General features: G+C 33.0%; 1 protein-coding gene across 1 annotated transcript; it reads left to right on the top strand.

The window, feature by feature from the left end:
• Nucleotides 1-12,744: 12,744 nt before the first annotated feature.
• On the top strand, nt 12,745-14,738 carry LOC148274324 (netrin-A-like; the record flags this gene model as incomplete). Its single annotated transcript, XM_088237284.1, has 2 exons — nt 12,745-12,862; nt 13,150-14,738. A coding segment is annotated over exon 2 (1,084 nt), but the record flags the coding sequence as incomplete, so codon positions are not given.
• Nucleotides 14,739-72,089: the final 57,351 nt, after the last annotated feature.

The following is a 72,089-nucleotide window of genomic DNA, read 5'->3' on the forward strand; positions in this document are numbered from 1 at the left end:
TATCATCCAGTGCCCAAAATTGAAGAACATCGTATTAAAGGTAGGTCCATATCTGTGTTACTTTCCTTTCTTCAAATATTTTCAACCTTTTACAAAACAGAATGAAATTCGTCTTTTCGCTACAGTCCGCTTTTTGTTAACATATGGTATATCAATCTATCCATTTTGCCTTTAATTGATATTACTAATCAATATTGCTCACTTGTTCGCCCTCTGTTAGAATATGCCTTTGTGATCTGGTCTCCCTTCTATGCAGGCATTTCATATTTTACGAATTGAATTATTTCACCTACATATGTACTAGGCAACGCCTGAAAAATTTATTTTGTCAATTTCTATCCTTCTTCGTGGATCAGGTGGATTTATCAACAATATTTTGAGTTTGTCAAAATTTTTGTAAACAAGGACTGGATTCAACTCCCTGTTGATGTTTGAATGATTTTAATGAATTTTACCCGCATAAATAAAGATTTCGGCTCTTTAACTTCACAAACATCAACGGATGTAAGAATTGAAGGAATATAGATGTTAAAATAAGGGCAGAATGGTGAATGTTACTCAGTGTATAAAGTGGCCACTTAATTTAGTTAATTTGTTCAAATATAACATACATTACAAACATATTATTAAACCAGCCAATGACAGGTCATAAGACCTAGACTTCTATATTACCTTCTCTAAAATGTTCTTCATCTCTGTTGTAATATGTTAGAGATAAAGCTGTTGACAATTTGTATGTTTGGGTATTTAAATAAATTACGATATTATATAAGTTACTTACTGTTCCCTCCACTCGATTTCATATTTAAAGATTTTAAATTGAGAGTAGCCATCGAGACAAAAACACTTGTGCTGGGTTCTGGTTTTATTTCACACACAGAACTGTATTCTAAATCCACCCGGACGCAGAATGCGTCACTTAAATGCCTACCCTCAAACATTGTTTCTTGCTAGACAAGAAAGGAATGAAGGAATGTACAGCTGTTAGGAAAAGTACCCAAGACTTGTGACAGTCAGGACTGGATAAGATTTATGAGTCTAATAAACATAGAAGTTTGTAAATAAGGCGGTATAAATTACGCCCCTCGATTCCTGCGAAAGTTAATGCAGTAAAAACCCTAAGTGTTGTACATAAATACTGCAACATGGCGTCACACACACAAACAAACCATCACGCCGTTTCCCCGTAGAGGTAGGCAGAGACAATAGCACGCCATATCACCCTGTCTTTGCATACACACGTTTTTTCCGACTTTTGATAGTATTTCTTTTGTTGGACTTGATCATGCCATGTCCTTCTCGGTCTTCCTAGTTTTCTACTATCAACATTTGCATCGTAAATCATTGTCCATTCGCTCTACTTGTGCAATCCAACGCCGAGCTCCTTTCTTGATTTTGTCGATACTGCTTATCTCAGCATTATATAATGCACGGATCTCGACATTATTTGAGCACCTCATGCATGTTTTTATCACACATTTTTTGTTTTAAATCTTTAAGTATTAAGAATAAGTACTTATTGCTAAAAGCGATATCTTCCAGCCAACCAAAAAACAGACAGGTCAAAGGAAGATTTAGTCAAAAATATGTACTAAAAAACAAAATACATGAAGAAAAAACATAATTACTTCAAAATAAGAGATGTTTCTTAAGGCTAGCATAAATAAAGTTACATAGTTCGTCTGAAAGATCGCATTTCGACGACATTCAGCCTACTTTCATAGTTTTTTTATACAATCCGTACTTTGTTTCCATTCTTACTCGTAAGAGTCAGGATCAGGATTTTATTATGTAGGGCTAATTATTTATTTGTCAAGGTTGATTTTAGTGCCCGTTCACCTTGTTCCTGGCACTCACCCTCATTTCAATATCTTTCTCAGTACTTCGACCCTTCGGAAATATACTTTCCAGATGTACAAATGTATCCACCTGTTTCAGCCAAACACACCCATTGCAAAAAGGAAGGAAGTAAATTTTTGTTCATTTTTAATTAGTTGTAAATTACTGTCCTGTTTAAAACCGGTCAAATTGTAGCTAAGCGAGCCTTTTTTAATTCCCCGCACTAGCTAAATTACAGTTTACAAGAGGGCAATACAATGGATAGGATAATGGTGCCTTAGTCCAGCTCCGACCGCGAAAGATAGGATGCTGGGACAATACAAAAATTCGGTCGTAGTTCACATATGAGCGCGGCTAAAATGAATACGGGACGACGATCGTTACGAGTGAATTCGCGAAAATGTTATTTCTTTGATACCAAGACATGTTGGAATGGTTAAAAGACAAACTAAATACAAAAAAGGTGTTTTTTCTGCCGACATTTTCTCGGGAAAAAAGCGCGGGAACGACACACCCGTCAAGCAAGTTGCTATTGTCCTACATACGGTCTTGTCGATGAGATTTCAGTAGGGCGCAGTGGTGGGTCTAATCATGGTCCCGCGGAGAAAGCCTGTCCGTATATCTCTGTGACAATGTCCCAGAACATTGAGAGATCCTAAAGCCCGCCATCTACCCGCAGCTGTTGAGGAGTCCAGAGGGACTCTCTGTCAGTTGCGCATAGAGGAAAGTTAGAAAAAATATTGCCAAGGAATACAAACTCTATGCAGATTATCAAAGAGGAAGGAAGATGTATAAACAGAGTCCAACACGTCGTCCTCACCCCTCAGGATCTGCTCAGTGCCTCAGTTTTTTTTATTCTAAAATAAAGTATGCTAAAAATTTACAAACAACTTACACAATTAAAAGTTTACACAAATAATGACTTGCGGGGTTCATAGACCTTGATCTAGGACACACACGTGCTAAATAATTTCACCTGAAATTATAGGGTGACGACCGATGAAGCAAGTGAGTGTTTTCTATTGAATTCAATTCATTACATTCTGCGAAACACGAGGTTAACGTTCTGCATTACATTAACAACGTCCCTACCATGAAGATATGAAGAGCAAAGGAACGTGGCCTATAAAGAGACCACAAGGCGCAGTCAACGCCCAGTCGGGTAAAGTTTAGTCAGTCAGTCACTCAGTTCTAGCATGTAATTTAGGCGCAGTATCTTCAAACCATCATCGCCGCTACGCTTGCTCTACACAACCAAGTGCTGTATCTTATTCGTCACGCAATAAATCTGCATTTAAACTACAACGTCTATTAACAACTGGGACGGGGCCACCTAACTAAAATCCTAAAGACTAAAGACTTTACTGCCATCATGAGGAAGAAGTCAGCTTGTTCACAAAATAAGTTAAATATGACGTAAAAAAAGAGCAGCAAAAAAATTCAACACAAAAAACGAAATAATGTTTTAGTTGAGGTTTTTAAAGCAATAATACAATATCTAGAGATTTATAAGAAAAAACTCAATGTAGATATGACACACACAAATGTTATGTTTTAGAAACAATTGACATACTGTGTTTTTACTTATAATAAATTACAGATTTTTTTTAAAGTTGCATAAATTCAACACATGACTTTGGTCCTATAGTGTTGGGATTTGTGTCTCAATACATGTTAAATTAAAATGTAGTAAATAAAACAAAATACATTTTTAAAAATGAAAAATGTTGGGGATATACCAAAATGTATGATATCTCAAAATATAACTTTTGCAAATAACAGCCGTTTCACTTATGACGGCAGTATAGTAAAACAACATCTTGGAACAATGTCCTGTCCTACAAATTGCTGTTTACACTTGGACATTGGATCCTGGGACTGAAAAAATATTGTATTATCCTTGTGTAAACGCTAATTGAACTTTTGACTAAAAGTTAACTGAGAATGCCGTGAAAAACAGCATAATGGCTCGACCGTCTTCCAAAACACCGCTTGATTTTGTTTGTTGATATGGTAATACGAAGCAGGCGATTATTCAAGACATTTTACGAATTGATAAAACATTATTTTACCTCGTATCTTCCTTCTCTGTTATTTCTCCCTCCTACCTTATCACTCCAGACTTAGTCCTAGAAGCAGTAAATCTTGCTGGCGCCCCCGACTCGACTTGTCTAAGAATTTGTCTTGTTCAAAATACTAAAAACGTTTTGTCTAAATACACTTATTTAGTAGGAAGCTTGGCACGTTTAAGTTATGCCCGAACTGTCTTATTGAAGTGTAGATAAATTATGTTGTATAATTGAAGTATTTAGTATTCGCTCACTTTTCGATAGATAAAACTTAATAACAAGGCAATGTAATATCTCATGAGGACATACATGGGTCCATATTGGTCAGAGGGAGTCAGAGAAATTGTTGTCCGATGTAGAAGGACGTAAGCTGATTTCTTGTTTCACTAGTAATGACTTAGGACTTAGGATATAGAGATTTTGGTATTATTTATGTTTTCTCTGGATATTTATTGTTTACTTTTAAGACTGAAAAAGCACACATAATGATAAAACTGTAATTACTTTTTAATATTATTATAAAATACATACTTTACTGCCTTAGAACGGGGAAGCTATCCCTAGTTAGGCAGTTTAGATGAACCAACAGCAAAAATAAAAAATATATCCGTTTACTGTTACTACTTAATTAATTTGTTGTATAAATAATTACTTGTACATAAATTGCTGTAATAAATATGTAAAAAATAAATAAATGAAAAAAAAATAAAAATATTGTATTATCAAAAATCGAATTGTACAAGACGATTTATGAAAAAAAATCTATGAAAATGATTATATGAATTATAAATCTTACTTGGAAAGACTCTTAGGACTCTGATTACGATCGAAAATTAACGAAGTTATCTTTAATTATTGTCAATAAAGTAAAATATGATTTTCAAAAAAATAACTAAACCAAATGAAAAATAAGAGAAGTTATTTTTTGTTCTGTACACCATTTTGTGAAAAGAACCTAAATTATATCGTTATGGTATTTGTTTTAATCAATACAGTGTAAAAATTCCGCAAACCAAGTCTTGTAAAATTTCCATTGAAAATAAACGTAAAATTGGCATTTTTCAATTAAAAAATATAAAAGCGCCACGAATAATTTGTTTTATATTTTCGTTTAGAATCACCTTAATATGAACTGCAAACATAATCAATTAGCCCAGGGGTGATATTCCAAAAGGTCTCGCGGCCGTAAAAACCACTTTTATCTCGCGTATTTTGTATATAAATACACGAGATGAAAGAGCGTTTGGAAAAGCATCGCACGACATCAACATGGTAGGCAAATGCGCTAACCAGTACATTAAAATACATTTAAATAAAAATAAAGCACCTATTCTCTAATACAAACTGCTCAAATGATATATGAAAATAATAAAAGGGTTACCTCGGTATGAATGGTTTAGTGAATTATTAAATGAAAATGTTCTGGATTCGAAGTTCATTTAGCTTAACTCTGTAAATAAACGGAGTATGATTGATGTGGGTATTGGGTCCGGTATAGAATTAAATGGTAGATGGCGTTCGCTACCGACGTCGACAAGGTGAAAAATAAAAATATAAAGAAATAATTTGATACGTGTTAAGAAAATTATAGCGATTACTTCGGCGGCCGGAGAAATTGCCTCGTCGGGAACAGAGCTGTACTGGCAACTGGGTTATTAGAAGAAGAAAAAAGTAGGTTTTGTTTTATTTAATTTTTTTTATAATTATAACAACAACGTTTTCCAGAAATCGCATTTAAACTTTCAAAATTATTTTGAACTTGTCATGACCTAAATTGTAGATTGTAGCCATATTAACAATTAACAATGATTTGAGTGTGTCCAAATGTTTGTAGACAGGCCTTCCATATCCCTTCTCAAAAATGTTTTCCCTCAGTAGCAACAAATTTATATTCACAATTACTTATGCACATTTATTTATTTTTCAAAAATATTTACAAAATAGTCTTAAATTAAAGTCCTGCTGAGTTGCATACATACAACTCGTCAGTAAGTTCTTGTAAATTACATTGATTATTTACACTTAACCTACATCAACAATAATTTTACTTGAAAAACGTTACATATTACATTATGAAAAATTAAAAACTATCACTAATGCAAAAAACTTTTTTCTAATGACCATAATTTGAACAAACGTCTCACTCCTGTATTTAACTCAGTATTTTTAATATTGTTTGGTAACATGTTAAATATTTTAGTGTAGCAGTGTCTTTTTGCCATATTTATTGCAATATCATGTGATCGTTTATGTTTTTAGCTATGTATACATGATGCTTTTTTGTTTTTTTAAATTTTAAACTGTCCATTTTAAAGCCTTAACAATGCGTTGAACCTCTCAATATGTCATTGTTCGGCTAGAATCTTGTAAGTATATCAATTAAGTCAATAAATTACTATTGGGAACTGAAGTGGGCTATTTTTTGTACATAATTTTAATTAGAATCATAAAAAATAAAAAAGTTTGTTACAAAAACGGTGATAAAATGAAGGTGCTATGTTAGTTGTCATTAGTTGCTGCTTTTTTAATCCAGTAATCTGTACGTTTGATGTGAAAGTGAGTTTATCGTCAAATCCAAAATATTTATTCTATTAGAATTACGTCGAGTACAAGTTTTGCTTTTGTATTTACTTAATTTTCGAATTTTGCGATAGTGAAAAAACAATTACGTCAATGCGCTTCAAGTTTAGGAGTCAAATATAATTCTTTATATTTACCGTTCGCGTCGATGTAGTTCTACCGATGTCGACACTCCGCAGATGGAAGCCAGCAACTGATCAATCCTCCTGGAGGCTTATTCTGTCACAATTTCGTTTCGTAAGTTCGTTCGTTCGTCATATATCCATCTTACTCTGACGAAATCAAAATCGTATTTCGCTCTCGTTGCTTCTCATACGGTACGAATGAATTTACGAAACGAATTAGTTACAGAAAAAGGCCACTGACGTTGTCGCTTCAATACCCGCGAATTTTTCACCAATCAACAAAGAAACTAGCAAATCCGTCCTAAACAACTTTTATGATTTTTCGCGATGCTTACCTCTGTTAACGAAAAACTTACATTCGCGTCATTGTTCTCTATAATTGAAAACTATAATTGACATTTTGTTTGTTGTAAATATTGTTTTTTTTTTTAATAGTTGGTAATTTTATTTTTAACAATTTCATTGACATAATTGAATTCCCGCCAAACTGTAAAATATTTTTTTTTTGTGATTTTTTATTTTAACGCTTAAGCAACACAAATAATGTTAACATCAAATAAAAGTTTGAAAAACTGAGATTTTTTTGACTATCAACTTAAGATTTTTGGAAGTAATTTTTTACTAACTAAACGGATAGCTTTGTGAAATAATAATAAAAATGTCATACTACTGAAATGGTTAACCTGATAATTAAGTGTTTGGTAATTAATAATTAAGTGTTTGGTATTTTGGTTTACCTATGCAGTGCTTTTTGCACCACTGGGTTTGGAAAGGAAAATGATAATGACGGTTATTATTGAAATGTCGCGTACAGTTGGATGAAGAATACAGTTTGGCTTGCGAAATACAATTAGAACCCCAGACGAGTGTTTTTCAGTCGATCACATTCGCTCCCCATGCTTTCGTCTTAGGTTCGAATCCTGGGAGGATCAACGTGAAAAATCAGTTTTTTACGAGGTTCAACACTAAAATATTTCACTGTCCCTGGACCGGTACCTGAAGAGTAAGACATGCGCTGCATTTTGTGTTCTAATGAAGTGGCCCATGCACCACTGGGTACTGATTGGGGAATATCGATAATTACATTGAACTATTTTCTTGTTATTTCTTCGATACTTAATTGTTTTTATAACTTAAAAAAAAGATTTTTTGAAATTTATCAACAAAAAAACATGAGCTCGAAATATATACATATTTATTGTTATGTTATCAAAAAGGCCCAAGTCTTTAAGACGAATTAAAAAATCTACAAGACACGATACAATCACATAGGGTGGATTGATTTTTATTATTTGATAATATATTTTTATTTATTTAATGTGAGACAAACGCCATCAGTAAGTACATCTGTACATCATGAGCTCGACTAATCTCCATTCGATTTTATTTTGACCGATTTTTACCTGATAGTAGCCACTAGTTTTTAATAAGACAATTATCCATTTTAAAACGTTCTTAAATGCACTGTTTGAAACTAATTATTATTGTCGTAATAAAACTTTCTTTTTCATACAATTTTTTCTCTGTTTTTGATGTGTATTATTATTTATTATTATCTTTTTCTGAAATTAATGTATCAAATATTTTTGGGTACCAGATATTATGTTATTACTAACTTTAAACTAATTTTTATTATTTGTTTTTAACAATAATTTGTTACTACCATTTTTTTTATACGTATAAGTATATATAAATTTATTCATATTTTTGTTTAAATTCTTTACTAGTTATTTACAATTTGCTTTTTAATTTAATTACTTTTCTTATATCCATATTTTTTCTTTTCTTTTTTACTATGTAAAGTTTCACTTTTTATTTTGCATGGCAGTATTCTTTTTATTGTTTCTACATGTTTACAAAAAAGCGTTGTTTATCTTTTAAATTATTACTTACTACGTTTGTACTTACCTGTATATTTTTTTGTAAATGCCCCTTGGGCGTATTGTAAAATTAAATAAATAAAAAATAAATAAAATAAATGAATATAAAATATGTACCCGTATAAAAATTGATCTACTCTAATTTTACCGTGTCGAGTAGATTTTTACGACCGGACCGGAGTAAAATCGGCGAAATGTCTTAAATTTTCGTTTCCTCGATGCGGTCCTGTTTCTGATATTGATGTAAATAATTGCGTCGATATAATCAAAGGTAACTAGGGATGCCATCAATCAGGACTTCGATCGATCCATATATCGACCCCTTTATTAAGATCGGAATATCGATATCGGTGTTTGCTTTGGAGTTCTACACTATATCTACCCTGTTCGTACACATTTTGTTACACATTCCTGATTGGGTGAACGGACCAATTATCTATTAGGTACCTACTAGCTTTGTTTGTGTTTTTGCGGTCACTAAAGAAGATGGTGACTTGTAAATTGTTTAAACTTATTGAAATTGATTGAAACAGAGAGGGAAAACATCTTTAAGAAAGGAAGGTGAAAGTCTCGGCTTATTACAGTGCTTCCGAGTGGCTGATTAAGTGGTCATTTTACAACCGTAAAACATTCTGCTTACATTTAAAAGTTTAATTATCAACATTTCCTTAACCGTTTCATTTCTAGACTTTTGTGTATTTTCCCCTGTTTCAATAAATTGCAATCTTAATCCTAGGGGACGAAATCAAGTATTTGGACATATCGAATCAAAACATAGTTTTTATTTATACTACAGTCCTTAAAATATGGCTTGATTAAAATGACAGCTGCCAAACTAATGTGACTAGTGGTGGGAAAGTACTGATCACTGATCATGTACCGATCAAATCGATTTTATCAGGTTTTTCATGCAAACATGAAAATCTGTTTCTGAAAAATGATATAAAAACGCAAAAACAAGCCTATTACAGTGTGTTTAAGACAACTATTCACCAAAAATAAGACATTTTATACTTTTTTTCATGAACGACATCAAATTAATTATTCTTTTATTCGATCGATTAATATTGATAAATTTGTCCCATATTTTACATTTTTGCAAAATGATGTAACCTTGTAAGAACGTCATTAATAATTAGGTTTATTTGAGTTTTTTTTAAGTTTTAAAGCTGATTTTGTATAATTATGTTGATTTGTATGTCAAGCATTGTATATAAAAAAAAATAACACGCCAGATACAAATGATTTTTCGTGTTCCAATATAAACTACTCCTTAGACGTAACTGCAAAGTTATGTCAGCACTTTTGCTGACAACTGTCATTCTAATCAAGCTATATTTTAAGACTATAACTATACAACGAGGAAATTCGGAGGGTTTAAAAAAAAAACTGTTTGATAATAGACTATAAAATTAACCGTAAAAATGGTGAATATTTTTATGACGTATTATCAGCGCTACGGTTTTTTTTAAGTTTTGCAATTTTGGAATTACTCCGCACGTGACGTCACAAGTTCTCGTCAGAGAGTTCTGCTGATTGGTGAGTTAGTTTTCCGGAAACCGGAAATCTATCACGACGTATATATATATTTAGATCATTTATATAGCGCCTTTTTTGTGAAAATCACCTCAAGGGTGCTGTACAATAAATAAATATCCCACGACGTCTCGCAGCTACAGTTAGATTCATTAGTTTATCCGATTGAACTTGTGACATAGTTCAATTTTATTAAAATTATTTTTAATATTTTTCATTCATTTACGAGAAGCTTTGTCGTACAATGAACAGCTCTAATTTTTACCGCGAGTAAGAAAACACGTTTTATATCCCGTTTCCCGTTTCCCGTAGCACTGACCTTCCACGTTTCACGTCAGTAATTTACTGCCGTGTCCGGGTGGAATGAAGAATACAGTTTTGTGTGTGAAATATAACTTTTGGAGTGTTTTCGACTCCTGAAATTGATGGCTACATTAAAAAAATAATTAAATCTTGCATTACAATAATTTGGCGTAATGTTTTGTTATTATTTTAACAAGCAATATTTGAATATATTTACCGCCAAATGGCATAACCGGATCGCTAAGGCGGTGGTTGCACACGCGAAGCTGGGTTTTCGTCGATGAAATGAAGTTTATTTAAGAGTTGGTTGTTTTTTTAAATATTAATGAATTCGCTTTAATTACCTAAAAAACTCACGGTCTTGTTTATTATGTAAAGTATAAAAAGGAAGTTCAGTGCTACGGGAAATTAGAATTCCTAAATGTTTTATTGTACGACAAAATTTCTCGAATATGCATAAAAAAATAATAAAATTGAACTACTTTGAACAACGTCACTAGTTCTTCAGAATCATCAAAAAAGCGCCGAGAGGGCTGAAACGATACAAAAAATATTTAAGAAAATAATTTTAACATAGTTTGATAGTCTATTAACTAAGAATTTTTTTTTTTAAATCTGAACTTCTTCACCATTTCAGATAATTTATTTTGAAAAAAGTCTGTATGTCATTGTTATAATTATAAAATGGTGAATGTTTCTCAGTGTGTAAAGTGGCCACTTAAACCAGCCAATGACAGGTCATAAATCCTGTAAATGCCTAGACTTCCATATTACCTTCTTTAAGGTATTCTCCATCCCTGTTGTAATTTGTTAATTTTCATAATCAATAAAAATGAACGCATGAATGAGATTAGTTTTTAATTATTGTTAAATAAAAACTGGGAATTAAGTACACGCATCAATAATGACCCTGCTAAATTATCCAAAATAACAATGACAAAGTTCAGTGTTACGGGAAATTAGACGAAAAATGTTATCTTACGCTCGGTAAAAAAATGAGTATTAAATTATACTGTATTGTTTATTGAAAATATATGAGAAAAGTAAGAAAGACGATTTTATTGAAAATATACTGCTTTGCACCATTACTTCTGAATCAACCAACGATAAGAGAGTTGTGATAGATTTCCGGTTTAGGGTAAGTCAACTGACGAATCAGCAGAACTCATCGAAAAGAGGGGAAGATGACTTGATACGTCACACGCGAAGTAATAAAAAAAGCAAAACGTAAAAAAAATACTATAAAAAAATTGACTTAGCTTTTTAGTATATTGAAAAATAAAATTACGAAAAAAAAACCACCTAACTTCCTCATTATACGGCGAAGTTTCTCTAAAATGCACCAAAAATTAACTACATTAAATGACGTCACAAGTTCTTCTACATCAACCAATTATAGCGTGTTCTGATAGATTTTCCGCTATCGGAAAGCCAACCCACCAATCCGGACAACTTACCGAAGACAACTGAAACGGGTTGTGGTCCCGTGGCTATTGTCTCGGACTCACGGCTCAAAGGTCTGTGGTTCGAATTCCACTCTACCCCAACTAGATTTCCATTTTCTAAATTTGGGTAAATTATAAGAACGCTAATATTCCTCGTCGGCCTCGTGGTGTAATAGTCAGCGCGTTTGCCTACCATGCAAAAGGTCTCGGGTTCGATTCCCGGCATGGTTGATATGAAATATTGATTAAAAAGGGTGTTTTTACACTAGAAATATTTCATAGTCCCTGGACTGGTATTTGAAGCGTGAGACTGATCATCTTACCTTCATGTTATAAAAATGATCAAGATACGCTGCGATTGGTGTGCCAATGCAGTTCCCTATGCACCATTAGGTGTGGAAATAGAATGATGAAGATGAATATTAATTTTTAAAAATTCTTTTTTTTTATTCCCATTTTCTAAAAATTAGTTATTAACAACTCGTTGAAAATGTTCCTTAAAATTAAATATTTGGGTAAATCGTAAAAACGCAAATATTTCTTTAAAAAAACTAGTGACGTACGGAATAATTTAAAAAATACCAAACTTGTAACAATAATGCGATATAAATGTATTTTTTTGCTTGGTTTGATAGTATTTTATCGAGTAAAAAGATATAAAAAACTTCTTTATAATTATTAGAATCGCTTTTTACAAACTAAGTTTAATTTCGATTGCTAATATAAGTTTACACATTACGGCGCTGTATCCGGAGGAATTTTTAGCACAGCAACAAAAAGAGCAATAATAATAATATTGTTATGTTATTGCTATTGGGGTCTATGTTCTATTCCATCCCGGCGCAGCATCCCGCAGGAACGGGGGGTGCGGGGCGGGGGGAGCGCGCGGACCAACCTACCAAACCAACCAACCTCACTCGCCAGAACCAGACAGTCGTTCGTTGTTCAGTCGCTTCGTTACCGTCGCGTCAGTAGCGCGTGCCGCCCGCGTACCGTGCGCAGCCCCCGTGAGACAAACATCGCGACCAGACACCGCGTCTGCCGAATATCCCAGAGTGACAACAGTATCTGTGACTGGTGGCGAGGTTTTGTGTTATTATTATTTCGCTATCATTATTGTGCTTGAAGTTCGTTTGATTTGCAATTTCTTCAGCTTTGGCTCCCTGTTGCGACTTTGCCCGATTGTTTGAAGAATTGTTTAACTTCGGAAAGTTAGTGCAGTAGCGCGGTTGCACTTGATATTTTTATTCCAACTCTTTTAAGTTCCCCGGGAATCGATGGCATGATTTATTCAGTATTTTATGTTCTGTGTTTGTGTTTGCGGCGTTCCGCTAAAAGTTTTTATTATTTATCGTAATTTGTTTTCCCCTAGCAATTATTTCGCCTGCGAGATCTTCCGGATGTCTCGAGTGCTCTTCTTAATTAATTAATTAGTTTCGCGAGCTTGTTACAAATAATATATATGGTACGCTGACAGAATTATAAGTACATGTTTTTATTTTTTGTGTTTCGCAGTTTTCTTTCGTTTCGCTCACCAGTCACTCTGTAAATAAATTCGCGATACTTTTTATACCCGAAAGGGTTTAATTTGTCAGTCGCCGACTTCCGCAGATCGAATTACTCCTCGAATAAACAATTCAGTAGTAAAATAAAACTTAAGAATCGACCAGTTGCGCGGTACGAACTAATCGGTAAATTTGTCACCCGTCGACAAAAAGGCGGCTTCGGTTATCGACGCCGGCTGAAGGATTACGTGAAATCCGACACTCACGCTCCGAGGGAAAGTCCCGAGTGATCACCCCAGCCCACCCCGCGGGACTTCCCGGGAGTATGCCCGCGGCCCGGAGGGACTGAACCGCCGGTCAGCCTTCCTCAGCATGCGGCTCCTCCCGCTCGTCGCCTCGCTGTGGGCGGTAGCTTCCTGCGAGAGCTACGTCCACACCTTCGCCGCCCACCCCGCGGACCCGTGCTACGAGGACGAGCAAGCCCTCCGCTGCATCCCCGACTTCGTGAACGCCGCCTTCAACGCGCCGGTGATAGCCTCCAGCACCTGCGGACACCACGCCCCCGCCCGCTACTGCGACCCTTCTCAGAATAACCGCTTCCCGAACTGCCACATTTGCGACGACGCGCAGCCCAAGAAGCGCTTTCCGGTCGATCACCTGACCGACCTGAACAACCCCAACAACGTGACGTGCTGGCGCTCCGACCCCCTGCCGCCCCCCGCGTCCGTCGACTCCCCTCCGGACAACGTCACCCTCACGCTGTCCCTCGGGAAGAAGTACGAACTCACGTACGTGAGCATGCAGTTCTGTCCCCGCTCGGCGAAGCCGGACTCCATCGCCATATTCAAGAGTATCGACTACGGAAAAACGTGGCAGCCGTTCCAGTTCTACTCCAGCCAATGCAAGCGGGTGTACGGAAGGCAGAACCGGGCCACCATCACGAAGGCCAACGAGCAGGAGGCCCGCTGCACGGACTCCCACCGGTACGGGGCCGAGGGCGGGGGCACCGGCGGGCGCATCGCCTTCAGCACGCTGGAGGGGAGGCCGAGCGCCTCCGAGTTCGACAACTCCCCCGTCCTCCAGGACTGGGTGACGGCCACCGACGTGAAGATCGTGTTCAACCGCCTGCACATGCCGGAGGAGCCCGACCTGTCGGACGAGGCGACGTCCCCCGGGCTGGACGCGAGGGACGGGGCGAGCTACTCGCTCAACACGCTGGAGACCATGTCCACGGCGTCCACGGCCACCATGTCGCACCACTACGCCGTGTCGGACTTCGCGGTGGGCGGCCGCTGCAAGTGCAACGGGCACGCCGGCAAGTGCGTCCACGGGAAGGACGGCCTGGCCTGCGAGTGTCGCCACAACACGGTGGGGAAGGACTGCGAGCGGTGTAAGCCTTTCCACTTCGACCGACCCTGGGGGAGAGCGACCTCCAGAGACGCTCACGAATGCAAAGGTACGTGACAATCTCGCCTAATATTTACATTTTAATACCGTTCACGGCAAACCACTCGCGCTCAGTTTATATGAGTTTATCTAGTAAGCCGAAAACGAGAAGTAAATATGATAACGCTTTTGTTTACCTAGGTGGAGATGTAGGTGGTAAACACGCATTCTGTTAGATCCATTTCCCTTTGATAACAGCGGTATTCCTCTGTTTACGTTTTATGAGAAAACATTTGACGATTAATCACTCATTCAACCTATTACCGATTACAAAGGAAATTAGATATGTGACTACTCCTTTCCGAATTAGTAATCGGATTATGAAAATGAGTGTGTGGTCTGTTCGGTATCCACTGGAATTAATTGTATGGGCAAACACATTACTTTATTAACAAGTTGGAGTTTTCATATGGGTTTGTTATTTCGAAGCATTTTGTGGCGTGTCAGAGGAAATGAATAAAATTAAGTTACGAAAATCAAAACTTCGGTTCTGTAATTTTCAGGTATACTCGTATCCATAATATTTATTTAACGTCAACGACTATTCTTTTCTCACTTAAATTTTACATAATTTATGAAAATTTAACTGGTATTTTTATGTTAGAAAATCATTGTTTTCAATACTTATTATGTATGACTGAATGTTTTCTGAATAAAATGAAATAAAATATTAGTTAGTATCTATATCACCGATTGTGACATGATTATTATATTTAAAACCTTATCGTCATCTAAATCCACTTATTTGTACATCACCCGCGTCTTTTCATGTTTTTTTTTAATAAGCAAAAAATTAGGATGATAATGGTATTAATATTTTTTTGTGCGACGTCAGATAAATTTTCTAGAAAGCTTTAAAATATGCATATTTCGAATTACCCGTAAACCAGACGTTTCGCACCCTGTAGAACAAACGGCACGTATGACGTTTTGGCACCAAACTAGTACGCAATGTCTATTAGAAGCGCGTTTTAAGTGCTCATTTTTAACTAGCAAATTATAAATTAAAACTTTTTTTGAATACTTTAACAGTTATTTATTTATTTATTCATCAACGGTTCAAAGAACATTTTACAAAAAAAATAAAAATTACAGCAATAATCACAGCAGTGCACAATAATCATGTACATAGTACATAGTATGAAATAATAGAATAATTAAAACTAAACAATTTAGTAAACATATAATACAAAAAGTTAAAAAGAAACATAACATTTCTAATTAAAGATAGTAATAACCATGAGAAAATCTTACGTACTAAATATAAATATAACACAGTAAAGTTGAGAATAACTAGATAATAATAATAAAAAAAATAATTCAACATTAGTACTTCAAAAATAAAAGTTTTTTGAGCAATAAATAGTGAAATCATCAGTTGGTTGGAAGAAGTTGCCATTTGGCAATAAATCCACCAATGTACAATTTAATCATATTAGAATAGTAGAAATCCGCTCTAAATGTGTGTTTTATTTCAAACGTTATTCCCGACTAGTAAAAATACCCTATTCCTTGGCACCTCCTCCGTCAATATGAAAAGCGCAAAAAAAATCGAGCCTGGATTAGTCCGTCTGGGTGCTATTCAGAACCGCTCTAGCGGCACCAGAAAACAGTTTTTTTTTGTATTTGGTATGTAAATACACGAGATAATACGGCCGCGAGAGCGTTTGGAATACTACCCCCGGTAGTATACTGGTTAGAGCGTTTGTCTTTCATGCATGAGGTCTCGGGTTTGATTTCCGGCAAGGTCGACATGATGATTGTATTCAAAAGCATGATTTTTACTGTAATATTGGCTTGGTTCTAAGATTTTTAATACTTTTCCAAAAAGTATACGGGATTTTACAAATTACAACAAAACTCAAAACGTTTATTTCCTGGAGTAATAAATCTCTAAAGAAACCCTTTAGCCATATTACATAGAAAAAAAGCGTTCCAATTTTTTGGTTATGTTTTTAGTTTAACAACAAATGTGTAACGGACGGTTTCGGTTTTCGCTTGCAATTCTCGACCCGAGTGCCTGCGGCCTGTAATCCGTAGCCAACTTCGTAGTTAATGATCATATAATGGCTTTCCTCCGCATGGGCGACTCTAGACAGTGGCGTGTTATTACTCTAAGGTTTATCCGAACTCCAGTCATTCGAATTGCCAAATATCCGGATCGTTATCAGGAAATAAAAAACAAAGAATTGGTTATAATAACAAATGAAAATGGGCGCTGGCGGCCGGCGTGCTCGTCATGCGTCGAAGCAGTTACTTTTCTAGAAATGTTTAAGTAATTATTTAGATGTGATTCCAATTCGCTGTATTATTTCAAAGGCAACAAAAAATATACCTTACAGTAAATTTTGCGTTTTTTTAAAAACATTGTTAATTTTCACTTCAGTTTAGTGCCGAAAATCGGCGTTTACTACAAGCAAAGCATTTTGTTGTACCGCAATTTAATATGTATAATTTTTATTTAGAATCTTCGCTGGTCTGTCTTTAAACCGTATCTTTTTAATGTTATTATATCATTGTCGAAAGTTTGTTTCTGTAAAATAAATATATAAATACAAAATAAATAAATTGCTATTAAGAAATGGATAGTGGAGGTGGGCTGCACACGGATCGATGAGTGGATTAAGCCAAATAGGTAAAATGTGTGTACTGTTTATGAATTTTGGTCTATTGGTCTATATAAATTAGTTATGTTTTTATGATTATTTTAGTTTATATTGTTTATTATGTTAATGATAATTAGGTTATTTAGATTAATTACGTTTTTTAAAATTATTATTATTATGTTAACTTTGTTAAATAAGTAATTTTAGGCATGTTTCACTTTTTGTAAAATGTTTTTCTCGGCACTGGACACAGTGAGGGAACATTATTCTGTATAAAAAAGAATACAAACAATGTAAAAGTATGAATAAATAAATAAATAAATAATAGTATTATTATATTCTGTTTGCAAAACAGTGAAAATATATATATATATATATTTATATATAGTTCGATAATTTATATAGCGCAATTTTTGTGAAAATCACCTCAAGGGCGCTGTACAATTAATAAGTATCCCAGCACGTCTTGCAGCTACAGAGCGCATGGACGGTTGAAATTCTAGTTCCTCGTTTCCAATTAAGATCAATTTCAATTATAACAGATAGGAGCTTGATCACAGCACGCCTTGTAGCTACAGATCGCATGGACGGTAAGATCTCTAGCCCTCATTTTCCCATTTTTTAAATTCACAAAGAAATTTAGTGTATAAATGAAATTTTAAAAAGTAAATAATAATAATGATGTAATAACTTATATTTACATATAAGTTATCAATTTAAAAAATACTTGGTACACTTCCACTTATTTATTTTGACCAATTAGCGCTTTCACCCTCTAATGGGCATCTTCAGACTGGCGAATATTATACAGTGTATTACAATGGAATTCCATCAAGAATTGTCAATAAATAATTTAAATGAAATAAATAATAATAATAAAACGCAGTAAGATTACAGCTCGTCTTGCGGCTACTAGCGCATGGACGAGTGGAATTCTAGCAACTTAAAATGATATGAAAAAAAATAAAAAAAATAAAAAAAATAAACTTAAACATACACCATAGTAGTAAATTTGTCGAGTATTCATGCCAAGAAGTAAGCAATAAAAAAACTAAATAAGTACCAACATGTACTTTATCATATGAGACCATATTTGAGTACAATACTTACTCCGCTTGACTACGAGCAAATGCAGTGTAAAGAGTTTTAAGAGTTTGTATACTATCGAAGTCTTCGAACATTCTCAGTACGAAACCTAGTATTTTCACTCCTTAATCTCTGACATTTGAAATATTTTTATGGAAATTCAGTTTATCGTCAAAAAGTAACTCCCAAATAACAAATTATTTTTACTGATTCTTTTACTGATGATATATGTCAATGTTTAAAATATATATTTTAGAACCAAAATTTATTTATTAGTAATTCAAATAGATCAAGTCAAAGAAGGAATCGTGTGTTAGAAATACCACATTGTAAAACGAGGCTAGCAGAGACATGAATATTTTATAGGCCAATTTAAATATATATATATTTTTTCTAATAATATTTCTTTTGATTTTTTTGATTGATCCTAAACTTTCAAAATCTTCCTTCTTTTAAAAAACACGCACTATTCTGGATTCGAACTAAAAATTTTAACTCTTTTTTTCTGTTTAAAAAAAAAAAAAAAAGAAATACTTGCGTTCTTATGATTTACCCAAATATTTAATTTTGAGGGCCATTTTCAACGAGTTGTAAATAACTCAATATTAGAAAATGGAATCAAGTCGGAGTAAAGTGGGATTTGAACGACGGAACTTTGGTCCGTGAGTCCGAGACACTAGCCACAGGACCACAACCCGATCTATGATATATTTTGTTGCCCTTTAATAATAAGGATTATTTTTATGTTTTTTTATTTCCTCTTTTAATTACTATGAAAAATAGTGCCCTGTAATCTTTTACAGAATATTTTCTTTTCTCTTTCTTATATTACACAAAAATATAATATCTGTCTATCAGAGGAGCAAAAATTCATAAACATTTCTTGTATACCCACGAACAAGCCATGCCTGTGTGGGATATTTTGTTTACTATTTTTACTGTTAATATGTATTTAATTACATATAATTATCCTTTATTTTTTTAATATTCTGTTTTACCTCTTATGTATATTGTAAAAAAAACAAAAAAAAAAGTGAAATTGCATTTGGTGTGCCAATGCATTGGCTGAAGATGATGATGGTAATGATGATTCCTGTGCCGGTCGAGGGTCTGCAGTGTGCAGTGTGTGAACTGAACAGGTAGAGGGAGAGGACGAGCAGACCCATGTCGGCACGGTGATACTGACGGAGTTATGATCTCCGAGAAAGCTATTCGTGTTCATGTTTCACCTCTCCGAACTTAATGGCCGTTTTAACTTGGTTTGTTTAAACTCGCCATTAAACACCTTCAATCCTGTTGTTGGGCATTTACTCGGAACGGAAATAGCGGCCAGTAACGCAAAGGAAAATAAAATACTGGAAATCTGTAAACCTACCTAGACAAGACGAACACAAAAAAACTACCTTTTTTCTTTTTTTAAAGTAATAAAAATCTATGATGTAAAAAAAATTTTTTTGCTCATAAAAATATTTTTAAATTTGTAATTTTGAATTCCCGCAAAAACGGTCATTCCATTGACCACGCCCCTAATACGTCACGATTAAATATAGAACTTTGTTTGTGACCGTTTAAATTTAAATTGAACATCGTCACGAGACATCACAATTGTCAAGGCCAAACATGTCGCGTTTTTGTAGATTTATATTTTTTAACAATTTTTTTCTAAGTTATGTAAGAAAACTTTAAATAACACTTCTGTACGCAGTAACTTAGAGTTTGCATCCGTTGTGTGGAGCCCACAATACATAACAAACAGAAAGGATTGAAAATTTTGAACGAACATTTTTAAAATACCTAGATTATAAAAACAATAAAACGCTTTGCACTTACAGCCAATCTGCTAAACAAAATGGATTTTTTACTCTTGAAAAAAGACGCACTATATCTGAATTATGCTATTTATATAAATCAAAATAATAAAGTAGACTCTTTTAACCTACTCTCCAAAATTAATCTTAATGTCCCCTTTCGCGTGACAAGAAATAAGTATTTATTCCATCTGCCAGTCTGTAGCACTAACTATGCACAACACTCTTTCCTCTATCGTTCTTGCTCAAACTATAATGCTTTTTTTATCATTTATTAATATATATAACACGCCCCTTAATTTATTTCAAAATAAATTAAGACTGATTCTTTCTGGCTGCGATACGATCCCACTTGCTATTTAATTATGCTCACACTTACTCCCACATACACACAAACACACCTATACACTTACTCTCATACAAATACACATAAACACACCCTTTTGTTGTACCACAATTAAATATGTATGATTTTTATTTAGAAAATTCGCTGGTCTGTCCTTAAACCGTATCTTTTTTATGTTATTATATCATTGTCGACTGTTTGTTTCTGTAAAATAAATAAATAAATAAAACATTTTTCCACAATATTCATATATCGGGGTCTACTTGGATAGATGTTTAAATTTTAAAATACATACTCAATATGTAACAAAAAAAATTCAAAAAAAAAATTCATTTCAGATTACGAAATGTAATAGATTAAAAAAGTAGTATTCTTATGTATAAAACAATAATATGTCCACACATAAATTACTGTTCTTCCATTCTTTTTTTATGTAATGAAGGAGAAATTCAAAATATACAAATTCTTCAAAATAAGGCAATGAGGATTATACTCAAAAGTAATATATATTCTAATGTAGAAAGAATGCACAAAGAAAATGGCTTGCTCACAGTGAAGCAACAAATTAAATATAATGTGGCAATTTTTATACATAAAATAATTAAGGGAATGAATAAAATAAAAACAATAATAAAATTTAAACAACAATGTCATACATACATATGAAACAAGGGCTAAAAAAAAAATAAGATTACCAATGAGGAAAAAAACAAAATCTCAAAACTCATTGTACAAGGGATTAAGCTGTACAATGAGTTACCTGAAGAAATAAAGGAAATATAAAAAAAATTGAAATATTTAAAATTAATTTTAAAAATATATGTTATTGAGAAATTTTGATACAAAAATTATAATATTTTCAAAAATATTGATTTTGTAAATACAATTAATTTTTCTAAATCCATTTTACATATTTTTTTGAAAAATAACGAAGGAAAATATATTTTTGACTAATTCGTTTTTTTTTGTTGTGCCCTCTTCTTTATTATAACATTTTATTTTGTGTCTTGGTTATATTTTACACACACCAAGCCGACGATGGCGATGTTAGTAATTATAAGGTATGTGCGGAATTTGAGCATTATCATTGCTAAGAATGCATTCGCACTAAGAGTTAGTACGTTATCTGTATGAGAACGTTATTTAATTATTTATTACTTACTAACGGACCATTGTCCATTTTTATTAAGAAAAACAAAATACATTTTAAATAAAGTTGACACTACAAAGTTATCCATAGGAATAATAAAATACAAAACAAAAATCAAAATTAAACGACATTAAGACAAGATCTGGGTCTCGATTATGGTGGGAAGATAAAGACGCCATACGTTCACCTTGACGGTATAGTTGAAGATAAATTCCCTCTAGCGATTATAAAGATATACTACCGACCCCACCTTCAAGTTTTGGGTAGGTACATCGATATGAATCAAGGGGAAGCGTACGTCACGGTACACATATCTACGCTCTAAAATGACATAGCTTCAGTATTACGTCATAGTTGAAGATAAAAGTCTCCCGACCGACTACAAAGGTGTACCGATACCCCCACCATCAAGTTTTGATGTAAGTACATCATTTTATACCGACGGGTCTAGAACCCCTCGATACGTTTATCTACGCATTAAAAGTGTCTTGAAATTTATTAAAATTTCTAATCGTTTTGAGCTTTGCACTTTTTTTATTAAAAGCCTATTAAAAATATGAGAGAGAAATAACTAAGTTTTGAAGTCGAATTAAATTCCGACATAAATGTTACTTTAATAAAACGAACACCTAGATGTGAAATAATGTCGCTAGGTTCTGTCCTATTAACTAATAAGAGTATCTAGGCGTCAGACACAGATTATATGCGTCAGAAATGTACCACTCTAAAAAAATATTTAGTTATTATATTTTTTCCATCTGTTTTACTATCTTTTCAAGTGTATGTATCGAGACGTCAAAGGAGCCGGCTTTGTAGTCGATCGGTAGATACATACAGACGATCGTTAAGCGTACCGTCTAGGTGATTTCCAAAAGTCATGCAAAATTAATGTTCAAGCGAGCATTTTTTGCTTGAATTGGAATTTATTGGAGTTTAAAAGCCTATTTAAAAGATAAATGAGAACTATTTTAAATGTTAATGACGTAAGGAACGCGTACTAATTGTTTGCGGTCATTCCATTGACTTGTTTCGATCATATGATGTCGATATGACAAGTAGGCAGAACATACCGAGGTAAGATACAGATAGTACAGAAGTTAAGTATAGCGTCTCGATATATACAGATGAAGATAGCGCTCATAATCGAAGCACTGGACTATTTATTTAGTGCTTACCTTAATCGTGGTAGACTCAGGGGGTCAACTCCTTGTCAATCCTGATTAATTCGTCTGGCAACGCATCCGCAAAAAGCCCTGACTGTAAAAATCTATGCATTTGATCAAAAATCAAAAAATCGCTCATCTTTAAAATCTACGTTCCCACGCACACCTAACAACTTCGTCACTCCTCAGTTATTACTCTTAATTTTGATAGTTTTTATGAGTTTTAGATATATTGCACGCTGCTCTATTTCTTGTATGTTCAATAGACTATGCGAATATGTTCATTATCTTATTACGCGTCCATGCAGCTAAAGAATTATTCTTTTTTCAGTTTAGCATTTTTTGAGTGCCAATCTCCCACTCACTGATTTGACTTATTTGAATTAAAAAAAAAAAAAGTCTTTTGTTCAATTTGCAAAATAGTCTATTGAACATACAAGGACTAGGGCAGCGTGCAGTATTTTATGTTAATTAAAATTTGAATCAATAATTAAGGTTACTTTTCATGGCGTTTAGCGTTTAGGTCAATGTTTCTAAGTATTTCTTTCGTAGTTCGCTTTAATTTGTATAGTTATTATTTTTCTGTCATAGTATTTTCTCTTTAGCTATTCTAATTTCTTAATATTAAATAAAATAAATACATATAATATTTTTTGATAACTTCGGTTAATTTTAGTTAAATATGTCAGTACGCATATGAAAGGAACAAATTTTACTAGGAATTAATGTTATAAGTTGATTACTGGCCGTTGTTAACTGTCTAAACTCGAGATACAATCTCTAAAGCTCTAATCAAGTTTTTTATTAATACGATAGGATATTCAACATAAAATCTTGGATACCCACCTAATTATTTTGATAATTTTTATTAATACGATAGGATATTCAACATAAAATCTTGGATACCCACCTAATTATTTTGATAATTAACGGTTTTTAACGCTAAAAAAAATTGAGCAGAGCTGTCATAACGATAACGCGAACGACCCCATATTTAAATGTGATTTAAACATAGGAAATACAATAAATGAGATTTATATATTTTTTGCGATTATCAGAGATTGTGAAATCAATTTTTAAACTTTAATGCGATTTAGCAAGACATGTAAGCTAATCAGATTTACAAGGAGATAGTAAAATACCCCTTAGACTGAAAAAGACTACATCTTGTCTTGAGTTTACAATACGACAAAAACGGGACGTTTGTACAACATAATTTGTTATACGCTGATTGAAAAACAGCAAGTTATGTTGCTGTTGAGGAGTTTATTTATTTATTTGACACTTTATATACATATACAATAAAATAAGGGCGGGCACATTGCCTTAAGGCAATTTCTTCCTACCTACCCAAACCGTTCAGTTTGAGAAAATTATAAATACATGGACATATTGAATCTTACAATTTTATACAAAAATTAAAAGCAAAAGTTAACAAAAATAAATATATATATATATATATATAAAAAACACTATACTATGAAGAGAGAAGAGGGGATGGGAAGGAAAGAAGAAGGATAAAGGAACAATTTAAATATTTAGATAGTGACATTTCAATCTTGACTTAAATGTAAATAAAGAAGGGGCGTCTCTAACATTAGTGGGTAGGAGTTGACGAGGTGTGAAGAATACCTTGTCTTAGGAGGGGGAAAATTTAGATAGTGAACTGTATTGTTGGGGTAGGAAGGATGCGCAACTCCACTCACCTGCTGATGTTGAGGCGTGACGTGGTGATGGAACGCTGGTGTAGCCGGCGTAACACGCTGGCACAGCTTGTATGGAGCTGGCGGCCTAGATGGACGCTGGCACTCTCACGTAGAATTATTGTTACGTGGAGTGCGCTACGAAATGGGAAGTGGGACGCATATGGGGAAATGTATGGATTGGTTTCAATATTGTTGTGAGTTGGTCTGAACATATACAATATGTAATTTACCTCTAGCTGAAAGAGCTAATGTCTGAACACTGAAAGTTTCTATAGTCTCCTCTATGCCAAGTAAAGTAACTTATCCATGTATACAATTTATAGGGTTTATATATTACAATATAATAGTTAAAAATATTCAAAAAAAGAAAAAACCATCGACAGATATAAGGGACATCAAGACAAGATCTGGACTATTTATTTGGTGCTTGTTTAAATCGTTGTAAACTTAAACCAAAAAAGTCCAGATCTTGTCTTGAGGTAACAATACGACAAAGACGGGTCATTAGAGTTAAGGTCATAGTTTGTTCTATGCTGATCGATGAAAATTACTTCAATGTTTCTCAACGTACGAGAAAATAAAATCAAAAGAGTTGTTTATTTGTCTGGATAAAAGTATAGGTATATGTTTATACCGAAAATTTATTGAAATTAGCTAAAGGAAATCGTGCGTAAGTCTCGATCTGAGAGCTTAATAACTTCTCCTGACAGAAAACAGTATTGAAACATGAATTTTTTTATTATTTTTTATTTATTAAATCATACAAAATTTTTTTTTTTTGTACTCTCAGGAGTTACAATAAACTCATTTTGGGACAGAAAAATATTTACACATAGGTATGTTAACAACAATAATATAGCAACAAATAGTAATAAAGTAACAAGTAATAATATGTACATAAAAACTGAAATAAGATAGCAAGCAAATATATGATACAAATCATACATCCGCTTGCCATCCTTTAAACAATCCATAATAAAAATTAAAAATAAAATTGTTATATTTACATATTGCAAGAAAGAAATATTTAAGGGAAAAAATAACTGAGTGTTATGAGTGTTATGTGTATGTCAAATGAGTATTATGTGTATATATTTTTTTATTCTTTAAATATAGTGACTATCAAACCACGGAAAATAAACTAGGACAATGATTCATATAATATGTAATACAAACCTAATACTATTTATATAAAGGCACGTTTTTAACAAAAGTTATATTTGAAGCAGTAACTTGTGGTTATTATTTAGATATTCAACATTTTATTTTAAAAACGTTTGGTTTTTAACCAACCTTAAATATTTTGTGTCTATCCAATTTTTTGTAGACAAGAACTGGATTTAACCCCCGTGGGAGTTATTAACATTAATATGCATTAATATAACAGGCGTTGCCCAGTAAGTCGGTAAAATAATTCAGCTCAAGCTCAGCAAATAAGGTTTCAGCTCTTTTACTTCACAAACATCAACAGATGGAAGAATTGAAGGAATATAGATGTTCAAACAAAGGCAGAATAGTGAGTGTTACTCATTGTGTAAAGTGGCCACATAAACTAGCCAATGACATGTCATAAGCCCTGTAATAATTTAGACTTATATATGCCCTTCTATTAAATGTTCTTCATCTCTGTTGTAATACATTAAACTCTAAAGCTACACAAGGTTCCTAATCAAAATATAATTAAGTAACACATTCAGTTAATCTGTAAATTTACCAGCTTATTAAATAAAATAGACTAAATAAGAACCTCTTGATATTCAGGCTTTGTCATTCTTTTTTTCAGTTTTTTGTTTTCGTTTTACCTTTTCGCATCTAATGGCGCATAGGGCACTGCATAAGTAACCAATCGCAGCATACTTGATAATTTTTGTTACATGAAGGTAAGATGATCAGTCTTACGGTCCAAGTGCCAGTCCAGGGACTATGAAAAATTCTAGCTTAAAAACACTTTGTCAAATCAATTATGTCAACCATGTCGGGAATCGAACCCGAGACTTCTTGCATGGCAGGCAAACGCACTGACCACTACACCACGAGGCCGATAAATTTATTAAAATTTAATAAATTCACCTATAAACAACTCGTGAACTCATAGAATAAAAACACGAAGTATCATAATAATATACTCATAATAAATTGTGTTTTTAAATCGGTTTTTTTTCTGTTTACACTTCGTCAATATACATATAATAAAATAATTAAAAAATGTTGTTTGCATTATTGACGTCACGATCGCGTGGAGAGGCCAGGTGGTAAATGCCGCTCCCCCCTTGTCGATTAATTAATTATTTCTCATTTTGATACGCCCTTAATTTATTATGCAAGCAGACATGACAGCCCCGGCGTCTATACCTACTCACAGCTGTATCCACAGTACAATGGGTTGGTCATGCTAGTAAAAAAAGGAAATGCCAAACTATTTAGCGAATTCTGTCATGACGTACTGTGTAATTGTTAGGGGTAGTTGTACCAGGACAGAGTTGGACCCAGCGGAAAAAGCACGAAAGTAATTGATAAGAATCACCCTAAAAAAACCTTACAGATTCAGATTCTTAATTCAAGCAATTTGGGGTGCTCTATATCAGACATTATTATTTATTTACTAAAAGCAGTGGTGGTCACTTATGGTAACCCGGCGCAAATGCATGGACATCATCAATTTTCATCATTATGAGACTCGGAATTCCAAAAGCGATCTGATTTCTTAAAGAACTTTTTGAGCATGGAGACAATACTTCTGCAAAGAACATAAAATATATACGAGTAGTAACGTCAGAACCGTAGAAATGCTTTAAGAGCCTCACGCTTTAGAGGTCACCGACAGCTTTCCTTGGTCAAATTGGTCGCGGAGAGTCGGAGGGGTTGATCATATCTGATAGATGACCAACACATGATCTTGTATACATTGTTATCATGACTGTGTTAATTAATTTTTAATGATCTTTATTATTTTTACTATGCAACTACTTTTAAATTTTTTATTTTATTTATTTAATCATCTTTTCACATTATAAACATGATTTGATGATAAATGATCAAAATAATGTGTCCTCACTGGGGACCTGTGCCGAGGACACTTAACAATATATTTTTTTGCACGTAAGAATATACAAAGAAGACTTTATATACAGATATTGTTTTAAAAATTACGTATTTATGTTTATATTTAATTTCTGTATACCAATATTATTTATATTTTAACACGCAAAATAAAATAACAAAAACAATACGTTTGTGGAGCAGGTGATTCAATATTGGTTTTGGCGAATGAGATAATCCATTTTACTTCTACCCACCTCCACTATTAATTTTTTATAGCCTTTTTGAATATTTTCTCGTTACCAATTGTTTTAATGGACAGTGGACACCCACTACTTAGGTTATTATAGATTTTAATTGCATAATACTCATTTTATTTTGTCTAAAAGTGGTATTACTTTGTATTTGTTTAAGTTGTCTTTGTGATCTAGTGATTATATTATTTGTATGTATTGTAATGTTGGGGTTATGTCTTTCGTTTACTTGATTGTTTTTTTGTTTTTTCATGTAGTTTTGCATTGCACATATCATATACACGGTTTTTAAGGGTCAGACCGTAAAACTTCAGAGGAACATTCCTTATGGTAAGCTTTGAAGAAATCCTAATTAAAAAATTCACTCATTTAAAAAAAAATGTAATCTCAAAATGTAGGAAATCCTAAATTTCTCGGACAAGCAGTCCCTCCACAAACCCCTACCCCTCTCCTACCCAGCCGCTTCCCTTGTCCGCGTCTGGTGCGTATCGGTTCGTTGGTCAAATACGTTTTTATCGCAATTTTTTTTTGTGGAGGGGTAGGGGTTTGCGGAAGGGATGCTAGTCCGAGATTTTAAAGATTTAATCCATTTTGAGAACATATATATTTAAAAAAAAGTCTTTGAAAAAAATATAGCAGGATTTTTTTAAAGCGTATCTTGAGGAATGTTTATCTGAAGTTTCGCGGTCTGGCCCTGAAAAGCTGTGTCTTTGTATATTATTACATATTATTGTGTTTTATTTGGGTTGCTTACCCTGGTTAGACAGTCAAAGCAACTTTATAGTAATATGTATATAATATTGTAAATAAATAGTAAAAAATACTTGTTTCCACGAATAAATAGTATTTGACTGATTTCTACAAACATGTTTTTCTGGGTACCTACACCATAACATTAAGGCGTGTGATTTGGTAATAAGTTTCACCCAATGCCTAATGATCAAACTATTATTGACAATTCAATTCCATAAATTAAAAAAATACTTACTTGTTTATTTTTATTACCTTATACTTGTTTTTTATTTTTTACTATTATATCAAATTGCATTGTAGTATTGGCAAACACGCATTTCATAGATACATATTTTTATTTCTTATTTTTTCGTGATAATATATGTTTGCTTGTTTATTAATTTAACTTCAAAATGTCTTTCTTGTTTACCGTAACACTTTATTTATTGTTTGCTTTACAGAATTTATTTCATAAGCTTATCTCTTTGCATTTTTTGTTTATATGCGTACTGTTTTTTCTTGCATACCTTTGTTATCATTGTTTTTTTTACTTTGTAAAACTTTTTATTATATCCTTTTTAACTAATTTCACACATTTTTTATGTATATTCTGTGTTTATTATTTAGTATGTTAGCATGTATTTCATTTTTATTTTTTGTAAATGCCTTTTGGGCGTTCATGAACAAAATAAATAAATAAATAATGTTTACTTAGTAAGATGATCATGAACGTGAAATTGTACAAAGCGTCACCAGACATCACTGTAACGTAAGAAACAATATAGTATCTAATCTAATTAGGAAATTCGTATGGAGCCGTTAATTGTCACTTCATCAACCCCGATAAGATTATCCCTCCTTTGATATGACAAATGATTGCCTGTGGTCTAATTCGACTGCCTATTGTACATTGTGTTCAGTTTTAGCTTTGGGGCACTCGGAGTAACGAGAACACTTGGATAAAAGCCAATCGATTCTGATTCCCAGAACTTAAACTATATCCGTGACATAACCCAAAGGTTCAATAAACAAGTGCAGAGTAAAAAAAAAACCTCGAAAAAGAGTTCGCAGTATTTCCTTAAAATGTTTTGTTTGTTCTGTTTCATTTCCTTGAAACGGTGTTTTTTGTTCTTACTCAATCGACAGTGTAACTGCCGAGTATCGAGTCATTGTATTGATTTATTTTGTGAATTGAACGGTGCGATAGAACTCCGTTTATCCGATCTCTAATCATCCGGATTGCCAAATATCCGGATCGTTATCAGGAAATAAAAAAATAAGAAATTGTTACAATGACAAATAAAAATGGGCGCTGGCGGCCGGCGTTCTTCTCGTCGCAGCAGTTAACTTTGTTGGACATGTTTGATTAAGTTATCAATGTGATTCCAATTCACTGTATTATTTCCAATGCAATAAAAAAGTCATTTTAGAGTAGGCAATGTCTAAATTTTACGTTTTCTTTCAAAACATTTTTTTAAATTTAATGGTTAATCCAACTATACGGATTTCTGAATATCCGAATAACGTCTGGCAATTATATAACCGTATAATTGGAGTTAAACTGTTTTTTTTTAATTACATTGGAACCTCGTTTTACATGGTTTCGAAATAAAATGGTTCAAAATTAAATTTAAAAAAATATTAAAAAATGTAACTGTTCTGAAAAAATTATCAATAAAAACTCCTAAGTTTTTTAAAACTAATTTGACCATCGTGCGCTTTCGCCTAAGTAGGTATCTTCGGGACTGGTGATATCTACTTAGACGAAAGCGCTCGTTGGTCATATAAATTAAAGAAAAACTCAACCATCGAACTTTGATTGATATTTAATCAAAATCATTATCCATGGAGTTTTATCAAGAAATATCTAAAATAAAATCAATATCACTAATTTAACAATGCATAATAGTAATATAAATTTAACTATTCTTTATTGGAATACCCTACGCCACTCTTAACTTACTTGGCGTATAATATTGAAGTGAATCTGTTTTAGTAAAATAATAATTATATAGACTCTCGACCTACCGAAGTTTTGTTACAAAGTTGCGTGTATTAAATAAAATATTTTACCTACATTCAAAATTCATATTCTACTGTATCTGATAAAATTTTAAACATTTTTTGTAAAGGTTGTCTCAGTCTTTTGTTTAGTTTTGTCTGGTAGCTGATTGTAAAATTTCAGTCTCTGGTTTATTAGTCTCGACTGTCCTCGTCTCGTTTTAGAAGGTTGTATATTATATTTTTCTGATATTCTCGTATTTTGTCCATGTTTACTGCAATTTTTTCAAGTTTCAGTTTTTCGTCTACAATGAGGAACTTCAGCCCTACGGGAAATTGGATACAAAAAATGTTTTCTTACGTGGGGTAAAAATTAGAGCATTCAATTGTACGGTAAAGTTTCTTGAAAATGTACAGAAAAAATAACAAAAAATATTTTGATAAAAACGCACTACTTTAAATGACGTCACTGGTTCATGTGAATCGACCTATGATCTGAGAGCTATGGAAAATTTCCGGAATGCTTGTCGCTTCTGGACCAATGGGAAGAACTGAATGAGAATAAGCGGAAATGAACCTCAGACGTTACACGCGGAGTTATTTCAGAAATACAAAACTTTGAAAAATCGTAGCGCCGATAATACGATATATATATATTTTTTTTTAAAAATGACTTAGTTTAACAGTCTATTAACAAATATTTTTTTTTTTAAAAACCACTGAACTTCCTCATTACATCAGTGGCTAATTTATTGATAAATTTTAAGGACTCTGGTTTAAAGAGTTCAGTTACATTTAATTGCTTAGTTTGTTTATAGAGTTCTTTAGTAGCTGCTAGATAGAGGAGGTCGTTTATTAATGTGCAGTTTTATTTTTACCTTAATTGACTATGACTAAATAAAATATAATGAAATAAATACCGAACAAAACTGGCCGAACCTAACCGTAATCAATGAAATTAATTTATTTTAAAAGTTGAAAGTAATTTATGTTGTTCCGAAGATAACCTGATTCAATGTTAGGCGGAGAGGATATGTTTCCCAGCTATTGGTGCCGTGTTGCGTTGTTTCGTTGGCAGGCCTGGCACCTGGAGTTGCAAGTGCCTATGCTATAATATGATAGTGAATAATCCCTGTTATATCAAACATTAAGATGCAATAAATAGGAAACAATTTCATTTTTTTGAAATTCCGAATTGATTTTTATACAAGAAAACCTATCCATCATTGTCCTTTTATTTTTGTACTTTTTTACACTAGGTTCGTGTGATAAAAGAGGTTCCAGTATACATTTATTTAGTATCCTATGGGCCGGTAAAACGAAAAAAAGTTTAATAGTTGTCATGGATAACTTACGTAACGCCATTTTCGTAATATAGCTTTACATAGTGATTCTACAGATGCATAATTTTAATTAAATTAAAATTTGCAATTTAATTAAAACAATTTATTTTGTTATCACATGCTACAGATTTATTTAAATGATTTAGAGAACAAGTGGGATTTAAGTTTTTTCCGAAACATCACTTCACTTTCACAGCCTCGCATCTCTGCTGGCAGAGCATTCCATGGGATAGGGCCTGCGACCGCAAATGCGCGTTCACTGAATTTAGTGCGCTGTTTGCGTAGAGGTATAATATTTTTTCCTCTCGCCGTAGACGTAGCTGATCTAAGCGTAAGACGCGTCAGTTAGTTCGTCTGGAATGCATAGTTACCTTAGATATTCCGGAGCAAAGTATGTGTTATTGTGTTGCAGCGTTGTGCAATGATTTATACTAAAGCCAACAGAGTTTGTATTCCACCCTCTGTGGAAAACGTAGTCAGTGTAATTCCCGAAGTAGTGGAGTGATATGAGATATGACTGAACTTAACTTGAACTCGCTGCAGCATTTAATACATACTGTAGGCGAGTCATTTTGATCATTGGTCAAGAGCATTAAAAAAAACACAAACATAAATAAAACTTGTTTTGCTGTGCAACTGTTTCTAAATGCTTGTATGTGCACATACATATAATAGATTTACCCTCAGAGAAGAGGCATTATCTCTGAATTTACTATGTTTGTAACAGCGCCATATCCGCAGAAAAACATAAATATTCATTGTTTGTCAGAATAGAACAATATGGTGTACTCATTAGTAATTAAATCCAGGTGTGAATCGTAAATCAGTGGGAGTTGTATGAAATAAGCGGAACACCTATGTTATATAATGAAAACAAATTACCGAGCAATGTTAACAATCGCTTGAGCGAGACTATTTATTGATAAATCCATTATTTACATCGCCAGATTGTTGTCGTGTCTGGCAACATGTGTCGATGAAATATTTTTTATCTTCCTTCAACAGATATTTACGTGAACTAATAGGGGCTTAGTACCGACAAATCATACTTAGTTGGCGTATCTACATATAAATTTATTCCATTTTACTTAATACTTTGAACGTAAAGTTGACGCCAGCAATCCTAAATAGAATGCACCATACAATAATGTTTATTCGGGTTTATAATTTATGATAATTTGTTCAAATCACTAAAAAGCAGGTTTTTAAAAATAATGTAAAAAACACGCACGCTTACCTTTTTATATTCATCGTTTATTACCTCCATATTGCAAAAAAATCGTTCTTCAATTACATTTAAGTCACAGTGATTTTTTATTTCATAATAATTATGACAATAACGCTCCACCCGTGGAGAATATCAAGATTGTTAGAAAAATAAACTTTTAATCGTAAACCATAATATGGTCTAAAGTATAATTTTAACTCTACGTTCGTTAGCTTTTATGGGATTTAGACTAAAATAAAATACACACTTTATTTTTCAGCGGATTCTCAAAAGCTTAAAACTTGATGAAACATATGTGGCCACATAGTTTGAGTACCTTAAAGCACGCTTTTTTAACAGTCAAAACAATATATTTCTCACAGAATTTAGCCGTTAGTTGTGTAAAAAATTTCATGGCGTTAAAGTTTGAATTTTTCTGTAGCAAAACGCATTCTGATTGCGTGTGATTCATTCCAAAGGTTTATTATATTTTCTTACTTTAATTACACCCTTATTTGCAGCGGTAAAAAATGCATCAACTTTTCTGGATTCTTGTTTCACAGTTTCAGCTCTCGGGCAAAACATTGCTTAATAAATTGGCGAACCAAATTTAATGCTGTAGCAATTTTCTCTATTTTATGACTTTAAAGCCATTAAAATAATTATTAAAACTGTTTTGGCGAATTGCACCGAATCAAATCCCATTCCGAGCAGGTGTTTTAGTATTTCCAACCAAAGAATATCGTAAGCATTTTTAAGTTGTGGACACTTAGGTATGTACATACTTATGTACTGATTTGGTTAACACTACGTTTTTTTTTAAAACAACAATTTACGTTCTTATGATTTATCCAAATATTTCAATTTTAGGGCTATTTTTATTAAGTCGTAAATAAACGTGTTACAAAATGGAATATAATTTGTATCAGGGCGGGATTCAAACCTCGGACCTTCTGATCCAGAGTCCGCGTCACTACGTACGGGTTACACAACGCGATACATTTTAATGTTTTTAATCATGACATGTCATTAATCTGTCAAAATTGAACTGATATGTTGAATGTACCGATAGCAGAAATTAAATACACGTCGAAATATGTGATATGTGCATGATTTGAGCAAATAAAGGATGACTTCTTCATTTATTTTTTTGCTTTACAACCACATAGTGACGGAATGTCCTCGACTTTTCTTTGGTTGTTGGAAAAATCTCTGAAAATATACACAACAGTATCCTAACAAAAATAATGCTCGTCTGAAGATAATACGGAATCATATTTCATCAAATAATTAGTTATTCAAAATTGGTTTGTTGTAAAGCGCCAGAACTTGCACATTAGATAATCAAACTAGCTTAAGCTATCTGTCATCAGGGTAACACTTATCCTATAAACGCTGTTATAATGCAAAGTAAATAATATTACTTCTACAATTTTATTAATAATTTTAACTAAGGGGTTTCCAAGGATTGCGTGGAATGCGAAAACCCTGATGCTGGAGAGGCAAAAATAGCTCGTGGTCGGTCATAGCAAACACAGGAGCGCCCTTACCCACCGCAATGTCATCCTAGCGAAAGCTGGGAGGTTTTCATCAGAATTTGAATGTGTCGCCAATTTCCATTCACGGTTTACTGAATTTGCATCACAAAGAAGTTGCTAGTTTTTGCAGTTTAAAGGGCTGGTTGCATCAGAAAAAGTCAAATTGGAGTTGGATTAAAAGATAAACGTTTTCTTAAAATGGGAAAATTGTTAAAGTAATGTTGATGTGATAACACTCCAAAGTATACAATTTTGATAAAATCAAAAATCTTAGTATCATAATTTTTGGATCGACAGCCCGCTGGGCTGTGGGCCTACTCCAACATTCGTCGCCATCTACATTTATCCGATGCTAATTGTATTCGCATACAGACGCACTCCATCTTGATATAGGTGTCTGGGTCTGCCATAGGTGTCTGGGTCTACCAACGGGTCAACTGGGTCTACTTGGGGGTTTTGTGTGAAGTATTTTACTGAGCACTCTCTCCACTCATATTTCTACGTGCTCTGCCTATCGCAGCCTACCTATTTCAATGCATTGTAGGCTCATTGGATGTTGTAGACTTCTTCGATGAACCGTTTTATCCAAACCCGCTTTCATGCGCAGCTCCGAATATCTTAGCAAAATTCTTAGTGTGATTTTACTCATTTTACATTGACCAACAAGCGCTGTCGCGTATGCAGACATCCTCGAAACCTACTTTGGCGAAATGTTTGTTGGTCAAAAAAGAAATAAGTAGAATGTAAACCACGATGTTCCATCAATATTACTAAAAATATTTTAGCTTCTTTTGTTCATGCTATCCATTTTAAGGAAACACTTATATTATATTTATTTATTTGTTTTCAAAACAGTTCACAAAAAAACAGATAGGTAAGCATCCGTAAATACAAGTAAAGAGCATATGCATTCATTATATTTGTTTTTTAAAAATATTTTTATTGTGTTGTTGCTAGTCTAACTAGGGTGGGGTTGCCATCCGTCCCGATATATCGGGACTGTCACCTTTATTGAGCCCTCTGTCCCGATGTCCCGATTTAAATATACCCAGTGCAACGCTATTAATCAACAAAAGTCATCCAATGAAAATGAAAATAAGGTGGCAGATGGTTTCAGTAATTGATGCATCTGAAGAACTTTATAGAAGCTGAACTTGCGTCGATAGGCTCTGCGAAAGAAAAATGTTTTTTTTTTTACAATTTTTGAAAGTGAGCGTGTATTTAATTTCAATTCCTGCTCATAAAACCACAGTGAAAAAAGGATATCATTGATGTTGGCCCAGTGAAAAGGATTGATAAAAAATGTAATCTGCTGCTAGGGATTGTAGAATCAATATTGCAGTAATATTATATGTTAATTCTATATCATAAAAAACATATGGCCAGATTTACTTCTTCCGCAAGAAGCACTAAATAAAATGCAAGAAAAACATTTCGAATATATTTCTGAAAAACCGTTTTAAATTTAATTTTTTGTAACAACATATTCCCATTCCAGAACACCCCGACAAGACCCTACGGAAATATAGTAACCCTAGACTAGGGTCATTACCCCGTAGTAAGTCCGAGAAGAGATTTTTTAAAAAAACAATAATGTATTATTAAAAAAAAAAAAATCAAGATATAATACAATTTTTTAAAAAAACAAACTTTTTTAAAAAAAATTCAACAATTTTCAATTATATATTTTTAAAATATATATACGAGTAGTATATATATATATTTATATGCATCTTAGTCGTTTACAGTTTGAGCACCAGTAACATTAACCAATTTTCCTAGACAAACTCAGTACCTTTATCCAATTTTGATATCAGCATAATTTCTCTTGCGCTGCTAACTTTCGGAATAAATTGCTCCAATACATAAACTCCCACATTTTAAAATCATTTTTCTTTTATTATTTAATATTGAAGTAATCTGCGCGATCCCCCAACTTGGGAATTAAAAAAGTTATCCTGTTTCGATGTAAATTAGATCTGAAAATACAACTGCTATTCAGATTTCTTTTGTATAATTTACTTACGAAATAAATGCCAGAATGAAGCTTTTTCTTGTTTACCAAAAGTATTTTTTAATAAATTACGAGAAAGTGAAATATCTTTGGTTAGGCAGCCGAGGAAATTGGTGAGAAATATTTGTTACATTTTTATTTTATTTTCCTCATTCCACACTTCAAAAAAAATTACTAGAAACATATTCATGACGAAGAAGAGCGTGATTTGATAGTAAAATTTGTATTTTTGATTTGTTTTATTTCGCTTAGATATGAAAAATATTAAAAAAATCGATTACCTACATACTTAAATGTAGGTAATGCATATATTATGTACTTTCTTAAAGCCAAATACTATAATTATTATATTTATAGTGTTATTTTATTATTTAAACTCTATCGTTTTTGTTGATTTTATTTATTTTTAAGTTTTTAATATTTTCAAATGCACGTATGTATGAGCGTCCATATTCCTTCGATTATTCCATCTGTTGACTTTTGGTAAGTTAAAAAGCTGATTTTTTTATTGATGCGGATGATATTCTTCGAAATGGTGAATGTAACAGTGTGTTATGTGGGCACTTCAACCAGCCAATGACAAGTGATACACCCCGTTCGTGCCTTGACTTCCATACTCCCTTCTCTAAAATCTTTCCCGTCTCTGTTGTAATGTGGAACTGTTGATCAATTAATTATTAAATAATACATATGCAAATATATCCCGAACAAACAAAACACAAACACCAATTTAACATCGCCAGGAGATCTGATAAATATGACAACGAATCGGGGGTTTATTCAGGCAGTTAAGAGGATATGCGGTGGCAGAACAGTTCGATAAATAAGTGTTTGAACATAGTTTTATTGTCACTTTCTCACAGAAGCCTCCCCGATGCTGCACAAAAAAGACAAACGCACGTCGGACTGGTTATGCCTAGACAAAATCGACAAAATCGAGGTCCCGTATTCCCGTTTTCCGCACCACAAAACTCACCAGTTTAGTTTTTTTCAAAGAAAGAGTATCAGGATGGTATCTTAAGTGTCGGTAACTTTTGCGTTTTTCAAAAATATTAACCATATTTGTTTACCGTACTTCCGAAGACGGCAGATAAATCTGCGCGCTTTTAAGGGTTTTTGGAAGGTTTTTGTTCCCATAAGAAACAATAAGATTGGGTTGGAATAGTTATAATTTGATTGATTAATGTATTTTGTTATTGTATAATTTCTTTAAAATATGTATGTATTTCAAGTAATTAATAATGTGTACAGTAAGAGTATATTAATATTTCATACTCGATTTTTTTTTAAAAATATTTTTATTTCTAAGCACTCTTTATACCACATATATGTAAATGGCAGAAATGCCGTATATAAATAAATAAATAAATAAATAAATAAATAAAAAAACAAACCCAAAGGAACACGCCGATAGGGAAATATCACGTTTTTTAAAAACATTTTTTTAAGTAATAAAGGTTTATGAAATACGGTCCAGTAAAAAAAGCTGATTATTTTTTTATGTTTTTTTTAAATATATTTGGACCCCTGTATTTAGTAGCCTTACGTGTCATGTACAAAGCTAAGGTACTCGGAAAAAATCGTTTTTGTTTGTCTTGGAAATGGGATGTTCGATCACTGATTTTGGTTTATTACCCATATGAGTCCAATCACCATATACTTTTAACTACAGTGTGGATATCTGTTAAGGATATTCTATATTTTCTGCATTCGGCTTCAAGATTATGGCGTTGCAAACTGAAAAATGGGCACTAAAATAACAGATGTTCGATACTCTGTGAAGAAATATCATCGCATGGACAATAGTCATCATTCCTTAATTTAAATCTATATAGATAACTTCTCATAGCTCCGTGTCCGGTAAAAATTTGGGTAGTTTCGAAAGTACTTTGGTGATGATGACGGAAGTTTGCTGCATCAGCCAGCGTTGCGAAAAACATTTTAGTGATTTTACCTGCAGAAGAAGCGCGGGAATGATCCTTCTAACGCTGCTGCGTATTTTGTTTTATACAGCGTTTAGCAAAGCTAAGGGGAAATTCTGAGAAGAAAGGTGCCGTTCTTTTACAAGTTTCGGCTCTTGCTCGTTCATCCGCTCTCTCATTTCCTACGATACCAGCATGTCCTCTTATCCAGCATATTTGAATGCTGATTATTAGCATAAAAAATATTTTAAAATTTGTAATTATGAATTCCCGCAAAAACGGTCATTCCGTTGGCCACGCCCCTTGCACTTTGCTATTCATGTTTGTTTGTTGCTGGCCATTGACATTTGTTCAGAACATTATCACGAATCTTGACGTCACAACAACCAAGGCCAAACACGTCGCGTTTTTCTACGAACGTATTTTATTGAATTTCTTTTTTACATTTATGTATGAAAACATTTCTCCACAATATCCATATTGGTTTTGAAAATACAAATTATTATTCTAAATTCATTTAATATTTTTTATCGGTATTCGTAGTATGTGATACTTCCCTTTTGAAAATATCTAAATCAGTGCTCTATATCTATAATCCAGGGAGAAAATACGGGAATAAGTTTGTACGATGAAAAGTTACACCGCGCGTCCTCTTAGGAGTTGAAAATTTTTTCATAGTACGGAAATTGATCAGAGATTGAACTTTCTATGAGCTTACTAGGTTACCGGCAGTTGTGGATTTTAGATTTCAGGGTATCAACGATGCTAATGAGGAGCAGCGACCCTGATCCTATTAAACCAATTAGTCCTGTGTCTCTATGATATTTAATGACGTTAAGCCAGCGCACTCTGTACAGTGTACAGTGTACAGGTACTGGGTGGGTACAGGGTACAAGCTTCACAATATTAGTACGAAGAGGGTTATACTCGTTACTAGGTATTGGCGGAGTCTACGTTCATGGCGCACGGAAGGATAGGCAAGGGAATAAAATAATGGTACACAATAAATTCATAAACATGATCAACGTTCATCTACATCCCATACTGTGGTGAATGGTGACGAGATCTACAAACAGCCGGAAGATGTAACACAAAGAATTCCAAGTTGTGTGACGAATTGACTTATTTACACATTCTGGACGTTGGGGCATAAAAACAAAAGTTGCGCTTAGAAGATTTAATAAATAGCAAATTTTCACTTCTGGTGACACGGTTAAGCTAGGGTTTCCTAGGAGAGCGGCGCCCGTATCTTAACGGCCGCAGTGAAAGAAGATGAGGTGGACAGCCGTCGTAACGGTGACTAGAGAGTGGTTTCCTAGGAAAACGATGTTGATAACACCGTTAAAAAATAAAACCACTCTCTAGTCACCACTACGACGGCTGTCCACCGCATCACCGTTCACTACGGCCGTTAAGATACGGGCACCGCTGTCCTAGGAAACCCTAGCTTTAGGAACCCGAAAAGAAATTGATAGCAACAGAGATGGGACGTCGCTTATAGCATTAAGTATTTTGAAAATATATAAGATCCATATTTGTTCCACGTTTTTCAAATGAAGACAGATTTAGAGATTGCTTTATTTCAAAAAAGGAATAATTTTACCCCTTTGCATTCCGAGCAGCCATGCCACTTTTCTTTGAAACGTTGTTGGACCATGACCAAGGAAGACGTGACATGATCGGAAAACACAAAATCTTGAGTCTAGTCATGTCAAATGCAGACAGAACTGAAGGGCATGTATGACAAGATGTATGCATGTGGGAGAAGCTAGGAATATATATCAAGATAGACGTGTGTGGCGGTCCATTCTCTCTGCCTACCCTTACTGGGAAATGGCGTGATGGTAGTAGTAGTAGTAAGATTCAAAATAATACAAAAACTTTACTGGATACAGTAATGAAGACAGAAGACCAAATCAAATGTAGAATTTGCGTATTTTTTTAATTATGAAAAAGCATAGCCTGTAATTGGTACTATACCAATTTTTAAGAAAATGCCTGTTATTTTTGTGCCCGCTGTCCTAGTCTTTAGTTTTCCGTAATAAATTAATTGTTAATGATGTAATAACTTATTAAGTTATTAATTTAAAAAATACTTGGTACACTTCCACTTATTTATTTTGACCAATTGGCGCTTTCACCCTCTAATGGGCATCTTCAGAATTGTCAATAAATAATTTAAATGAAAAAATTAATTATTGTCTTCCGTCCGCTAAATACCATTAAAAAACACTCTTCATTTCTGGATCTTATTTGTACACAATACTATAGCTCTCTACTTCTGATATTTAAAAGAAAACGTAACTTGAATTTTGATAGAAATCGAAACATCGATCACGCGCATTAAAAAAGCACGCCCAGCGCTAACGGCAAGGGCCTCTCGGGTGTGCGACGCGGGAGAGAGGAGTTTCTACCCCGCCAGCACCTCCGACCGCGCACGCCATGAACGCGGACCCCGTCTATAGGTATGTATAATGTGCAGGTATATGGGCACACAGTAAGAACGGTAATGCTTTACACGTATACGGTAATGTGTACCAAATTAAATTTGACTTAATTAGGGAGGCGCCAGAAAGCATGTAACTTTATTATAACGTACTTAAGTTCTACTTACTTTACGGAATATTATTTACTATTAAATCACGTAAATTTTACGTACAAATTTCTGTTAATTAATTAAAATTCATATAGGGCATTTGGAATCAACAGAGTTCGGGGCTAAATCTTTGCAACGCAAAGCTTTTAAAAAACAGTTTAATCAGTAGCCAAATGTATTTAGGGGGTATTTTACCATCTCCTTGTAAAACCTGATTGGCTTAGTTTAAAAATCGATTTCGCAATCTTTGATTATCGCAAAAAAATGCAAATCTCGTTTAAATCGTTGCTAAAGTTAACTAGAGGTATTTCCCCTGTTTAAATCACATTTAAACACAGCCGTGAAAACCGTCTATAATCGAAATAACCATGTGACAATCTAAAATTTTATGTTAAACTAGGCCGTTATCCTATCAACGAAACACAACCAAAATCGATTAACGCTTGTATAAGAAAACGTCGTCTCCTCGCGATTTCGTAACATATCCGAGTTGTATTTCGTGTTTTGATAGTTAAAACGGTCAGTAATCAACTCAAAACGTCCATCTTTATATATATATATAATTCGTCTCTACGTGTGATGTCACCGAACTCCTCCTGAACGGCTTAACCGATTTACATGCGGTTTTCAGAGAAATATAGATCTTCGCGCTGTGCGTGTTCGTAGATATTAAAATCTTCAATCCAATGTGTAAAAAAGAAATAAGGAGCATAAATGTTTTGTTCATCAATATACCAGAGTTGCATCCGAGGAGAATGCATTTACAAAAAAATGGAATGATGTTGTTTTTTTGTGTATTGTGTAAACACTGTTTACATACAGCATTTGTTTTTTGTGGATCTCAATCAGATTCTTTCCTTAAATTATTTATAATTTCTACCCATTTATTTACTTTTACTGGATTTTTGGTAATACTTAAATAATATTAAATTCAATACGTTTTTAAAAATCGTATTCCAACATAAGTACACCCCTCTGTTAATAACTTTTCCTCTCGCCGTAGACGTAGCTGATCTAAGTGTGAGACCCTAGATTTCAATATTTTCTTTTAAAATAAGTTTTCCCTCGCTTTTGCAATAAATTTCAATCTAAATTATACAAATTTTTATCTGTGAATTTAAATCATTTGCTTGAAAATTAATTTTTCACGATATTATCATGTTCATCCCTCTCTCCTTCCTTCTTTACCCTCTCATCTCTTCATAGTACAGTGTAGATATTTGATCAATTTTTACTTCTTAAAAAAACATGTTAATGATCCTTAAGATAAAAAATATTTTATTTAATTTACTTTCATATAATTTTGAATTCTATATCCTTACCTCTGGTTTATATTAATACATTGAACTTCTTTATCAAAAAACCAGTCTCGAAGATGTCGCAAAAGCAATGAAACCGGTCACTAAATATTCCAAATTTGTGGATTAAAGTATCACTCGTCTTTTTTTTCTTTAATAAATTACAATGAACTTCCATCAAGAATTGTCACTAACAAACTTAAATATTTTAAATGTAAAAATATTTATAAGTATATTGTTAAGTATCCTCGCCACGGGTAACCCCAGTGAGGTCACATTATTTTTATCATTAATCATAATTTATAATGGAAAAAAATATGAATAAATAAATAAATATAAAGTGTTATCAAAATGAATCATTAAAAAATAAGTAAGAATATGCCTGTCCGTAAATGAGCTTTTTGCCATCTACTCTCTGGTACATTTTGTATATGTTCTTAAATAAACAAATAAAAAAAGGTTAATTTTCTGTAATGTAATTCAGATACTTTTTGAGCTCATTGGCTGTTTCGTTTGATGTTTTGATCTCAATATTGGGATTGGGGTTTGAAGGCCCAGCACTCTAGCGATTATTTATTTTCGTTCGAAAATAATTGGAACGGAGCCGCAGACGAATTATGATACGAAAGCTTTGGCTTGTCACGACTAGTGCATAGCGTATCAGTCAAAAAATATGGTTCATATCGCTATCACACGAGTATTTTCGTGAAGAAAGCGTCACTAAACTAGCATAACTGAAAAATGTTCTAGGAAAAATATAATGGAAATTTATACAAATATTTTATGAAATTATTTCCTCATCCCCTATTTTCGCACTCTGTGATCCGTAAGGCAATGAACCTAAATACCGATTGCAGTACTATAACAATCGTTTAGCACATATGTTTAACCACGACAGAAAATCTACTAGGGAGATAGAACAATGGGGAGAGTAGTACCAAAACTATTTTATTTAATACTAGTTGAAAATCGTGAGGAAAAAACCTAAATACATTTTAAAAAAATAGTCAAGAACTTGTTAAAAACAGCAAGTGAAACTTATGTGTGCACATAAATTTAAAATATTTTTTCATTTATTATTAAACTATGTATTTACCCTTTATAAATAATAAAAATATATTTAACCAGCAGACAAGTCTCGGCTTTGCGGGAACAAAAATACAATTATGTTTGTTATTTTATTTGTTAAAATAAATAAAACTATTAAAAATAATATTTAAAAATGTATTTTTTATATTATTAATATTTAAAGCATTAAGATTGTGGTCAAACATTTGACTTAATGTTATTAAATATTTGTAAATAACACTTACTGACTTCCTGTTCCAGTCTATGTCTACCGGTTTCGAGACGTATCCATCTCTTCGTCAGGACACCAATTAAACCAACATGCAAAACCCACTATACACCTTCAACTACACCTTAGGAAAGCTTAAAAAAAAATATGTTCCTTTGATCAATAATCAAACAACCTTTTAGTGTAGCCCATTATGCGATGTTCCATTGTAATTCGCGACCTCCGTGGTGTAGTGGTCAAGACGCTTGACTCACAAATGGAAGATTCCGGGTTCAATTCCCGGTGAGATCACAAAAAATCAATGTGATTTTTCTTATGCCTGGGTGTTCTGTAATTCATCCCTGTTATTGGGCCTCCTTGCCTATTGTGGTGCAAAAAATACAAATAATAATGGTCACCTATCAAACTCACGCCCCTCCCTTCATCCCGTTCCTTTTTAAAACAATTTCTCCCACAACATAAAATATGTTCAAAACCTAATCAGTGCATGTGAGGGTTGCTAATTGAAATGCATGTTGTGTTGGTTTTTATATTTTTGTGCAACAACAATGGCGACCGGTGCCGTGGCGCAGTTGGTTAGTCGGCTAACTGTAAAACTGGCGTCGCGGGTTCGATTCCCGCCAGTTGCAAGAAAAAAATCAAAGAAATATTTTTTTATCAATTGGTCTGGGTGTTGTAGTGTATTTTTAATTACCTCCTCCCATATCTCCTCTATACCATCTGCTGACAAGCCTAAAAATAGAGGCTTAGCGGGTTATTCCTTTTTAAAAAAAAAAGTACAGTGGGTTTTCCATGATGTTTTAATTGGTGTCCTGGCAAAAAGACGGGTACGTCTCGAAACCGGCAGACATAAAAAAGTCGGTAAGTGGTTATATACAAATATTTAATAACGTGTAGTGCATATTTTTTATATTACAATATATTTATTTTCTTTTTTAATAGTAATTATCTTCTTTGAAGCAATTATTTCTTTCTTTTTTAGTCATTAGGTATAATCAAGTATCATTTTGAAATATTGCTGTGGGAATCTACGGAAATTATTTATTACATATCACTAGAATTTTCTTAAGTTATGAGAGTAAGTGCTTAAAGAGAATATTAGCTATAAGGTGGTTTGATTTTGTAACCGACATTGAAGTTCAAAGCATAAACCAGCCTTCTAAAACGAGCGTCTTGAAGATGTACCGCGGATGCCTCAGGAGTGTTAACACCATCTTCAGAAGCCTTTGAAGACAGTCTTTCGACTGTACTCAGTCAACTTAGGGACGCGTTATTAACGTGGCGGTAGGCAGAGATTGGGTCTTTTAGAAGCGTCTGGTGATTATTATTATTATTATGGATAACTTATATAGCGCCATTTTCGTAATATAATACCTCAAGGGAGCTTTACAAAGTGATCATATAAAGATATAAAATTAATTTTAATTTTTTAATTTAACTAAAATAATGTACTTTGTCACCACATGCTAAGAATTTATTAAAATTATTTAGAAAACAAGTGGGTTTTAAGTTTCTTCCGAAACATCAGTTCACTCTCAGTTTCGGATCTCTGCTGGGAGAGCATTCCATGCCGTAGGGCCTGCGACCGCAAATGCGCGTTCGCCGAATTTAATGCGCTGTTTGCGTAGAGGTATAATAACTTTTCCTTTCGACGTAGATGTAGCTGATCTAAGCGTAAGACGTCTGTCAGCTAGTTCATCTGGAATGCAGAGTTCCCTTAGATATCCTGGAGCAGAGTTGTGATGTGACTTATACATAAGCCAACAGAGTTTGTATTCCACCCTCTGTGGAAAACGTAGCCAGTGTAATTCCCGAAGTAGTGGAGTGATACAACTAAACTTGAGATTCCAAAAATAAGTCTCGCTGCGGCATTCAATACAGACTGTAGGCGAGTCATTTTATTCATTGGTAGACCTGCGTAGATACCATTACAATAAACGACTACTACTACGTATATACCATTGCAATTATCGACACTACAAACGCATTTATGATGTCCGCATGCTCCACTTTGGAACGGATGTGAAAAAAATCACATATCTACGTACATTTATATTTAAAATGTTTAAATCCTCTAATTTTCATCGCATTTAACCCCTTAAAATAGATTTTTCAGTTTTCCTCCACAGCATCTCTTCAAACATAAAGGAAAGTAGTACCATCTTACATATTTAATGCCGAAGTATACACTCAAAGGAATAACTTTACCGAAAAGCATCATAACAATAAAATGACTGCTATAAATTTAAGGTAAATTTTAAAGCGGCGCTCAGGAGTCAGATTTCAAAAGCTTTAATACCCATTTGCCTTTGAAACTGAGTGGAAATGTGTACATTTTACATTGGTGTTTGCAACATCGGCATTGCCACTGGGTGAATATTTTTTACCCAACAAATTGACATAACATATTTCAAATGTGTAATTATAAAATAGATTTTATGCAATTACTGGTCTGACAGTTATTTATTCATTCGAAATATAGTGCTTGTGTGCAATGTTTATTTGCGATTTTATTTATTCCGCAGTGTCTTTTGAACCAAAAAGAAAAGCAAAATTAGCAATAGAATAGCAAAAAAATAGCAAAATAAACAAATAGAATAAAAAAGAATAAACAAAGGGTATACGTCTGATATTATTATTTTGTAAACTCTCCAATTGTCAGACTACACCGGCTCGGAAACGAGTATGGAAAATAAAATAAATAAAACTAATATTAATTTTACATGTCATAATGACAATGTGATGTTTTATAGGATGTTCAGTAGTTTTTTTAAAGTTTTTTGTTAATAGACTGTCAAACTAAGAAAAACAATGCATGTATCTTATTATCAGCGCTATGATTTTTTGTAATTTCGATATTACTCCGCGTGTGACGTCACAAGTTTTCTTTGGTGAGTTCTGCTGATTGGTGAATTGGCTTTCCGGAACCGAAAATCTATCATAACACTATCTTTTTTTTTATTTTTTTTTTAAAAGAAATATTTGCGTTCTTATGATTTACCCAAATATTTAATTTTGAGGGCCATTTTCAACGAGTTGTAAATAACTCACTATTAGAAAATGGAATCGAGTTGGGGTAGAGTGGGATTTGAACCGCGGACCTTCGGTCCGTGAGTCCGAGACACTAGCCACAGGACCACAACCCGATTTTAGGTTGCTTCAAAAGAACTAGCGACATCGTTCAAAGTGGTTTGTTTTTATTCAAATCATTTATTTTTTACGCATATTCAAGCAACTTCGTTGTAAAATTTAGTGCTTTAATTTGTACCGCTCCCAATTTCCCGTACCACTGAATTTGATGATTTTGTTTATTTTCAACTTTACACAATTGCTGCGTAATATTTCTCTTTCTATGATGATTTTTTAAGTATTTTAATTGTCACGTTGTGGCGGGTCTGATAATATAGAACTTTAATACTGCACGATCCTGATTTAATTTAAGATAAATGAATGTGTCAAGTCAGTATGCCAAGAAAAACACGAGGCACATTATTTCCCTCGCGGTTTTATTTCTAAAACACAATTTTCTTCAGCGAAAGAAAAAAAATGTCTACGGTATCGGACAGAAGAAATGAATCATTGTTTTATATAAATGTAATAGATTGATTTTACAATATAAAATGCTTCAATGCAAACAATTATCTACATTGTTCAAGTGTAGGCGAGAATTGATCAGGCATACAATTGTTTCTCTGTAATGATATTTAAATTATTTTATCTATGTATGAATAATCTGTAGGTTTCAACTCAAGCAGATAACAGTACTTAATAGATCATATACTGGGGACTTGAATAAGTTCCGCTGTTTTTCTACGACGTCTCTCGGCTTCAATTTGTACGGCGGCATCAAATTTCCTTGCTTTTGAATAATTCCAAATGCTTTTAAATGTTTGACAACTGTTGATCTGTGTGATCAACTCCTAATGATTCTGCAAGTTCGTTTTCCGTCCGACATGTCTGGGTATCTATCGAGTAATGCTTCCAATTCTTCGGCTTCATACTTTTTCCGTGCGCAAGAGCGTTATTTGTCTTTAACATTAAAATCATTAACAAATTACAACAGGAATGGAGAATACCTTAAAGAAGGGAATTTTTTTTAATTTTATTTTCTTTTATTTAGGAAACATACAGTACAGGTACAAAGTTTTATATTTTACACAGTTAGACTTAACTCTAACGGACCAGTGAAGTTTCCATATTATAAAGTAATTATATGTAAGGTTATTAATGAAAGGCCAAAAAAGAGAAGGAAAAAAAAACATGAATGGAAGTTGTTTAAAAATTAAAATTTAAGTAAATAAAGTTATTTTAAAGTTTGTAGTTTGTAGTTAGTATTTATAAATGGAAATTATATTAAATTTATAGTTAAGAATTAGAATAAAGAATAAAAACATGCTCAAATGTAAAAATAAAACAAAATAGTAATCACATTTTTAAAAAAGGAAAAACATAAATATACACATACATATTTTAGGGATTCAAAGAAACTATGAGAAGAATCTTTAAGATAAAATCTTAAGTAATATGGAAGTCTAGGCATTTACAGGGCTTACGACTAAATAATTATTTTGAAAGTTATTGTAACAAATAATTTAAGCAATTCTTTACAATTCAGTAACCGAATATAAATATAAAATAATAAATATTTAATTCATAATGACACAACATACATCGAAATTTTTTCTGCAAAATGCACATCTTAGGTTCTGTGGTCAGCCAGATTTCAAAAATCATTAATCGTAGTCAAAAACACAATTAAACTCTTTATTGTGTTAACAATATTTTGAGTTTGTCAAATTTTTGTAGACAAGTACTGGTTCAACTCCCTGGGGAGCTGTTAATATTAACATATTACAACAGAGAATAAGAATATTTTAGAGAAGGTAATATAGAAGTCTAGGCATCTACAGGGCTTATAAACCATTGGCTGGTTTAAGTGGCCACTTTACACACTGTGTAATATTCACCATTAAGCCTATGTTTGGACAAACACAAACATTAGGACAAATTCAAATATTGTAATAAAACCAACTGGTCCAAGAAGAAGTTTAAAAATTAAAAAAATGTTTTCAGGCGTTGCCTAGTTTGTGAAATAATTCAGTCATATGAATCTCTTCACAACAATAAAGGTTTCAGCTCTTTAACTTCACTAAAATCAACAGATGGAAGAATTGAAGAAATATGGATGTTCAAACATAGGCAAAATTATGTTTGCAGGTAGTCAAAGATTGCTTAGTAAGCTAGACATACCTTCACTTAATCCTCTTATTGTCAATGGTACCAATATTCAGTACAGGAAATCCGTAAAAAATCTAGGAGTACTAATGGATGAACATCTCTGCTGGCGAGCTTATACTAATGAATTAAGCCGCAAAATATTTTTCAGTCTACACTCACTTAGAAGGTTGCAAAAATTCTTACCCATTAGTACTAAATGCACTCTTGTACAAGCATTACTACTACCCATTCTAGATTACGCTGATGTTTCCATGACTGATTTAAGCTGTGAGCAACTCGATAAACTTGAACGACTTCAGAATACATGCATAAGGTACATTTTTGGTCTTAGGAAATATGACCACATTTCTGATTATCGTAGGCAACTGAAATGGCTCAAAATTAGACAGCGGAGAGACTATCACTCCCTCTCACTTCTGTTCAATGTACTTCATAGTCCTAACGCTCCTATATACCTGTGTGAAAAATTTCAACGCTTATCAGTTCATGGTTTACCTCTTCGTTCTCATTCTCAAGGCACTCTCTTAATACCCATACACAATTCCTCTTTCTTCTCTAATTCATATAGTGTCCATGCGGCTCGACTGTGGAATCATCTCCCATCCACCATCAAAGATGTTACTACATTATCTCTGTTTAAATCACGTCTGAAGAAACATCTCCTTTCTCTTCCTTAATCTCTCCCCCTTTCCTTTTTCCTCTTTCCGCTTTTTTCCTTTTTCCCATTGAGTAATAGTTTTGATTTAAGGTAATTTATAAACAAATACGTTTATTTCTATTTTTATATATTTTTCACTTTTTAATCTTTTTTTTCTTTTTCTATTGAATATGTTCTGTAACTTGAATTATAAAAATAAAACTTTTATTTTATTGGTTGGTTGGAAGAAATTGCCATTTGGCAATAAGCCCGCCAATGTACAAATAACATTATGTACAAAAAGTTAAATAAATAAATAAAATGGTAAATGTTACACAGTGTGTAAAGTGGCCACTTGTACCAGCCAATGATAGGTCATAAGCCCTGTAAATGTCTAGACTTCCATATTCCCTTTTTTAAGGTATTCTCCATCCTTGTTGTAAATTGTTAATCTTAATGACTCCCGAGGGGGTGAAATCCAGTTTTTTGTATACTAACATTTGACCAAACTCAAATCATTATTTTTAAATCTTCGAAACCAATCTCTTAATGTTGTTTCTTGTAAATCTCCACAAGAATTTTAAATTTATTGCAACAGAGAGGGAAACATTATTGAGAAGAAAATAGGGAAGTCTAGACATTTACAGGGCTTATGACCTGTCATTGGCTGGTTTATGTGGCCACTTTACACACTGTAACATTCACCATTCTGCCCAGTTTAAACATCCACATTTCCTCAACTCTTCCATCCGTTGACTTTTGTAAAGTAAAGGAGCTGAAACCTTTATTATGCGGGTGAGATTCATCCGGCTGAACCAAATCACCTACTAGGCAACGCCTTTAAAACAATTTTCCGGCTGGATTTCCTCCCTAGGGAGTTATTTATATTTGAATTTATTGCAACAGAGAGGGAAACATTATTGAGAAGAGAATATGGAAGTCTAGGCATTTACAGGGTTTATGACCTGTCGTTGGCTGGTTTACTACAAAAAAATGTGATTCAGTAAAATTCCCCGCAAATACTTTTTTTAGCACGAAATTCGACTGTTAACGTTATGAAAAATATTCTGCGAAATAATATTAATTTCAAGCTTCATGGTGGAGCTTTAGGATGGAGTTGGCTGCAGTATTATCCAATGTAAAAAGGCCAGCCATATTTTAGGAAACAGTGAGAACATATTCGTATCCGTATTTTTTTTTAACATTTTTTTTTTTTAGTAAATCAGAATTCATGACGTTTCATTTTTCCGTTTGTCTCTTAACAGGCAAACATGCTATAAAGAGACAAATTTAAATACAAATCGATGCTTTCGAACGTTATTGTATTTCAAGTAAATTTACTTCATTTGTATTTTGATTATGTAAAAAAAAAATAGAATTCGAGAAGTCTTTAGCACTGTTTTATTTTGTATCTAGTAGAATAATTTTAATTACTTTTGTGTCCGATTACATAATGTTACCATTAGCATAAATTTAATGAGATAATAAGGTCAGTATCAATTCTAAAATACAAGCAACACCGTTTATTAACCGTTCCTGACATAATTTATCACTACTGTTCTATTATTAAAAGTTAGGACTACAAAAGATCAAAGGTGAAATCACATAATGTCACAACAAACAGTAAGTTATTACTAAGTATCATAAAATAAACAATGTTGAGGGAAATCATGATTCAATTTATTACGTATCGAAGTCCAAGCTCATAAAAATGTTTTTTAACAATTAAAAGTATCTTTATTGTTAAAAATTTTATCTTATTACACCAGCAATTATTATTATTTATTTATTTTTTTATTTTGTCTTTAAATAGTACAAACATAATAAATGAATGTCCTAATATTAACTTATATCTAATTATTATTAAAACATATACTAATTATTACAATTTTTCAAACGATATACGTACACTTAAAAAGAAAACTTCTATGAGGCTAACACGAATAAGATTACTTCTTAAAATTTATCTGCTAAACACATGTTTTTTTAATTGACATTTAAATGAAATAATATTTTTTTGCTCTCTTATTTCCAATGGTATTTCCTTATAATATAACTGTACAGCTCGGTGCATCAATGAGTTCTGTGTACTTGTTTTCCTACGAAATGGTAGTCTTACTTCATGTTTATTTCTTGTTTTATATACATGTTCACATTGATTAGAAAAAAACCTTTTGAGTTAACTCTTTTGAGGTATAACCATTAATCATTTTATGAACAAAAAACATTACATTAAAATATATTAGTTGACTGTCATAATTTTTGCTTGTTTCAGCATCAACTTTATTCTGGTGTATTCATTTGTTTTCAAAATTACTCTCATAGGCCCTATTCTGCAGAACAGTAAGTTTATTTTTTCCCCTTCAGTTGCCAAAAACAAAATACTACTACAATAATTTATATGAGGCACAACTATGGAGTTATAAATCATCCTGCACGAATCTGCAGTTATATATCTTCTAATTCTTCCCATAAGAGAAACCTTCCTTGCTATCTTATTTGTCACATATCTTGTATTCTGGGAAAAAGTCAATCTAGAATCCATAATAATCCCCAAATATTTTATCTCTTTCACTTCCTTTAATAGTTCTTCGTCCATCACTATTGTTGGTGAAATGGAAATTGAAAATTGATCGGAACCAGCATGAACACGATCACAATACTAGAGAAAAGAACAAAATTAGACTTCCATTTAGGAAAAAGGCAAAGTCACAAAATTCAATTTTATTTAAAGCAATTAAAAAGTATTACGAAATGGAAAAAAATATTTATGAAGAAAAAAACATATCAAAATTTAAAATAATGGTCAAGACATATGTGATAAACAATTTATAAATTAAATATATTTGTAATGTTATTATTAGAACACACATAACAATATGTATGATATGTGTGCCCTACTTTAAGATTTAAATAATAAAAAAAATTAAAAAATGGGGATTTTTTATTTCCTATGTTCATAAACTTAGTTTTATCTGTATTCAGCTTAAGTTTATTCTTCTTCAACCATATTTCGATATTTTTAAGGTCATATTTTAGTTGATGTACTATGGATTCATAATTTTCTCCTGCAATATATACCAGGGCATCATCCGCAAATAATCTTATTTTACAGTATTTAAGAATTTTAACCAAGTCATTAATGTAAATAATAAATAGTATAGGGCCAAGAACTGATCCAAGTTATTTAATTTAATGAATGCTACAATTGAATACTTTATTTTTAATGGATACCTGTACTTTTCAACATGTAAAATATTATTTTCTTTCCCTTAATCAGGACTTGAAATATTTGATAAAGCTAGATTATAGCTTCCAGCTTATTACAAATTGACTCTCATGACTACTGTGAACAATGAAGGACTACAGAGTAAATATTTTAATTTAATGATAAATTATCACATAAATCTTATAATATAAGAAATCAAAAACTGATTTGAGTCTACTGAACACTTAATTTGATTTTTACGAATAAAAAAACAAAAATTTCGTGACAATTGTTTCGCTTTGTTAGAGCATTTTCAAATGAATGTGAAGATTAGATGGATTGAATGTCCTTATATGGTTATATAATTCAAGGTACTTAAGTAAAAAATAAAAAAAATCCTTCGAATTATATCATGTGCGTTAATCATAATTGAGGGAAAAACCAATACTTAGGGGAAGGCTAAGTGTTTAGTAGGTTATGGGGACTTTAGATATTTATTTTTGAATTTCGAAAAAAATTATGACGAAATTAGTATTTGTTGATCCTTATTACCTATTAAATACTTAGCCTTGCCCTTAACTATTGGTTTTTCCTTCAATTATGATTAATTTGTATATACTTTTATAGTTCATAAAATTATTTTTATTTTTTGCTCAAGTACCTTGAATTACAAAACAATTACATTCGTTTGAAAATGCCATAACAAGGCGAAGCAATTTCACGAAATTTCTGTTTTTATATTTGTTAAAATAAAATAAAGTGTCTAGTAGACTTAAATCAGTATTTGATTTCTTATGTACATTAAAGTTTAAGTATGGAGTTCTACAAAATAAACACTAAATCATTAAAAAATAATCATATTATGCAAGATTTAACTGATCTATACCAACATTCCCAATGAGAATGTTTAGCCCTACAGGAAATTGAAAATAAAAAATGGATTCTTGCGTGCTGTAAAAGCTAGTGTAAAAGGTTGTTAGAAAAGTAAGAGAATCTTGTAACGAAAAATTCCCCCAGAGACGTGAAAAATGACAATGTCCAAAGTAATATTGTTCAACATAGAGATAGCCTTTCCAACAGACACAACCATTGGAATGTGGAACAGTCTATGTTGACGCTGTCTAAGGTAATTATTTTATCAGAAACATATGACTTGTTGTAATCTGACTTCTATTTTTATAAATTTGTTTTTTTTAATTTTTTTTCGTTTTTTTAAATATCACTTAAACTCTAAACTTTATTGTCAAATAAAATAAAACAATATAAATAAGGGCTAGATTTCTTACTATCCATGCGCTCTGTAGCTGCAAGACGTGCTGGGATATTTATTTATTGTACAGCGCCCTTGAGGTGATTTTCACAAAAATGGCGTTATATAAATTATCCAAACATATATATAAATATATAAAAGCTAATGCTCTGCATAATTTCAGGGTTGTCAGTAATACCGCACAATAATTGAAAGAAATGCGTAGTTAAATGCACATTCCTTCTGGTCTTCAAACTGTTGTAAACGAGCATACCCTGGAGAAACTCAGTAGGATACATCCATGGATTATGTCCGCACTCCCGCGTGTAGAGAAATCGAAGAAATTTATGTTTAACTCTATCCTCCATAATAGAGTACTTCAGCTCGCATGGTCCCCAAATCATCGAGCCACTCGTGTATTACTAAAAACCATGGCAGAACGCAGGACGAATCCTAACATCTTTAACGAACTAATGCAGACTGTTTCGATATGATCATGAAATGTCAGGGAACTCACAAAAGTAACGCTCAGATCTTTAACCTCCGAAGTGTAGATAGGTGCATGTAAGAATGATTTGAACCCACCGATTTTTTTACATCTGTGTTAGTGGGCAGATTGTGCTTGTACGAGTACATAAAAGACGGTTCACTTAGAATTAATTACTTCTATAAAATTTAATACGACGAGGTAGGATTACATAGAGCGCGGGATCAGATTAAAAGGAGACGGGAAAAGGATCCAGGAAAAGCAGAATAATAATATGATAGAAATTACGGTTCTAGGATAGTAATGTTTTTGGCGTTTTAAGGGTGATCAGAGGGGTGCATTTTTAACGTCAAAAAGAGCTTTACTGTAGAACCCTTGCGTCACCAGAAATTAACGAATGTAAAATACTTATTTACTTATTCAACCGCATCAAATTATTTTGCTTTTTTAAATATTTAAAAAAAATAAAAATATTTGCGTTCTTATGATTTACCCAAATATTTCATTTTAAGGGCCATTTGCAACGAGTTGTAAATAACTTATTATAAGAAAATAGGAATCAAATTGGGGTAGAGTGGGATTCAAAACACGGACCCTTGATCCGTGAGTCTGAGACACTAGCCACAGGACCACAACCCGATCTATGATATATTTTGTTGCCCTTTAATAATAAGGATTATTTTTATGTTTTTTTATTTCCTTTTTTAATTACTATGAAAAATAGTGCCCTGTAATCTTTTACAGAGTATTTTCTTTTCTCTTTCTTATATTACACAAAAATATAATATCTGTCTATCAGAGGAGCAAAAATTCATAAACATTTCTTGTATACCCACGAACAAGCCATGCCTGTGTGGGATATTTTGTTTACTATTTTTACTGTTAATATGTATTTCATTACATATAATTATCCTTGATTACATACAACCTGATTCTTTTTTATTTTTATTTATTTATTTATGTATTATATTTTAAATTTTTTATTTATTCATTCAAATACATAAAAATAATAATAAAGTATCCCAAACTCTATGAGCCCAAGAGCCCTGTTTTGAGTTGGGATACAACATATTGGAAAGTGGAAGCATGTACATTATTAAATAAAATAAACAAAAAAAAACGTTAAGATATATTTCAATAAACATCTGGACAACACGTTTAATAGTGTATAAATCTATGCAATATCTCGCAGCAGTCTTCTGCAATGGTCTCTTCCCTCAGACAAATCCAAACTTGTACACTCTTTCTGAAAATGGCTTTCGTTTTGAAGAACTTAATATGTTCATCCAGGACATTAACCACTCTTGGGGCCACAAATGAGAAATTCCTCTGAGCAAAAGTCGTACGTGTTTTTGGTATTAAATAATTAAAAGTACAGGAAAACCTTGTACGAACATTCTGCTGGGATCGACTCCTGTAACCGCATGGCTAGAAATGTGTCAAACACTCAAACACACCATGTTGACATTATTTTAGTATTACTTAAAGAATTTTTCTGTGTACTGCTTTTAATGGGTTCATTAAGTTATTATACGCTCCTTCTCTCCCAACAATCCCAAACTGGAGTAATGAGGATGATAAACTGAATAATAGCACACGTTTTTTTTGTACTTTATATTTTTCTTAATCTTTTAAAAAAAAATTTTTTTTTTTACTATCATAAACGGCAAATCTGCTTTTAACTAACATTTATAATACTATCATATTTGGCATAGTATTTTTTTTTTTAAAAACATAAATTTCCTTATACCCAAGATTTATAAAAAAAAAATAAACCTAAAAATTATTCAAGATTTTTATTTTAAAAATTTAACTAACTAACTAACTAACCATCACGCCATTTCCCCAGAGGGGTAGGCAGAGAGGATAGAACGCCACACCACTCTGTCCTGGCACACTTCCTTTGCTTCCTTCACATTCATACATCTTCTCATGCACGCACGTCGATTATTCCGACTTTTCACATGACCACTTTCAAGAATTTGTTGTACTTGATCATGCCATGTCTTTCTCGGCCTTCCTCGACTTCTACAACCAGACACATTCGCATCATAAATCTTTTTAGCCGTTCTTTCATCATTCATTCGCTCCACATGACCGAACCATCGCAAAAGACCTTTCTTAATTTTGTCGATAATGCTTAACTCAGCCTTGCATTCTGCTCTAATTTCGACATTAGGGCACCTATCATACATTGTTTTTCCGCACATTCGCCTGAGGGATCGCATTTCAACAGCATTCAGTCTTCTTTCATTCATTTCATTCATTATTTAAAAAATTACCTAAAAATTATGCAGCATATTCAGTAGAAAGTTTAAATAATAAAACATTCTTCAGTAATACAAAAAGAAAATCATAAGTACTGTTTCATACAGCTGGGCAAAGATACATAAAATGTTTTTATAAGATTAAAAAACAGTTTTTTTTTTTTAATCTTTCATTTATTATTTTTATTTTCTGAATTTATTGCATATATAAGTACACATATTTAAAACCAGGATGAATATATAAGTACACATCTATATAAAACTAGTCAATTGTGAATACGGAGCGTCCTCTGGTTAGGATAGTCTCCATCTAACATGACTCGGCGTGGTCTAAGATAGAGATTTTTTATGTTTTAATAAAACAATAACAAAAAAAACTCAAACTACTTAATAATAATAATGCATAGCTACCTAAATATAAGAATGTTCTTAAAACCCTGTCACATCCGAAACCACGATGATCAGTATGAGCAAGTCGACATATTGGCACATTAAAATAAATTTTTAGAGCTACAAAAATCTTAAAAAATAAAATATTTTAATAAAAACAAATGGTTGCTTACTTCTGCAGGGGAGAAACGAGGCGGGGGGAGGGGGCAGTCTGATACACCCCCTCGCCACACCCCTGCAGAAGTAAGCAACCATTTGTTTTTTTAAACTATTTTTTTTTTTTTAATTTTCTTCGTTCGAAATATTTTTTAAACTATGCTAATATGTCTTCTTGCCCATACTGATCATCGTGGTTTCGGATGTGACAGGGTTTAAAGAACACCCTGTATATGTGCTAAGAATACATCATGTTACTAAAACATAAACAATATTGCAAAATATTATAATAAAAAACAGATACGATGTAATGTAATATTAATATATGTGCATTAATTATATAATCAATTATATAAGTAATACGTTTATTAGTCTCTACATATTTCTTTCAGTACTCTCGCTACGCTGTTTCGGTAACCCCATTTCGTGTTTTGATGTTTCATTATACAAAGATACTAAATTTATTTTTGAGGATCTAATACTGAACACAATTCATGACAGGGATTTTTATTGCGTTTGTTATCTTTTATATTGGATGCTATTTTATCATTTTTTATTGTGAACGGAATGTCGTATGTTTTTTCCGAGTTTGTGTGAGTTATATTCGAATAATATATCAGAACACATAATAAAATCAATAAGGAAAGTTCACCCGAATGAATCTTTTTCATTTGCATTCCGAGGAATTTTTAATATTTGTTGAAGAATAGATTCAAGGAGCAATATGATTTTATGAAGTTCATAAATTTCTTCAATATCGTTACTCGGCTGTTTTATGCAAAGTTATCTATTCAGACTTTAAAAAAATACAAAGAGAACACGGAATAACTTAATTAATAATAATACTTAATAAGCCATTTAAAAATGCAGCATCAATAATTTGTTTGTACAATTCTCTTGTGCGTAGGTAATTTTCTTGTACGTAGGTAACTCTCTTAAACGTAGGTAACTTGAGGTGATTTTCACAAAAACGGCGCTATATAAATTATCAAAATGTATAAATATATATATGTAGCAAGTTGGAATTTGGAAGTATTGTTGGTATTTGATTTATAAAAATATAATTGGAACTGTACAGAAAAAAATTCTTCGTTTTTTGTCATTTAAGGGCAGAATACTTCAATGTTATGAAGACCGCTTGGAGTATTTTAAAATTGAAAAGTTAGAAATTAGGAAACTAGACGAATTATAGATATAATGTACTTGTATAATATAATTCACAATAATGTTGATTCAGTGTTTTGTGTTGAAAATGTGTCATTGTACGTTCCCCATAGGCGTCTGAGATCAACTGATACATTTTTCATTTCAATTTTTAAAAACAATGTGGCACATTTTAACCCTCTTGCAAGTATGTTATGACTCTATAACAAAATAAAATAAAAAGTTAACATTGATATTTATCATGATAGAGCAAATGATTACAAAAAAAATATATTACTGTGTCTTAAATCAAATGCCTTATCCTTATTTTTGTGTATGTAAAGTAATTTTAGTCTATTTCATTACATCTTATATGTTTTTATTTTCTCTTTTCTTTTCTTTAAAAAAAATGTAGTTTCTTATTTTTAACTCAATTTTATTTCTTTATTCTTATCTTTCACTAAACTTAATCTTTATTATTACTTAAATTGATTTTACACACTTATTTTATATAATTTATGAAAGATGGTGGAGTTCTATAATTGAGGATATATATAACGAATGTTATTAATGCTTACTTAAAAAAATTATGTATTTTATGTATCCTTGTTGAACTTTCAAATAAATTTTTAAAAAATCATTTAAACTGTTGAACTGAATATTAGAGTGCCCAGCAAAGAAAAAAAATCGAAATTTACATTATATATGTAAGTATTCTATGTAATATGTATAACTTTAACAACAAATTGACCTGAAATCGTTTAATATTTAATAAAAATGTTTTCACAAAATATGCTCGATAATTTCATTACGGTTATTATAATTCAAAATAATGTTATTTTTCAGTTTCACTGCTGCAGATCAGCGTTTATTTGATATTTTAAAATACATATTACAATTTGATACCCACGTGATTACAGCACGTCTTGCAGCTAAGAAGCGCATGGACAATAAGAAATCCGGCCCATATTTACATTTTTAAATTTTAGATTTTTGTTTATTTTTAAAATAAATTTAATAATAAACAAATTTATACAAATAGAAGTTAGATTACAAGTCTTGCAGCTAGTAAGCGCATGGGCGGTTGGATTTCTACACCATGTTTACTAAATTTAGATATTCGATAACATTTATCTATTGAAGCTAGATTACTAACCGTCTTGCAGCTACAAAGCGCATGGATGAGTGAAATTCTAGCAACTAAAAATTATATTTTACATAGGTATCGGATTAACGTTCTGTTATATTCATATAGGTAAAATATGCAAATCAAACAAAATAATATTAATAGATATTGCGGCGAAATCATAGCGATGAAAATCCGATAAAAAATAAATGTTTTTGGCTTAGTTTGATCTATTAACAATTTAAAAAACCTCTAAAATTTCTCATCGTGGAAATCACACACATTAGGCAGAATGGCGAATTATCACAGTGTGTGTTGAGTAATAATTTTAACTAGCCAATTACAGATCATAACAACAACAACAACAAACCATCACGCCGTTTCCCCGTAGGGGTAGGCAGAGAGGATAGAACGCCATAACACTCTATCTTGGCATACAGACCTCGCTTCCTCTACATTCATACATCTTCTTATGCACGCACGCCGATTATTCCTACTTTTGACATGTCCATCTTCAAGTATTTGATGGACTTGATCGTGCCATGTCTTTCTCGGTCTTCCTCGTTTTCTGCATCCATCAACATTTGCATCGTAGATCCTTTTAGTCGTACATGTCCAAACCAACGCAGCACCCCTTTCTTAATTCTGTCAATAATGCATGTCTCAGCCTTACACACTTCACGGATCTCGACATTTGTGCACCTATCATACATCGTTTTACCACACATTCGCCTGAGGGATCGCATTTCGACAGCATTCAACCTACTTTCATCATTATTTTTCCAATTCCATACTTCGCTCCCATACATTAGAGTTGGAACTAGAACTCCGTTGTGAACTGCTAGTTTAGCCTCCTGCGATAAACATTTGTTTGCCAAAGTAGATTTTAGTGCACCGTTCACCCTGTTCCCGGCACTCACCCTCCTTTCAATATCTTTATCGGCCTTTCCGTCCCTAGTAAACATACTTCCCAGGTACACAAATTCTTCTACCTGATTCAGAATATCTCCGTTCACGCTGATCTCACATTTAGTTATATTTTCATCCCTTTCAAAAACCATCACTTTCGATTTATCAACATTCATAAGCAAATCGCTTTTCTTGCATACCTCGTAGACTTTTGTTACTAAGAATTGAAGGTCTTCTTTGCTGCTAGCAAGAAGCACAGCATCATCCGCATACAGAAGACAGTTAACAGTTATACCATTCATTTTTGCTCCCATTCTTAAATCTTTCAGTTCTTTCATACAGTTATCGATGTATATGTTGAACAACCATGGTGACATTACACATCCCTGTTTGACTCCTTTCGGAATATTAAACCACGATGTGAATGACCCATTCACCTTCACACATGCTGTGCTGTCCTTATACAGTGACGCAATAGCCCTTGTCAGGTTACCATTTACTCCATACTCCGATAAAACCTTCCACAATTTCTCTCTGTCAACTCTATCAAATGCCTTTTGCAGATCGACAAATGCGCAGAAAAGTTTCTGATGTTTTTCTGTCATATTTCGCAGAGCAAATATTTGATCCATACATCCTCTTCCATTCATAAATCCACTTTGTATATCCCAAACTCTATCTTTAGTCACTTTTCTTACAGTTTTCTATTACAGATCATAAGCCCTGTATATGCCTAGATTTCCACATTGCCTAATTTCGGTTGAGACATACCTGTAAATATAGATGAAAACATACATGTCATAGGGAAAATTTTCTTATTTTTCGTCTATTAAATTATATACTCATAAAATATTCTCTTTAAATTAGCCTTTGGGTGGCAAAACCCCCGACTTAACCCCTGAATATTACAAGGAACCCCTCTTGAACCGTCCCCTAGAAATAGTATTCTTTCTCGATATTATTTTTCCAGATACGGGGCACAGATTGATTTATGGACCAGAAAGTCACTTTGCCTTACCTCAGTCAACCGTCCCCACATAAATATGTATTATTATAATGTATACATTTATAAATCTACTCCTCACCCCCACTAAACCCCTCGTCAATGTGTATGGCAAACATCGGCGTATCTGCGGAAGGTAAACGTGACCAAAATTAGATGTTTACGAGAGAATTTTAAAGGAAGATAATTTATTAGCGATCGATCGAAACAAGATTTTTAGCCGAAACCGAACTCGAAACCTAATTTCTGGCTCTGTTCTAATAATATTAATAATATTTGGCTGATTTATATACCGCCATTTTTATGAAAAATCAACTTAAGGGCGCTTTACAATTGTATACCGCGAAACCGTCCAATTTTGCCCAGGATGGATATTTTGCCCAATAAGTCTAATCTATGATCAACCTTTAAAAAAATATATTTCCATTTGATGTCGGTAAATTTGGTACCAAATTTACATATAAAAATATTTTGTTTACTATTTTTACATATTAATAGTAAAAATAGTAAACAAAAAATCCCACAAAGGTATGGCCTGTTCGTGGGTATACAAGAAAATGTTAATGAATTTTTGCTCCTGTAATAAATAATGGACAGTTATAATATTTTTGTATAACATAAGAAAGAAAAAATAAGATATTCTGTAAAAGGTAATATGGTATTTTTTTATAGTAATTAAAAAAGGAAATAAAACATATTTAAAAAAAACACAAAAATATTCCTTATTGCTAAAGGGCAACAAAATAAATCATAGAAAAAAAGAGTTCGTATCTTTCTTCCATACAATCGATCTAAAGCTGATGTTTCAAACAATCATTATACAAAATAACGTACTGTATCTAATTTTACCCCTCGTTTCATCGTAACGTTGCATTTCGCCCTTGCTATGTAATAACTACCCTGACCTTCAGTTGACTTGAGAAATAGATTAGGTTATTTAACACCCCCTAGAAAATAGTAATAATCTCCTCCCCTAAACATATTTTCTTCCAACCCTCCTCAACAAGAATGCACTCGCCCTTCTAGAAGAATACAAATAATACAAAAGTTCATACCCTAAAAGGATGGGGAAGATTGTTTTGTTGTGAAGTGTTCTGCACGTCTTAATTATCAAATATTATAATTAGGCAGTTTTAGGTAGAACTCTTTTGTTCTATGCAAAGGACATCTCTTTAAACAAGTGGCGAATTGTTACTCGAAAGAGCGAAGGATACAATATTAAGTTCTTTACATGGAGTTCTATAAAATAATACGTACAGATACTTAGTTACATAGACTGTGAATTTGAATGCACAGAGTCCGGAACTTAGAGTAATAATTCCCTAGATAAATCCTTTAGTTCTGTTGCATTGAACAACTGCGTTCCAATTTTTTGGTTCGTTTTTTAGTTTAACAATAAACCTGAAACGGACGGTTTACGGTTTGCGATTGCAATTCTCGACCTGAGTACCTACCGCCCTTTGTATTGCTGTAAACCAGTAGCGAACGATGACTTTTTTTATAGGAGGGCTATATTTTTTTAAATAATTTGTACCTCCATGTACATACATACATATCAGCAATGAAATATATACGCGGTTTATTTTTCTATGGGTTTATGTGAATACAACATCATCTCTCCGCTTAAAAAGACGGAATACCTACTTAGTTTTAATTTTTAAAAAAATTACCAATAATCCACCAAATAACTTAAACAACAATTAATGACTTCGCTAAATATGTACGTATATTTCCCATTATTTTAATGAAATACATATATGCAAAAGTTTAAAAAAATATGTATTAACAAATAATTATTTTAAAATATTACATTCATAATTCTATTTTGTGTAGCACTGATTGAAAATACCGTTTTTTTTTTTTTGTAATTTACGTTTTATTCTGAAAATGTTTTTAAATTTAAAATAAAATAAACACGTAAGACGTCAACATTATATACACAAAAATTGATTTTTCTTTTACATTAGGGAAACGTTAAACATTGTTTTTATAAAATAAAATAAAAATAATAAAAAATACATTCATTAGATATATTCGCAATAATATTGCAACAAAAACGTCCGCTTCGTTTCCTTCTAAAAATAGATAATCCCAAAAATTGACGTATGGAGCGCCACTAACATTAATTATGACGGGCGGATTTTTTTTAAAGGAATAACCCGCTAAGCCTCTATTTTGAGGCTTGTCAGCAGGTGGGATAGAGGGGATATGGAAGAAGGTAATGAAAAATACACCACAACACCCAGACCAATTGAGAAAAAAATCTTTCTTGGATTTTTTTCTTGCAACTGGCGGGAATCGAACCCGCGACGCCAGTTTCACAGATAGCCGTCTAACCAACTGCGCCACGGCGCCTGTCAAAGAACTGGTGTCATATGTCAACTGTTTACTATCAAAGGAAAATCTTCCTTAGGAAATAATGTTCGAAATGCTATTCTCCAAATAGAGAAGCTTCAAATAATATCTGTAATCTGTGAGCTTACTCGAGGAGGAAAAAACTCCGACTGATTTTTATGTTAAAATACAGTATACATTTTGAATGAAGAAGTAATCGGCCAGTTTTTTTCTCCCATTGGGGACGGGCTGGGTGCGCTCATAGAGTTATTTTTTGAGGAAGATCTAAACGGTGATGTTAGTTTATAGATAATATACATTTATTTATTTATTTAACAATCATTAAAACTACTGAAAAATTATCGATTGTCAAATTTAATAGTAAGCTGTGCATAATCGCTTACAATATGGACGGCTCGCCCCTGCTGTAAACTGTGGCTAACTTCGTAGTTTATAATCATAGAATGGTTTTTGTCCGTATGGGTGACTCTATTAGCCAGTGGCATGTTATTACTCTTAGGTCCGGATTCAGGACTTTTCCCCCGAAATGTACCCTGTTCTTTTTACTGCACAGAGCTATTGTATCATAAATCTCTTTTTAGATTTTTTAAAGATTTGTGTATTGTTTGGTTAACTAACAAATGTTTTCATACAGATTTATAATATATGGCTTTATACCTGAATTTCCCCTCGGTGGGCAATAACATTAAACTAACAAAATTCGTTTATTCCTTTATCTGTAGGAGCGCATTGTATTCGGGATATTGCGGCCATTACGGGTTGTTTAAGGTATGGAACAGACAGGAATACTATCGGTGCGGTCATAATATTGAATTCTTAGACAGACACTGTCTTACTTTATGAATTACGACTTAAATTTTCACAAAGATTATTTTTTGTAACTAAGATGTGTCGGCAAACTGTATTTTTTATCAATATAATAAATTACTAGCAGGAAACAGCCGGCCATCGCCTGTTACAATGTATGAAACTCGGCCATTCGGGACTCATTTAATCGGCCCTCCAAGCCTCAGTTAATCGGCCCAGTTGCGAATCACAAAACGACCTACTAAAATATATCATTGAGAAAATCCGTATTACAGTATTTGCTAAATTTGGCCACGCCATGTCTTTTACGTTCTTTTTTGTTTTCCGCATTCATGAGTTACCGACAGAAGTTTCGGTTTCGGCCAGCTTCAGACGAAAATTGGCCGGTTCTTCGGCTCAGCCAAAACCTACGGTCGGCATGTGTCGGATTACGTTCGGCTGTACTCGGGTGCACCTTATGGTTCGTGACTCGGCCGCGTGACCTGTTTCGGCCGGTGGGGGTTAGTTGTCACGTTCTCAGTCAGTCAGCAAACCATAAAAGCTAAAAATAAATAAAAAAATCATTAAATTTATGCCTTTTATTTTATTGTGTATTTGATTTATCGTTTACTTTAAGGAAACTCGTAAGGCTTAAAATAACAACGTGTAATTTTGGGCGTTTTGAAGTGACATTGAACTTACTTAAATTTGGGGCTATCATACACCTATCATAGTTTCACCACTCATCCACTCGAGACATGGCATTTTGACAACATTCAGTCTACTTTTATACTTATTTTTTAATTTCTCACGCTCTCATACATAAAGGTTGGCACCAGGACTCTAATTCAACTGCTGCATCAGCCTCCTGCGACAAATAACAGCTAACCTGTTCTTGGGACTCACCCTCCTTTTAGTATTTTTCTCTGTGTTTTTATCCCTAGGACGCTATATTATGGCAATTAAAAAGATTACTTTTCTTTAAGTGCACAAAAGTCGAGATCCGCACATTCAATCAAGAAAGGAGTTCTGCGTTGGTTCGGACATGTAGAGCGAATGGACTGCGAAATAACGGCAAAAAAGATTTACGATGCGAATGTTGATGGATGCAGAAATCGAGGAGACGTGGTATGACAATATTCAACGAATTTCGAGTCAAATGTTGGAATAATCGGCGCGCGTGCATGAGAAGATGGCCTTTACTTTTTTATCCAGTGTAAAGTTCAGTGTTTTTTTAATATATTTTTTATCGGCATTTAAACTACGCCTTTTTTTTATAATCGCATTATTAGCACTATGATTTTTTAAAGTTTTGTTTTTTTGAAAATTCTTCGCGTGTGACGTCTTAATGTCTCTTCTCCTTCTCGATACGTTCTACAGATTCGTCAGTTGACACCGTAAACCGGAAATCTTTTACAACTCTCTTATCATTGGTTGATTCGGAAGAACTATTGACGTCATGCAAAGTAGTTCGTTTTTATTAAAATCGTTTTCATTATTGTTTTCATACATTAATAAACTTCGCCGTACAATTTAATGCTCTAATTTTTACCGCGCGTAAGAATATATTTTTTATATCGAATTTCCCGCAGGGTTGAACATCCTCATAATAGATAGTATAGAAGCGAGGTCTATATGAATATGGAATTGTATTTTGATATAGAGTGTGAATAAATAAATAAATAAATATGCAAAAACAGGTGACTCTCTGCCTACACTTTCAGGAAAACGGCGTGATCGTTTGTGGTTGTTGAATTGTCTTTGTTGATATTATAATATGAAAACCCGGTATATGATTTTATCAAAACACGTACAAAACCTGTGGATAAATAAAATATAACAAAGATTTTTATCTTTTTAAGTTCATTGTTCTGAAACAATACATAAAGTTTTCAAACGATTGTATTGTTGTTTGAAACAAAATTATGGTTAGCGATAATTTCTCTGTTTGATTTTATTTCTGTGTGTGGAGAAAGGGCAAAATTTTCTAGGGATTTCCAAACAGAAGGTGTGACGGAGGCTCGTATATTTGGCGCTTCATCTGATAACGGAGCAATTTTGTGGGGAGCTTTTATCCCGAACTTTGAATACGTGAACAAATCCTAATATCTAAATCACAACCTTAACACAGAACCTTAGCGATAATAATGATGCTACATTGCCCGTATGAACATTATTGCTATAAATTACTATACTGGGTAGATCTAAATTTGTTGCAACAGAGAGGGAAATTATTTTTAAGAAGGGCATATCGAAGCCTAGGCATTTACAGGTCTCATGATCTGTCATTGACTGGTTTAAGTGGTTTATTAGGTAGCACTGTTTTTGTATTTTATTTAGTTATTTATTTTTACAGTTCGGTACCTGTACATGTCATAAAATGTACAGTGGAGGTGGCCGTGAACTATTTTTAATTGGAAAAAAACGCGCTAAGAAGCGGCTTATCAACAGGTTTTTTATATTTTTTACAGAGCTAGATCTACGAACGAGTTACATAAATTAAGAAATCGAAATAAATTTTACAAAAAAATAAGCAACTGAAACAATAAACAGAATCTTATAATTTTATACAAAAATTTAAAACAAAAATTAACAAAAAATTTACACTTTTTTATGAAAAGAGTAGAGGAGAGGTGATAGGAAGAAAAGCGGGAGAAAGGAACAACTCAAACATTTAGATAGTGACATTTCAATCTTGATTTAAATGTAAATAAAGAAGGGGCACTTCTAACATTAGTGGGAAGATTATTGCACAATCGAGCAGCTATTACTTTGAAAGAGAAGGCAATAAAATTAAAGCGGTGAAGGGTATCAAAAGGGTTCTCTCGTTACTAGAGCGAAGAGATAGTCCATGTTGTGATAGAGGTTGGAAGAGGCGATAGAATGTAAATATTTCTTCTATGCCCGATACTGAGCCAGCGTAGTTGCGTGTTTTATTTGATTATGTGGTCAAATTTATACGGGACAAAATATTTACCCCATAACTTTATGAGTTCATCTTTAGTTTATTATCAGCTGTCCGCTGCTTCGCACCGTGCTGACTCTTTCTCACAAATATACTGTAGAATTATCTCAGTAGATAAGAGAACTGCTGAGACAGACAAGCGAGAGTACTCTGTACTGGACAGTACTTAACACCCTGAACTAACATTATAGAGTGTAGAGTGAGTGGAGTGTGAAGGTATTGCGTTACATGGAAACTATCTTAATGCGGTCGTTAACATATCTCCGTATCAAAGGTGAGAATAGCGTTGCTAAGGAAGAAATTTAATATCTAAACTGTATGCGGTATCTTCCTTAGTTATACTGTATAAAATTTACCACCTTTTGGATGCTGGTATAACTACCAAGGCAGTATGTATTAAAACAAGCTAAGTAAAGTTTCTTGGTGGAAGTTCATTGCTTTTTTGTACAAATTTGGTGAAATTCACAAAATTTCTCTTAAAGATATTTAACCAGACATGGTGAATCTTTTTAAGAAGCGGATATCGAATTCAAGGCGTTTAAGAGGTCTTGTGGTTGTATTGGTTGATTTAAATATCATTTTCTTCACTATAATAAATAATGAATTTCGACAATTTTTATAGCGCTGTTTTCGTGAGTAATCACTTCAAGAGCGCTGTACATTATTTAATTTAAAAAATAAAATAAAGGTGTTTACTGGCTAACTATTAATTACTATTTGTCTTGTCCCATAGAAGGGAAGTGGTAAATAACAACAATTTAAATAGTAGAATAACTCAAGAGAACCGCGCGCTGACCATGCTCTAGGACCCGTTTCGTCTGCTTTAAGGTCTGAGAGGTTGTTAGGACGATTAGGGTCTATGAACAGGATTGTTCCTATTGTTGGTATTAGGACAATTAGGGTTTTCGCGAGGGATCAGTGTTTTGACGAGAGGTGATTTCGCCCGAGTTCGATAGGGATCATGTTAGGATCTGGGTTAGGACTTTGCCAGTAGTATCTTGATAATTTGATGTACTTATGTGTTTTGGTATACGTATCGTTTTTCTTCTGTTGCTTGAGTGCATGTTGTAAAGGGCAAATTCTTCTAAAGTTTCCTCAACGTATTTGGGTTTTGTGTCGTTGTTTGTATTACTACGTTCTTCTTCCTTTCCGAAGCGGGATCTGGAGAATGCGGCCGGGGTCTCAATTCGGAACTAACACTGTATTCCTTCACTGTCATGCTGGGAAATTAGTTAAAGGTGATAGAACTGACCACGTGTATTTGATTGATCATAAATTGAAAATACTGCAGTGAGGGGTACAATGAAAGCTTAGTTGGTTTTTAAAAAAAATGATAGTGAATATGCGAAACTGAAGACAAGTCTTTATGATCTTTAGAAATACATTTTACAAATCATGTAATACACATATTATGTTTGTACTTCTAAAAATCACATCTAAAAAGTAGGACTTTTTAAATCAGGAAACGATTTCATAAATAAAAAAGTTTTTTTCTTCCTGAAAAGCGATTCTGTTGCACGATTTCGAGCTTCTGGAGGTAAAGCGTTCCACGCCAAGAGTCCGACTATCGCCAAATTTGGAACTCTGGTGGCGTAAATGGGGTCGTATCACCTTCCCTACAGCAGAACAGGAGGCTGAGCGGAGAGTGAGGCGTTTATCTGCCAGCTCGTCCTGAACGATACCGGAACAATATCATTCATGAATACGGTTTCTGTGTGTGGAAAAGATTCAGAATTCTGGACCAGTATTGACTTGATGATTGCTCTCAGGTGAAAATTCCGAATACTGAATTTGTAAATGTATTTTCAAGGGTTAATTTAATCAATTAATTTAAAGGAATTGAAGAAAATTATGTAAAAAGAATTTAACAAATTATTACAATACATACGCACAGTTCATCAGAGAAAAATAAATGTATAAATTCATACCTACTTATTCATATGAAATATAATTTTATTCCTGATCTATTGTATTTTTTATCGTTTCCAAAGCTTTAAATATTCTTCGGTTCAGTATTATCGAATAAATTTTAATTTGAAACGAAATAATCAAAATAATAATTAAAAAAATAAAATAATAATAATAAAAAACGACCAGGGAAATACCACGTAGGACGAATACCGATAAAAACAAATTAAATGGATTTGGAGGGAATGTGGATGTTGTGGAGAAATGTTTTCATTCATATATTTAAAAAAGAACTTCAATAAAATACGTCGCTAGAAAAACGGAACATGTTTGGCCTTGGCAGTTGTGACGTCAAGATTCGTGACAATGTTCTTAACAGATTTGAGTGGACGGGAACAAATAAACATGAATCGTGACGTATTAGGGTCGTGGCCAATGAAATCACCGTTTTTGCGGGAATTCAAAATTACAAATTTAAAAAGATTTTTTATGCTTCTAATGTAGCAAAAAAAATATTTTTACTGGACAGTATTCCATAGAACCTTTTTACTTTAAACATGTAAAATAAACGTGATAGTTCACTATTACGAATCAATATTTTTCTATTATTATTTTCCTCTTTCACAACAATCCTTATTTATTTAATTTATTTATTTATTTGACACTTTATATACATATACAATAAATATACATATAAGGGCGGGCATATTGCCTTAAGGCAATTTCTTCCTACCTACCCAAACCGTTCAGTTTGAGAAAATTATAAATACATGGACATATTGAATCTTACAATTTTATACAAAAATTAAAAGCAAAAGTTAACAAAAATAAATATAAATATAAAAAAAACACTATATTGTGAAGAGAGGAGAGGGGATGGGAAGGAAAGAAGAAGGATAAAGGAACAATTTAAATATTTACATAGTGACATTTCAATCTTGACTTAAATGTAAATAAAGAAGGGGCGTCTCTAACATTAGTGGGTAGATTATTCCACAATCGAGCGGCTACTACTGTGAAAGAGGAGGCAAAAAATTTAGAGCGATGACAGGGTATTAAAAGGGTTCTCTCGTTACTAGAACGAAGAGATAGTCCGTGTTGTGAAAGAGGTTGGATGAGCTCTCTCAGATAAACAGGCGAAGGTGGATTATTTAAAATATTGTGAAGAAGTGATAGAATGTGAATGTTTCTTCTATGCCTGATACTGAGCCAGTGTAGTTGCGTGCGATACTCGGTTATGTGGTCAAATTTGCGAAGATTAAAGATATAACGAATACAAATATTCCTTGTTAACTAAATATAATCCTTGTTAACTAAATAGATCTTGTGAAAAAAAAAACAATTTTAACATATCTTCTGTACATCCAATGAGGTGTGTATATAATATAAACACGCTTAAGACTAGTAATGCAAAAATAAGTGGTCCCGTGGCCAGTGTTGCGGACTCACGGGCCAGAGACCCACTCTACCCCAACTTGATTTCCATTTTCTAATAGTGAGTTATTTACAACTCGTAGAAAATGGCCACCAAAATTGAAATATTTCGGTAAATTATAAGAACGCTAATATTTCTTTTTCTTTTTTAAAACAAAAAAAAGCACAACAACTATTTTAAAGTTATATCTTTTTCTTACAAGAATGTTTACCCAATATGATATGCAGCTGGTAAAGGAATAACGTCTATGACCTTCATTTTCTTGCTCATCATAATCCCAGTGTTGGCAGTTCGAAACTTGGGTGTCATGTCAGTTTAATACGCCTGACTCCGCCTGTCTTGGACCGTCGTATAATGTGATCCTTTTGATTCAATGTCCCCTTGGGAAATTATCCCACCATGTGACGTCATACATCACGGACCCGAGCCGGCCTGGCCCCAGGCCCAGGGCTCCGGTCGTTAGTGCAGCCAGCTTATGACAGGTTAAGGGTCGTTAGGAGAAAAATAACTAGATAATGGGCCCGCAATGCCCGCGCCCGGAGGGCACATATCTTCGGCTGTTACCTCTAGTACTTTATTTGATAAAACGATGTTTGAGATACCTACATACCAGCAGCTCTAATACACTAATCTAATACCAGTTTTCTTTGGTTTTTTTATGGTTTGATATCCTATTATTATCCTATACATAGGTACTTAAATTGCTGGGTACAAAATTTTGTGTTATTTTTAAATACGAGTACAACCCCTGAAGATCATGTTTTAAAACGATTTTTAACAATATTATGATGTGTTTTATAAAGTGTTAATGTCGTATCGGAGCGACAATAATGGTACAAGTCCATAATCGTCTTTTTTGAGTTAAGTAAGCAAAAAATGTTCCTGAGTGTATTTTCTATCCGCACAATGTTTTGTTCAGTGTTTTTTTACAAAAAAAATGTTTGTCAATAGACTATCAAACTAAACCAAATAAAATATATATATATATGCATC

Source organism: Micrasema longulum, unplaced genomic scaffold (assembly GCF_059751315.1).
Source record: "Micrasema longulum isolate JH-2025_06_02 unplaced genomic scaffold, ASM5975131v1 h1tg001683l, whole genome shotgun sequence".
Taxonomy (NCBI): domain Eukaryota; kingdom Metazoa; phylum Arthropoda; class Insecta; order Trichoptera; family Brachycentridae; genus Micrasema; species Micrasema longulum.